Raw genomic sequence first — 72,089 nt, forward strand, 5'->3', positions numbered from 1 at the left:
ATTATTTTAACTGAAAAGGTTAATAAACCCCCTGATGTTGGTAAAATCCAGATTTTCTTCTCTAAGGGTAATGAAGTGTTTTTGGGGTGCCATAGTAAAGGTAAGGAGGTGGCCTCACCAGTGTGTCCCATACTTCCAGTAGTTTATTGAGCAAGGCATAGGGAATCATAGACCAAATGTGGAGGAAATGCAGGAAATAAGCAGCTACTCTGCATTAGGTTGGATAGTAGAACATGCTTGATAATTACCTTCTATATTACTAGATTGCAGGATTGCCATATTCAGGAAAAGGATATTGGAAGAACCAACTGAAGCCGGTCAATTTAATAGGGATAATAGTAAACTGAAGAGGAAATTTATTTTGTTTGATTTTTTTTTTTTGGTTTATTTTATTAAGATAAAAAAATCATGAATTGAAAGATTTTTATTTTTTTAAAACTTGTTTTAGTTTATTGTGATTTGTTTTATTGAAATGCATTGTATTTGTATGAAATTAAAGCTAAATGTTGCAGGGAGGATGTTTGGTAATGCACACATTTTAGCATCCTCATTTTTGGAAAAGTGGAACTTTGAAGAAAATGAATAAAGTGAATACAGATGTTGCAGATAAATTAGTTTTATTTTTTTTTCTGTGCATTGTAAAAACGTTCTAGTGTATAAAGCTGTGTGTGGTCAGTGGGCCAGAGTATGGAGTATTTTAGGTTCTTTTGATATACACTACAAAACATTGTTGTTGGTGGAAATGGTAGCCATTGTCATTGTCAATTGTTTCTGCTGAGTGTCTGGGTGTTCACCTCTATTATTGTTTGTTTACTGTAATTACCAAATCCCATCCCCATTGCCTTCAGTTCCTCCTCTGTGTATTGTCTGTTGGGTGTCGGCTGAAACCATTCAGGGTAGATCTAATTGTTATGGTAAATTTCTGTGCTCCAACACCTTGGGTGTACTGAATATTGTAGTCTCAGACTAATGGCTTAAAAAAATAAAAAAAATTTAGTTTTCTTTGTGTCATTTATTTTTCTATCACTTATTTTCTCAACTTGTTAGCAGAACTCTGAAAAGTTTTAAGGTAATTACTTGGAAACTGTTGGCACCATCTGCTATAAATGGCTGCCATATCTAGTATGGAAAGCTTTGTAACTAAAGAAGGTTCAAATCTTGGACGGTTCAGCAGGGACCTGCCAAGATTTAACCTATGTATAGGCAGGGTGAATGTACCTAAGTTGATTGATCGATTAAATTGAGTACAACCAACCTGTTGGGTTTTCTATGTGATTATTGCTAGCAGCTAATATAGACTCCCCCGCCACCTATCTCCACCAGGGGAACACAATAGCTTCATGGGAAGGATTCCCCCATCAACACTGACTGCTGTTGGTGGGTGAATCAAGCAATTTTTGTTTCCTGCATCTCGTGACTATAAGAAAATGAACTCTCTGAGATCTATTATCTCTAGTGGTATAATTTAGTAAAGTATATCGATTAGGTAACTTAATTTGTGACCACTTGTCAGAACACTCAACTGAGGGTTTCAGTGCAACATAGTGGGTATTAGAAGACCTCCAAAACAAACAGGGAGGATACACCACAGAATTGTTTTTCAATATTTAGATCTCCCATAAATATATTGGAAGAACCATTAAACACAGTTCAATTTAATGGGGAGGATACCAGTAGAGGGAATTTTTGGGTTTAATTTGATTTGTTTAAAATGTGCTCAACTTACTTCAGTTTCTTGGGTTTGTGTTTTTGTTGGTGACATATTTTTATTAAGAAGGAACAGAAAGATTGTTTTTTTGTTAAAGCTTTTACTTATTTTTTCTCACTATGATATTTTTATTTTATAAGGCAAAAAAGCTGGACTTTTTTTTTTTTTTTAAATAAAAGCCTTAACAGTTTTTCATTTAAATTTTGTGTCACCTAAATGCATTGGGGTCAGTTTATCAGATACGTATTTGTTGGATTGTGTTTTTAATATCTGTTACATCTAGAATACATTATTATAAGTTGAGGTTGACTTTTGAGGTGTACTGCCCCCCTAACATTGGCTGTTGAATTGGTTATGGTAGTTATTAGCATAACACTGCCAATGTTTACTGTTCCTTTTGTCTTCCTGGGGGGTCCACCTGTACTATTGTTCATTCCATGCTTACTGTACATACAGGATCCCATCACCATTGTTCATCATGTCCCCTCTGTCTATTGACTATCAGGTGTTGGCTATTCAAAGTAGACACCATTGTTATTCTAAATTTTGTGCCTCAATCCTTTCTATGGAATATTCCAGTCTTAGAACATTGTGGGATACGTTTTTTTTTATTTGGTGGTGGTGTACTGTTGAATAGCTACTAAAAATTTTGCACTTTATGGAGAAGTTGATGGACAAGATTGGTAAAGTTGAAGAAAGGACTGAAATGATAAAAGTAATGAAGGAAGCCCATGGCACCAGACACAGGAGGATGTGAAATTAAGGCTTATCGATAAAATTCAGTAAATGTGATGGAAAGACAAGGCTAACATTTGCTGCTGTTGGTTGGTTGAGCAATGTGAACATTTAAAGGTTCAAAAAGAGGAACTTTGAAGGAGTATCTTTGGATACCCGGGCCTCCTATCCATCTTCTATTGAACTGTATTGTTGCTGTATTGTCTCCCATTATATTGTAAAGCGCTGAGCAAACTGCTGGCGCTATATAAATCCTGTATAATAATAATAATTTGTGCTCACACTAATAAAGTATAATTTCAGGAAGTCAGGAAAGCTGATCCAAAGGACTTAACTAAGTCAGCTATACCAAATTAAAATCATTATGGAAGGATGTTCCAGAAAAAAGTGCAACATGATAAGATCGCATTTCAGACTTATTTATTATTGGACTACCGAGAACTGTGATCTGTGATTTTTTTTTTTCTTTTGTGATTATGAACTTAGTACATCCAGAGCAAATGATGGACTACAGATATTGAGATCCGGATCTATGGAAGAGAGATCACAGAGCTGTACTGGAGTCTACCTCCATGCTGCCTGCCAATGGGGTCCAATCTGCCTCCATTCTGCCTGACTATGGGGTCTAGTCCCCCTCCCTGCTGCCTGCCTATGGGGTCTAGTCCCCCTCCCTGCTGCCTGCCTATGGGGTCTAGTCCCCCCAAAGCTAGAGTTTGATCAATGTGGTTGTGTAATATGTCTTATATTGTATGTCCGGGTTCTGAAGATAGAAGGGAATTGTTTGATTTAAATGTAAGCTGCCAAGGGGCGATATTCTATTAATTACAGGTGATACTGTATGACATAACAATAGACCGGGTTGCAGGAAGGTAGTCATATTGGCTCATTATAAGGAGAATCTGATTCCATCTTATCATATTTGTTGTAATTCACCTCTTCTCATTATTGTTCTACCTGTCTGAACAGACTGAATACAATCAATACACTTGCTGTGTAGCTTCCCCCTCATGTCAGCTGTTGTTCATCAAGGAGGCCTACTGCATGGAGATGGTCACTAAAAGAAGCACCTAAAATCTGAAATGTAGTGAAAAATATAAAACAAATAATGTAACAATTTAGGTAAATGTAACAATACAATAGAGATTGTGATATTCACTAAAATACACTTTGGTTTTGCTTCATAGCAAAATGTAGTTGCTAAATATAGAGAGAACTTTTACCCCCAGGACAGAACTGACCATAATAATGGTGATGGACTTGTGAACTGATATGGTAAAGAGGATGTAGAACACCTGGCTGAGGTGTGACTGATGATACTGTTCCCATCACAATGGTCATGTTTATGGAAGCCACCCTCCATTGTTGGGACTAGGGGTGTCCAACTGTGGCCCTCAGGAATGCCAATTTTGCATGATAATCTTAGTATTGGAAGGGAGACAACTGCTTACATTAGCAACCATTGCAAGAGTTGCCATAAACATCAACAACCCAACTATTACACAGGTCTGCAAAAAATACATATCAGACCAGTTGGACAACTAAAATACCTTAAGATACATGCATCTGCACAAAGGCAATGGGAGGGAGCATCCGGGCATACCATGAGAGGCCAGTCAATGAGGGGACCCCACAAAATTGGGGGGGGGGAAGCCTGCCCTGTATAAATACCTGATGTATAGAAAGTATGTAATATTTGAAAACAGTATAATTGGACCCTCTTAATGGTTAATACCACTATGATTATAAAAATCCGAGGAGAGGAAAGGAGAGGAGAGGAGAGAAGGGTAGAGATTGGGAAAGAGAGAGAGAACAAGGGAGGAGGATGAGAGAGAGAAGGAGTAGAAATGAGGAAGAAAGAATGGAAAAGAGAGGAAGCGAGAATGGTGGGTAGGGAAGGCAAAGAGAGAAAGGAAAGGGGACATGATGGGTGAAAGAAAGGAGGGGAAGAGAGAAAAGAGAGGAAAAAGATTGGAAGGGATGGAAAGAGAGAGAGAGAGGGTGGAGGAAAGTGGGAGAGTGAAGGGGGGGGGTAAAGAGAGGGGAAGAGAAAGAGAAAATGGAAAGAGAGAGCAGGAAATTGGAGTGGAAGGAGGATAGAGAGGACAATAGAAATTTGAGAGGAAAAAGGGTAAAAAGAGAGAAGGAAAAACAAGGGATTGAGAGAGAGAACCTCTAATGAAATCATTACAGAGTCACTGCTGACCTTTCATTCTAAAGATTCTATGTACCTGACTGTCCTACACAAGTCTGGTTGGTTTGCTGAGGATTAAAGATGAAGAGATGATGAACCCAATTCATGCAAGAAATATGGCTAAGTGGTTGACTTAATAATGTATGCATATAGGCATGTATTTCTAAACCTGGCTGAAAGATTTGCTTGAAATTTCAGTGCAACAGAAAAAGTGTTGTTAGCTCAAACAGGAATTTAGGAGCTCACTGGACTTCTGGCAGGATCAAACTGTATTTTTCTGTACAGAGACACATCAAGAGCACCACCCGGTGCAAAGGAGGAGTAACTACTTATATATGTACAAGTTACATCTCCCATGTACCAGGCAGGGGTCTTGTTCATCCATTGGGGATAGTCAAGACTTGTCATCTAAAAAAATTAAAGAAATATTGTTAGAAGAAAATATAGAAATTATCTGTGAAATGCAAACAAGAAAATGAAATTTATAATGACAAACTGCATGTGGTCAGTTCAACAGTGGTAATATGGTGGGACAAAGAGTAATGACTACACACTTAGATCAGAAATGCTAGTGTGGCTTGCCCCTAAAAGTTTGAATTGTGGAGCTGACTACTACAAAATACATATAGGATCTTTTGATGCTTTAATTTTCTCAAGAAAGCCACATACCTGAGAAAGTTGACCATATGTGATGTTCTTTCAGATGCGCCATCACTCACCAATTCTTCTTTACTCAATGTGTATTTCTGCTCCAATGTGTAAAGAGAATTCATCGTCAAAAATCACTAGTGCCTCTTCCATGTCATCTTTGGGTGGATCTGGAGTCATCTCCGACTGGGATTCAGAAGTGTCTATGATCAACTGGCCAGATGTGGAGCTGAAACTTGACACAATGGATTTGCTGCTCTGGTGGGAGGCCTCACACAAGGGTTCATCAGATTCCAAAGACGAATAGATTTCTATGGCATCTTCATCCTTTTGCCTTGTGGCAAAACCTGGGCTTTCTGCTTTCCAGCTTTCCTTTGTGTATTTCAGCACTTCCGTAGTCCGACTTCTTTTAGTATGGTCAATGGCCAAAAGATCACTAATCATCCTTTGTATCCCAGAGGCGACCTTGGTCAGTGTTTCCGGAGGATTCTCACTCTTGACATTGTTTTGCCAGTCAACAAAACCTTGATATTTTTCATCGTCCGGAATGGCATCCTCCCATGGAAGCTCTCCTGTAAGTAGACAACAGATGACTACTCCAAACGCCCACACATCAAGGCTGCCACCTACAACCAGGCCATCTGAAGTGTCAATTTGGAACATTTCTGGAGCCATGTAGGACGCGGTGCCACACTTGCCTCGAATCACTGTTCCTTTGACCTTAGCAAGGCCAAAGTCTGTGAGCTTGATGGAATGGCAGTCCCGGTCAAAGACTAAAACATTCTCTGGCTTCAGATCCATGTGCACCAGTCCTTTTTCTGACATGAATTCAAGGGCACTTGAAATTTGCACAGAACACCTCTTTACTGCATCGTCTGGAATTCCCACCTAAAAAAATAAAGGGGAACTTCAGATTACTTATCCAGAGATTGGAAATATAGAGTATTTATCCAAAAACAATTAAATGATATGTATAGCTACAACATATTTAGTTTTAGACTAGGGATGGATTCTTTTGTCATAAGTATGTCCGTATGTGCTCAGAACAAGTACGAGTAGTCAGAACAAAAGGCAAGTGAAAATCTTTCAACATGGACACCTCTACTAATGTCAACTAAAAGAGTTTCCTCTCACTTCCTGTTGCATCTCTAGGCGAGGAAGTGAAAGGAAATCTTTCCAAAAGGATACAGACAACATAAAATAACTTGACAGGAGTTGTAACTCTCCTTAACTCTATGCAAACCAAAGAAAAAATAATTCTCTATACTTCAATCTTAATGTACTTACATTTGGTATAATCATGGAGAGAAGATCACCAAAAGGTGCCAATTCTTGGATAAATCCAAAGTGGTCAGTGGTGGTGAAGGCGTTGCCATAGCATCTGATGATGTTGGGATGGATTGAAAGTATACACGAAATACTGAATTCCCAGAGGAAAGACCGCTGAGTGGTTCGTTTTTTTTCTGTGACCTTCAATGCCATTCTTCCACCTGTGCAAAAAAAAAAATTTACCTTAGATCAATAACTGGACATTTTAAGCAGGTAATTTCTGAATATTTTACTTGAAAATCATTCTAATAAGATCTCTTGCACCCTGAAGTATTCCTTTCATAAAGATGTCATAAATTCTATCATTGGGCCATATAGGTTCACTCCATATTCCTGATATTCTTCATTTAAAGTGTTACATGGGAATACTATTTTACTTCTGCTTTTAGAGTACATCTAAAATCAGTGAGCTCTTGAAAAAAAGTCTATGTGTTGCAGATCGTATTTACATGCATATACATAAATATTTATAGAGGATATTGAAATGGTGGATAGAATTATTCACTGACCTGTTTTCCTGTCGTTTGCCAAGAATACTTTCCCAAATCCACCTTCTCCAAGTTTCTTCACAATGTGGACGTGCTTCTCTAAGTCTATCTTCTTTAATCCTCGGGAATAAAAGGAGACCTTTCTATCCAGAAGACGTTCCACATAATAAGCACTGGAGGCCATAGTGTCCTGGAGAGAAAAAAAAGAAAAGGATGAAAGTGACCTTACCTTAATGTGGTGAAGATTCCGCTGTGATGAAGTCAAATTAGTTTTCTTTGAGTATTGGGTTCCTCTGCAGATCAACAGCGGACAACGTCACCAAATCTCCAGCTGGGCTGTAGTAGATGAGTATACCGGAATCTCTGGAAGTAGAGTCACTGATGAGAGGAGGGAGAGGCCCGCTTTATACAAGGGAGATGGGCGGGAAAGGCAGAGAAGGGAGGTTTTTGATTGGCTGACTTCTAATAGAATTGTTGTGTAAATAAACCCGGACTGTTGTTGCTGATTTGCATATTAAAAGGTTTTCTAGAGAATAGGTGATACAATTAAACATGATGAAACCCAAGAATGTTGAAACTTTACTGAATTTTAAAATGAAACTTTCCACCATATTAACAATGAAATGGAAAATTAGTTTTATTTTATAAGATTTATATTTTTAGAAGAACTTAGAATTTTAAAATAACTAATGCAAGAGTGAGTACTAACCAGATAATGAAATATGAAAAAAATGAAACAAATCTCATTGTCACAATGGCTGTAGGTTCTTACTGTTCTTTTATACCATTAGGTCTTATTTCTGGCAGCATTGTACACCAATGGGGTTACTTTAAAAATGACTTGATTAAAAATAAAAAATAAATGACTATAAACTGTAATCAATAGAAAACTAGTTTGCAGGATTAAAAGGACCTGTCAGGATAGAAATATTGGAGCTTCCATATCTGAGTTTATTTCTAGAGATTCATCTCCAAACATCCTCATCATTTCTTCACTACTTGGTGGGTCAGTGACCTAGAACAAGCCATGTGTAGATCAAGTAATGGAAAATATCATACTGACATGATGTTCTGGGTGAGTGACAAACCAAGTGTTGAGGCAAGGAACCCAGATCTGTAGATATTTAGATATCCCATAAATATGTTGGAAGAACCATCAAAAACAATTCAATTGAATGGGGAAGATATCAGAAGGCATTTTTGGGTTTAATTTGATATGTTTAAAAATGTGCTCAACTTACTTCAGTTTCTTAGGTTTGTGTTTTTGTTGGTGACATCATTTTATGAGAAAGAAGCAATTTCTGCCACTGACACCAGTGATCTTTTCAAGCTATCTGTAGGGGGCATTTTCTTCCATTGACCACAAATGTAAGGAACATTCTTCCCACTGACCATCACACTGATGTACACGGAGATGAAGCTCTATCTATTATTAGCAGAGGTTCTCTGAGACTTGGAAGTTATGTCAAAGGTTCCTCCTTGTTGAAAAAGTTGAGAATGGATGGCATAGACACTCTTTCTACAAAATGTAAATCATTTAGATTTGTATATGACAATGTTCAGCTTAAAGTGGAATTACACATAATGGTCCCCATGAGTTACAATCTACGTTTATGTGACATCTCCATTGACAGGTGTAAATAATCTTATAACAAGAAATATATTTTATTTAGAGTTTGATGGATGTGGTTGTGTAATATGTTGTCTTATCTGTCCAAGTTCTGAAGAAAGATGGGAATTGTTTGATATTCTATTATTAATTACAGGTGATACTGTATGCCTGAAAGTGTGACAATAGGTGGAGACTATCCAGTGCCTGGGTAGTTATCTAGACAATGGGATCCAAATCTTTGTTTTCCAGATATCCATTTCAAAGGATCCTCTTGGTTAGATATGCAATAAGGGTGTCCAGCCTTCCAGGAATGCATAACTTGACCATTGGAGACCCTGTAATTCTTGCTCCAAAAAAATGTGCTGAAAGGTTGCTGAGACAATGAACTCTCTGAGATCTATTATCTCTAGTGGTATAATTTAGTAAAGTATATTGATTGGGTAACTTAATTTGTGACCACTTGTCAGAACACTCAACTGAGGGTTTCAGTGCAACATAGTGGGTATTAGAAGACCTCCAAAACAAACAGGGAGGATACACCACAGAATTGTTTTTCAATATTTAGATCTCCCATAAATATATTGGAAGAACCATTAAACACAGTTCAATTTAATGGGGAGGATACCAGTAGAGGGAATTTTTGGGTTTAATTTGATTTGTTTAAAATGTGCTCGACTTACTTCAGTTTCTTGGGTTTGTGTTTTTGTTGGTGACATATTTTTATTAAGAAGGAACAGAAAGATTGTTTTTTTTTGTTAAAGTTTTTACTTATTTTTTTCTCAGTATGTTTTTTTTTTTTATAAGGCAAAAAAGCTTGACTTTTTTTAATAAAAGCATTAACAGGTTTTTCATTATTGAAATTTTGTGTCACCTAAATGCATTGAGGTTGATTTATTAAAACTGGAGAGTGAAAAATCTGGTGCAACTTTGCATGGCAGCCAATCAGCTTCTAACTTCAGCTCGTTCAGTTAAGCTTTGACAAAAAAACCTGGAAGCTGATTGGTTTCTATGCAGGGATGCACCAGATTTTGCACTCTCCAGTTTTACTAAATCAACCCCATTGCATTTTGCAGGAAAGTGAAACTAGGAGAAACTTATGGAGATGATTTTAATGTTTTAAGCATTCTAATTGCTGGGAAAGTGGAATTTAATTCATTACTTCCAATTATTTTAAATAGATGAGTTTTGGTCTTTCTGTGCAAGGCTAAAAAACATTCTAGGGTATGGAGCTGTGTATGTGTGGTCAGTTCAGCAGATACGTATTTGTTGGATTGTGTTTTTAATATCTGTTACATCTAGAATACATTATTATAAGTTGAGGTTGACTTTTGAGGTGTACTGCCCCCCTAACATTGGCTGTTGAATGGGTTGTGGTAGTTATTAGCATAACACTGCCAATGTTTACTGTTTCTATTGTCTTCCTGGGGGGGTCCACCTGTACTATTGTTCATTCCATGCTTACTGTACATACAGGATCCCATCACCATTGTTCATCATGTCCCCTCTGTCTATTGACTATCAGGTGTTGGCTATTCAAAGTAGACACCATTGTTATTCTAAATTTTGTGCCTCAATCCTGTGTATGGAATATTCCAGTCTTAGAACATTGTGGGATACGTTTTTTTTTATTTGGTGGTGGTGTACCCATGAATAGCTACTAAAAATTTTGAGCTTTATGGAGAAGTTGATGGACAAGATTGGTAAAGTTGAAGAAAGGACTGAAATGATAAAAGTAATGAAGGAAGCCCATGGCACCAGACACAGGAGGATGTGAAATTAAGGCTTATCGATAAAATTCAGTAAATGTGATGGAACGACAAGGCTAACATTTGCTGCTGTTGGATGGTTGAGCAGTGTGAATATTTAAAGGTTCAAAAAGAAGAACTTTGACTGATTATCTTTGGATACCCAGGCCTCCTATCCCTCTTGTATTGAACTGTATTGTTGCTGTATTGTCTCCCGTTATATTGTAAAGCGCTGAGCAAACTGCTGGCGCTATATAAATCCTGTATAATAATAATAATTTGTGCTCACACTAAAAAAGTATAATTTCAGGAAGTCAAGAAAGCTGATCCAAAGGACTTAACTAAGTCAGCTATACCAAATTAAAATCTTTATGGAAGGATGTTCAAGAAAAAAATGCAACATGATCAGATCACATTTCAGACTTATTTATTATTGGACTACTGAGAACTGTGATCTGTGATTTTTTTTTTCTTTTGTGATTATGAACTTAGTACATCCAGAGCAAATGATGGACTACAGATATTGAGATCCAGATCTATGGAAGAGAGATCACAGAGCTGTACTGGAGTCTACCTCCATGCTGCCTGCCAAAGGGGTCCAATCTGCCTCCATTCTGCCTGGCTATGGGGTCTAGTCCCCCTCCCTGCTGCCTGCCTATGGGGTCTAGTCCCCCCAAAGCTAGAGTTTGATCAATGTGGTTGTGTAATACGTCTTATATTGTATGTCTGGGTTCTGAAGATAGAAGGGAATTGTTTGATTTAAATGTAAGCTGCCAAGGGGCGATATTCTATTAATTACAGGTGATACTGTATGACATAACAATAGACCGGGGTGCAGGAAGGTAGTCATATTGGCTCATTATAAGGAGAATCTGATTCCATCTTATCATATTTGTTGTAATTCACCTCTTCTCATTATTGTTCTACCTGTCTGAACCGACTGAATACAATCAATACACTTGCTGTGTAGCTTCCCCCTCATGTCAGCTGTTGTTCATCAAGGAGGCCTACTGCATGGAGATGGTCACTAAAAGAAGCACCTAAAATCTGAAATGTAGTGAAAAATATAAAACAAATAATGTAACAATTTAGGTAAATGTAACAATACAATAGAGATTGTGATATTCACTAAAATACACTTTGGTTTTGCTTCATAGCAAAATGTAGTTGCTAAATATAGAGAGAACTTTTACCCCCAGGACAGAACTGACCATAATAATGGTGATGGACTTGTGAACTGATATGGTAAAGAGGATGTAGAACACCTGGCTGAGGTGTGACTGATGATACTGTTCCCATCACAATGGACATGTTTATGGAAGCCACCCTCCATTGTTGGGACTAGGGGTGTCCAACTGTGGCCCTCAGGAATGCCAATTTTGCATGATAATCTTAGTATTGGAAGGGACACAACTGCTTACATTAGCAACCAGTGCAAGAGTTGCCATAAACATCAACAACCCAACTATTACACAGGTCTGCAAAAAAATTTTTTTGAAGAGCAGTTTTGGTTATTCCCCGTAATCTTTATGTTTTTTTGGTGCGCTGAACCTGAACATGACCTCCATTTTGTCATAGGACATCACGTTTCCTGACAATTTAGGTAACTATGTTAAATAAGGCAATACCTCAAAATAAATGGAAATAGACTTATAAAATTAAAGTTTTATTACAATTTTTTCATGAAAATCCTTTTTTGAACTGAAATGAGCTCACCTACACACACTAAACTCAATTCTTCTTCCCTGTGAGGCTCCTCTTGGTGCATTTAGGCTTGTGAGTAGCATCTGGAATGTCTCTCTGAAGCATTCAACAGTAGTCTGCCATCATTGTAATGCTCCATTTTCCCCTGGTATCGCCTTTCCATCTCTTTAATGTCTTGGTGGAATCGTTCACCTTGTTCCTCACTCACAGCTCCCAAATTTTCAGGAAAGTAGTCAAGGTGGGACTGGAGGAAATGAACTTTCAAACTCATCAGGCAACCTAAAGCTTGAAATGCTTTCAGCATTTGTCCGACGATCTTTTTGTAGTTAGGATCTTTGTTATTGTCTAAAAATTTCTGTACGACTTCTTTAAATGCAATCCACCCTTCTTTGTGAGGATCCATCATGGCATTGACAAACTCTTGATCAACTATAAGCCTTCTAATGTCTGGTCCGACGAACACACCTTCCTTCAATTTTGCCTCCAACAGGCCTGGAGTCTTGGTGACCAAGTATTTGAAGCATTCTCCATCTGTTGGAAGTGATTTTACAAATTGCTTCATCAATCCCAATATTAATGTGGAGAGGTGGTAGAAGAACTTTATGGGAAGGTACCAAAGTTTCTCGGAGGACATTTTCTTCACCGACTGTTAGCACCCTCGGCTGCCAACTCTTCTTTGTCCAGTGATTTTGTCGGTCTCGAATGTCCCATAGACACAGAAAACAAGGGTATTTGGTATCCCACCCGCAGTCTGAATACAATCAATACACTTGCTGTGTAGCTTCCTCCTCATGTCAGCTGTTGTTCATCAAGGAGGCCAACTGCATGGAGATGGTCACTAAAAGAAGCACCTAAAATCTGAAATGTAGTGAAAAATATAAAACAAATAATTTTACAATTTAGTTAAATGTAACAATACAACAGAGATTGTGATATTCACTAAAATATACTGTGGTTTTGCTTCATAGTTTAACAATGACTATGTACTTGCAAAATATAGAGAGAACTTTTACCCCCAGGACAGAACTGACCATAACAATGGTGATGGGCTTGTGAATTGATATGTTAAAGAGGAGGTAGAACACCTGGATGAGGTGTGACTGCCAATACTGTTTCCATCACAATGGCCATGTTTATGGAAGCCAATGTCAGAGCCTGGAATCGAACCTGGGCCTTCTGCGGTGAGAGACAGTGTTTCTTCTCACTGAGCCACCTGGAATGCTGGACAGCTCCCTTGACAATTCTTTGGATGATCCTGCCTTTACCCTGTTTTGTCTTGAACCTTGAACTCCTTGCTCCTCCCATGAACTTCCTATAAATGCCATGTCTCTGCACTTCCTGGTTGCCAGATTATTGCGCCTTTCCAGCCAATATCCCGCTACTGTTCCTGCTGCTGTCTACACCTCCACTACTGACCTTTGGCTTGTTCCTGACCATGATTTCGTCTCATCCTAACGTACTACGATTGATCTGCTACCATTTGTGACCGACCCTTGGCTTGTGACTGACTCTGCTTTCGTCTGATCCCTAACCTGTTGATCCGCTATTGGTTCCCAGTCTGCTCATTCCCTGGTGGGGTGATCCTGAGATCTGCGACCTGGTATTAACACGCAGCCCAATCCATCTCCACCATTAGGAGCTCTGGTGAATACCGGTTAATACTTAGACCCCGCACCTCAGGTGAGCCTGCGTCATTCCCAGGGGGATCCGCTGGTGTACCAATCCTGCTGGTTTCAGGTAAGCCTTTTACTGCTATAGCAACTGGTCTCTGAACCTGACCTTATACCGTGACAGCCAACCTCCATTGTTGGGACTAGTGGTGTCCAACTGTGGCCCTCAGGAATGCCAATTTTGCCTGATAATCTTAGTATTGGAAGGGACACAACTGCTTATATTAGCAACTGGTGCAAGAGTTTCCATAAACATCAGCAACCCAACTTTTATCAGTTCATATGTGTTGTGCTATCCCTTTAAAAGCTCAATGAATTCAGTGACACGTATAATCAGTTCATGAAAATGACAAATACATTTGCTATAAATCATATAAATGATACTTATAAATGAATTATGACAAATCCCTGTGGTGGAAACTCTAATACCAGCTGAGTTATCGCAGTCTTTTTTGGTTGGATTTATGGAAGTGGATCGTTTGCACTAATCAATGGCTTCCAGTAACCATCAATGAGTTTCTTACATCTCTCTACTATAGTTTTGGAGCACTCTTCTTTCACCAACTGCTCCAAGTCTCTCAGATTGGAAGGGTTCCTCTTCCCGACTGCTGGATTGAGATCTCTCCACAGGAACTCTATGGGACTGAGCTCTGGACTCATCGCTGGCCTGCCAAGCGCTTTGTCTGAAACCATTTCTGGGGGCTTTTCGACGTGTACTTTGGATCATTGTCCTGCTGTAAGACCCATGACCTCTGACGGAGACCCAACTTTCTGACACCGGGCCCTACATTGCACCCCAGAATACTTTGGTAGTCTCCACATTTCATAATTCTGTGCACATGGTCAAGACATCCAGTCCCTGAAGCAGCAAAGCAACCCCAGTGACCTCTACAATGTTTGACTGTATTCTTTTCTTTAAAGGTCTCATTTGTTTTTCTAAAAACAGTAGAATGATGGGCTTTACCAAAAAGCTGCCATTTTGTTTCATATGTCCATAGCATTCTCCCAAAAGGATTTTGGCTTCCTCAAGTATGTTTTGGCAAACTCCAGTCAGGCTTTTTTATGTTTCTGTGTCAGCAGTGGAGTCCTCTTGGCTCTACTCCCTTTTCATTCCGATGGTGATATATAGTGTGAGCTGACACAGCTGTACTCTGTGCCTGAAGGTCAACTTGAATTTGTCTGAAAGTTCATCGAGGTTCTTTAGTCACCATTTGAACAATCCTTGTTAAAATCTTTGATCAAATTTTTTCTTTTGTCCAGGGAGATTAGCTACAGTGCCATGGACTGTAAATTTCTTAGATTGTACACCCCTTGAGGGTTAGGGATTGATGTGAATGTTCAATAGATATGTGTAAAGCACTGCGTAAATTGACAGTGCTATATAATTACCTGAAATAAATAAATTTATTGACAATGTTGCACACAGTGGACACAGGAACATTAAGATCTCTGGAGGATTGAGAACAAAAATTGAGGAAAAGCATAGACAATCTCACGGTTACAAGTTCATCTCCAGACAACACATTATGAAACTTTTTTTTTTATTAACGGGCTTGTCAAAAATGGGCTTGACTTTTTTGTGGACGAGTTGGGATGCTTTGTACCTCTTGCTCACTCAGTAGGGGAAAAAAAGCTAGATGCCTCTTTATTGTTACATTTTCTACCCACAGACTCCCATAACCACCAGCCAGGAACAAGGTGCTTTTTCCAAGGATGGTTCAAGAAGAAAGGTCACACATTTGCCTCCCTCTTTTCTGCCCAGCTAGGTTGCATACCAGGATAAGGTACTGGTTTGGACTTTTGAGGGGAGCTCATCCTTTTTTTTTTTTGTGCATGTATGCCATCCATATAATTTTCCAGACTTAAAAGGGCCATTTATAAATTATAGGGGAACCCTCACACTTTTTTTAAATACATTTCTGGCCCCTTTGTTTACATAGCCGGAGATACAGACAGCTGATGCATAAAAAACGTTAGCATCTCCCAGGTGATTGACTATACATGCACATGCCTATATAGGGTAAATGACATCACTTAAATCCCATGACATCATTGACACCTCCACCCCTTGAATATACATTTCAACCAGATTTAAAATTATCTGATATGAAGTGGAGGGAAGGCCAATGCATTTCTTTTCCTTTACTCCAGGTTCACACCTCAGCGTTTTACAGAACCGGAGTAGAGTCTATTTAATATGATTTCCTAAGGGACAGGTTCACATCTCTGCGTTTTCACCCAATGCGGTTTTTAGAAAGGGTCAAGGGCTTTTTTGAACACAAAAAGTTGTGTTTTTGGTTCTATAGACTTCAATGGAAATGCTGCAGAAAAGCATGTAATGTATTTTTGCATTCCTAACAAGGAGGAAAAAAAAAAAAAAAGACAAACCACAGCAAAAATGCAGGTGCAAAACACCGCAAAATGGAATGCAGAAACAGCTCAAATGCAAACTGCATAGGTGTGACCCTAGCCCAAGGATAAGGGTCTGGTATGGACTGATGGCATCAGAAGTCATTTCTTTAAAACAGAACAAAGCCGCTGGGAGCTGTTTTGGGCAATTTAACCGCTTCCTGACCAGCAACATACCGCTAGGTCACTGGATAGGAAGGGTGATATCTGAGTTATTGCTGCAGCAATGATCAAGATTTTTTTTGTGCCAGACATTTTGGCGTAAAAGAGATCCCAGTGGCCAAGACGTCTGGGGAAAGCCCAGTAAGGATGCAATGGCATCTGGTCCCTGGGACACAGTGAGGAAATGTTGTCCTTCCCACTGTGTGGGATCAGAAATAGAAGCAATGAGGATTTTGTCACTTCCGGTCATTACCAGTTTGAGCAAGCATTTGGTCAAATCATTCTTGGTTTGATCAGATGCTATGGAGGCCAGGAGGAGAGCTATAGGGTCTAATAATGACCCCAGATCTCTCCATAAAGAGGACCTGTCATGGGCAATTCTACCACAAAGGATGTGATTTATCCCTAATAGCAATAATAAAACTATGTATACAATTTTATTTTTTTTTTTTTTTAAATCAAAGCAGCCCTGTTCCCTCATACTGATCCCACACAGGTAAACAACAATTGCACCACACATGAGGTATCGCCGTGAACAGCGGAGCGAGGGAAAGGATTTTAGCTCCAGCCCTCCTAATGCTAAAATGGTAACCTATAGAGGCTTTTTTTTTTTTTAAAAGAGACTTTATTAGGTTTTATCTTATACACACATGAACCAACGATAAAAGTTATACAGTATACATAGCGTAGCAACTAGAGATGAGCGAATCAAACCAGGCGAAGTGAAATTCGATACGAATTTCAGGAAAAATTTGATTTGCGTCGAATCCGAATATTTGCCTACTTCGGGTGCGCGAATCGGATTTTTCCCGATCAGCCGGCAAAAGTGTCCCTGCAGAGAGCTCCGCTATTTCTGACAGTTCTCTGACAGTTCCTTCACATGTACAGCGGTTGAAACATTGTATCTATTAGTTTCCATTTAGGATACAGATGTTTCAACCGCTGTACATGTGAAGGAGCTGTCAGAGAACTGTCAGAAATAGAGGAACTCTGCAGATACACTTTTTGCCGGCTTGGAATTATTCTTATTTTCATCCTACTTCCTCTTCTTCATCCTCATCCTCAGAAGAAGAAGATGAGGATGAGGATGAAGAAGAAGTAGGATGAAAATAAGAATAATTCCAAGCCGGCAAAAAGTGTATCTGCAGAGCTCCTCTAAGTGTATCTGCAGAATAGAGGAGCTCTGCAGATACACTTTTTGCCGGCTTGGAATTATTCTTATTTTCATCCTACTTCTTCTTCTTCATCCTCATCCTCAGAAGAAGAAGAAGAGGATGAGGATGAGGACGAAGAAGAAGAAGTAGGATGAAAATAAGAAGAATTCCAAGCCGGCAAAAAGTGTATCTGCAGAGCTCCGCTATTTCTGACAGTTCTGTGACATTCACTCCATACAGCGGTTGAAACATTGTATCTATTTGTTTCCATAAATGGAACCATTTATGGAAACAAATAGATACAATGTTTCAACCGCTGTATGGAGGGAATGTCACAGAACTGTCAGAAATAGCGGAGCTCTGCAGATACACTTAGCGGAGCTCTGCAGATACACTTTTTGCCGGCTTGGAATTCTTATTTTCATCCTACTTCTTCTTCTTCATCCTCATCCTCAGAAGAAGAAGAAGAGGATGAGGATGAGGATGAAGAAGAAGTAGGATGAAAATAAGAAGAATTCCAAGCCGGCAAAAAGTGTATCTGCAGAGCTCCGCTAAGTGTATCTGCAGAGCTCCGCTAAGAAATAGCGAAGCTCTGCAGATACACTTTTTGCCGGCTTGGAATTCTCCTTCTCATCTTTCTTCTTCTCATCCTTCTCCTTCTTCTCATCCTTCTCCTTCTTCTCATCCTTCTCCTTCTTCTCATCCTTCTCCTTCTTCTCATCCTTCTTCTCATCCTTCTCCTTCTCCTCATCCTTCTTCTCATCCTTCTCCTCATCCTTCTCCTCATCCTTCTCCTTCTTCTCATCCTTCTTCTCATCCTTCTCCTTCTCCTTCTTCTCATCCTTCTCCTTCTCCTTCTCATCCTTCTTCTCATCCTTCTCCTTCTTCTCATCCTTCTCCTTCTTCTCATCCTTCTCCTTCTTCTCATCCTTCTCCTTCTCCTTCTCATCCTTCTTCTCATCCTTCTTCTCATCCTTCTTCTCATCCTTCTCTTTCTTCTCATCCTTCTCCTTCTTCTCCTCCTCCTTCTTCTCATCCTTCTCCTTCTCATCCTTCTTCTTCTCATCCTTCTCCTTCTCATCCTTCTCCTTCTTCTCATCCTTCTCCTTCTTCTCATCCTTCTTCTCATCCTTCTCCTTCTTCTCCTCCTCCTTCTCATCCTTCTCCTTCTCATCCTTCTTCTTCTCATCCTTCTTCTTCTCATCCTTCTCCTTCTTCTCATCCTACTTCTCATCCTTCTCCTTCTCATCCTTCTCATCCTTCTTCTCATCCTTCTCCTTCTCATCCTTCTCCTTCTCATCCTTCTCCTTCTCCTTCTCATCCTTCTCCTTCTCCTTCTCCTTCTCATCCTTCTCCTTCTCCTTCTCCAAGGGCATTTAAATTAAAGGTACAGTGTTCTGCACTAATTTAAAGGCTCTCTGAAGCCTAGAAACCCTTTTTATAAGTTAACTTTGTAGCGAATTAATTTGCATCGAATCGAATTTCTTCCTGAAATTCGGCGAATCGGCCGAATCGAATTTTTGAATAATTTGCTCATCTCTAGTAGCAACATGTCAAAGCAGGTAACAAAATCCAGAAATACCAATTGTTCTCATAAAGAATATGCAAAAGCCCCAAGAGAGACAAAGAGAAAAACAGAGATGTGTAGGAATAAAAGATTTACTTATAGAAAAGGGAGACATCGCACGAAGTGTCGAAGTGTAAGGGCTTAGGAGTAATGTATCCAGGGTTTTGAGAAGATACGAGTCAAAACATGCGTAGGTATAAGTCTAGAGAGATAAGCAGATATATTCCATGTTAGCCAATAGTCAAATGACCAGGAGGAGGGTCAACGTGCATTTGGATAGGAAGTGGGAGCAAAATAAGAAAACATAGAATAGAGATTAGACCGTAGGGAAAGAAGGAGAAAGAAAATTGAGAAAACAAGTCTAGAAAGGAATAGACCATCAGGAAAGACAGAAAGAAAAAAAAAAGAGAAAGAGAAAGGAGGGAGAAGTAGAAGACTTAGGAATGTATTGCCTAAGTTCAGAGGCCAGATGACCGGAAGAACATGTCAGTAACAAGAAACAGCTCGGCAGTGTGTGGGGGTGTAGATGGGCTAGTATGGGGACATTTCACTAAGAGTCAGCAATGAGGCGAGGTTGTGAGAGAGAGAGAAAATAAGAAAACTGAAAACTGAATCCAAAGTGGAAGGAGGGTAGATTGTCAAAATAGCGAGGTGAAGTAAAGGTCCAAGAAGGCCCAGAAAGTGTAATTTAAACAGTCAGATTACCCCTAATACGAGCAATACATAATGCATCAGGAATATCCCAGAGGCTAAATTAGGACCAGGCTAGAAATCCGTGTGAGGGGTGCTGAGACTCCGAGGAAGGGAGTATTCTTAAAACATATTGTCCCCACTTGCGGTTGAACTTTTCCTCTCCTGGAGTAGATGGGGAGTTATGAATGCTGAGCCGCTCCAAACGAAGTAGAGAGTGTAAGTCCAATTTGACATCCGAAATGGTTGGCGGACAGTTGGAGACCCATTTTTTTAAAATTGACCTTCTCGCTGCCATCAGGCAGGTGGAGAGCCACGGTTTGGCAGTTCTGAGCAGAGCAATGTGCTGATGTGAAGCAGCAGTCACGGGAACATCCAGGTTTCCAAAAAGAAGGAGCAGTGGGTCTCTAGGTAGCGGGAGAGCAGTAACGAAGAGCATAAAGTTCAAGAGTTGGGACTAGAAAGTAGAGATCGAGGGACAACTCCAAAACCTGTGGTGGAGGGATGGCTTATATGAGCCACAAAGCGGACACGCAGAGATCGTTGGGTCCGATCTTGAGTACAAACAAGGCATATAGGCATGATGCATAATTTTAAATTGCTGCTCCCGCCAAAATTCGTTCGTGTTGAACGCACAGGTAGTGTTAAAGCCTGCGAGTATTTGTTCCGCAGTGAAAACATTGTCGAAGTCCCGTATCCATGTTTTGATGGAGGTAGAGGAGTCCAACGGTGTAGCATATTGCAAGGACAATTGACTATATATGTTAGATATGTTATACTTCCGGTTCCTCACAAGAACTTCTATCATAGTCGTGCAAAAACGGGTGGACTTATTCGGAGCTATGGATTTCACAAAATTCCTGACTTGTAAAATATACAAAAAATGATGGGAAGGTAATTCAAACGAGCCAAGAATTTGTTGAAACGGAAGGGGAGAACCTGATGCACCGTCATACAATTGGTTCACAAGTCTAAGACCCTGGTTATACCACAGATCGTAGGCTGCATGTTGTTGAGAGACAGAGAAGGAAGGATTGTGATGTATGGGAAGAAAGCGAGATATCCAGGGAGAAACTCCTAGTCTACGTCTGACCTCCCTCCAAGTGTAGAGTGTATCCCGTATGAGTGGATTATGTTTAAGATGAACCGGTATTGAGTTGGAGTTAGAATGTAATAGGGCCGACAGGTCGAACGGACTCACCATGGCTAATTCAAGTTGGTAATTGGAGAACATGGACGCTTGGGATAGCCAATCTATACACACCCGTAAAATACAAGATAAATTATAGAGCCTAATGTTGGGGAGGCCCAGGCCGCCCTCACATCTAGGGAGAAACAGCTTGTGTATAGCTATACGCGGGCGACGCCCCCTCCATAGGAAGCTGGAAATCCCCTTGTTTAACTTGAGTATATCTGTGCGTTTGAGCAGAAGAGGGATAGTTTGGAGAGGGTATAAAAGCTTCGGAAAGCTTGTCATCTTGAAGAGATGGGCTCTACCCATGAGGGATAACGGCAGGTCTTTCCACATTTCCAATTCCGCTAAAATTTTTTGAATAACTGGCGAAAAGTTGAGAGAATAAAGGGACGAAGCTAACTTCCCAATTTTGATGCCCAGATAGGTAATGTAACGTGTATTGATTTTAAAGAGGGAGTCGCAGGCCCAATCAGGAAGTCGAGCGTGGTAGAGGGGAAGGACCTCACTTTTTGCAAAATTAATACGAAGACCCGAGCAACACCGAAAGTCTGCAAAAACTTTCTGAATATATGGCAGATCTAGTGACGGGTTGGAAGTGAATATTAATATGTCGTCCGCAAATAAAGCTAGGCGAAGATCTTGTTGAGCAACTTGAACACCATGAAGTTGTGACTGAAAAAGCAGGAAGCGGGCTAGGGGTTCCAATGCTAAATTGAAAAGCAAGGGAGATAATGGACAGCCTTGCCTTGTTCCTTTATGTAGTAGAAAAGAGTTAGATATTTTTCCCGCCGCTACTATCTGAGCCGTTGGGGCAGAATACATAGCCTGAATTAACTGTATAAACGAACCGGAAAGGCCGAATTTAGAGAGTACTAGTTGGAGCCATTGAAAACTAACGTTATCAAAGGCTTTTTCAGCATCGAGAGAAATAATAGCTAAATCCTGAAGGGGGTTATTTTTAGCCTGATGCAGAACTGTAAGCACTTTGCGGATATTAGACGTTGCTGATCGTCCCTTTATAAAACCTGCTTGAGAAGGGTGAATGAGAGAGGGTAAAACAATGGCCAAACGGTTAGCTATGATCTTAGAAAGGATCTTTGCATCTAAGTTAAGGAGGGAAATGGGACGATACGATCCAGGATCAGAAGGGTCTTTACCTTTTTTTGCTATTAGTTTAATGTGGGCTTGCGAAGCCGATGGGAGATATACCCCGCTCTCCTGGATGGACTGATAAACTAGCTGGAGAGTAGGAGACAGAGTTTTGTCCATCAGTTTAAAAAATTCAGAGGTGTACCCATCTGGACCTGGAGCTTTACCATTAGCTAGAGATCTAATAGCTAGACAAATATCCGCCTGTGAAATAGGGGCATTTAGAGATTGCAGTGCTATTGGAACTATTTGGGGCAAATTTACACTTTCCAGAAAGGACTGTGTTCGTGCCTGGTCAATAGGATCCGGCCCGTATAAGTCTGCATAAAAGCTTTCCAAAATAGATATAATCTCTTCCGGAGATTGTTTAAGTGCCCCCTGGGAGTCTTTAAGAGAGGTGAATTGCGTAGGGGTGAAAGGCTTCCTACACAGGCGCGCCAGCAGTTTGCCTGGTTTATTACCAAACCTGTGATATTGTAAGTCAAGGTGTGAGTGATGTAATGCTTCCTGAGCTGCCGCCCATGTATCAAATTGTTTTTTAGCGTCCGCCCAAGCTTTCCTGTTGTCCTGCGTATTAGAGTCCGCCATTTTTCTTTGAGTCAGTCTAAGAAGGTTACTAGCTTCAGTGAAATTACGTGAAATTCTTTTTTTATAAGCGGACGTAAAAGCGATGATTTTGCCGCGTAACACAGCCTTCCCTGCATCCCAAAACAAATTTGGATTAGAGACATGGACAGCATTCGTAGTTTGAAAGTCTGCCCAGGTGTCTTGTAATAGTTTGGAGAGCTCCTGATTATTCGCCAGAAACGAGGGGAAACGCCATATCCTAGGATGTGGCGTAGGGTCTAAAAAGTTTATAGTAATAGAGATTGGAGAGTGATCTGATATGGCTATGTCATGTATGGTAGATGATACAACATGTTGCAGTAGAACGGAGTTACAAAAAGTATAATCTATTCTAGATAAAGAATGATGAACAGGGGAATAGAAAGTGTAATCTCTGCCGTCCGGATGGGTTAAGCGCCATATATCGGTAATTTGCATTGCTTCAGCGAAGCTACATAGCAAAGTAGGTGTGAGACGGGGAATCTGAGGGGAGCGAGGGCCACGGTCTACACTCTGCAATTTATCCTCCTGCTCTTGCATAACAGAATTAAAGTCCCCTCCCACGACGAGCGGCTTGTGAACATATGCCGCCAGCCGTGAAGAGAGGGCTTGGAAAACCTGCCTCGTCGGGGAGTTGGGTGCGTAAAAACTAGTAAGAACCAATTCTTGGGTTCCGAGTTTGATATGCGCTGCTATGAAACGGCCTTCAGTGTCAGCATCCATAGCGACTAATTCCGGATTAAGCCGTTTGTGAATGAGAATAAGTACCCCTGCTTTATTGTTTAGGGAGGAGGAGCCGAAAACATGACCCACCCATAGTTTACGCATGCGGATAAAGTCAGATTGGGTAAGGTGAGTTTCTTGGAGCAAAGCTATATCCGCACGCAAGCGCCGTAGATGTCTTAGAGCCGCCATGCGTTTGTGAGGGGACCTGAGACCCTTGACATTCCAAGAGAAAAATACGTGTCATCTTAACTGATGTGCTTGATATGATAGAAGGATAAGCATTTTACCCATTAGTGATGTACGCACAAAGAACACTGCGTCGCTAGACAATTGGGGGTGATTAGAAACCGGTCTCAGAGGATGGAGGAGTTCTCCCAAGAAATAAAGTTGGAGAGGAAGAGAAAAGCGAGAGAGAAAGGCGAGAACAAGATCAAGGGCCCTAATAGAGCCCAACAAAAAGTCAAAACATACAATATACCAATACAGTATACAGGACTTCACGTCATTCCGCATGCCGTTTCCACCAATACCAGCGTGACCGGGAGTATCTGGGAGAAGAGCCTGCCCCAGGGGCCAGTGTATGATTGTTGGGATGGGAGAGGGCTTCCCTCAAATTTATTCCCATCAACGGCTCCAGCATCTCCCCCCCCCCCCAGCATCGCTGAAACATGGAACCAGGCATCTGCAGGAGTAGGGAAGTACAAATTCAGGCATATATATGATTTACATAATAATGTTGAAGCAGGTGAGCGTGAGAGAACGCCGCACCATCAGATAATATATAAAACATTACAAGTTGAACAGCCAAAATAACTCAGACTTTGCAATGTTCATACTTTCCAAATAGAAAGCAATAGAAACCAAGCAAAAAAATGAAAAACCGTCACATCTGAACCAATCGGGCCAGGAGATAAGCTTAAAGCTAATATGTAGAGACCAATGGCCTCTTATACCTTCAAGGCGGGCGAGATTTGGAAGACGCTGGGTTTGTGCGTTGACGTTTAGGTGGGTCTTTGCGAGGACTACGTTGATCTCTAGGGTCAGAATTCCTGCCCGCAAGACGCGTCGACGGATCCCCGTCAGTTAGGTGATCTTGGAGGTATTGGTAGGCTTCTTCAGGGTGGACGAAAGATTTGGATTCCCCAGATGGTGCATTGAAACGTAACGTGGCCGGATACGCTAATGTGAATTTTATTCCTTTCTGGTGAAGAGTGGCGCAGACTTGCTGAAACGCTTTCCGTTTACGTGACACTTCCTGTGAATAGTCCGCAAATATTAATAATTTGTGACCCTCAATTTGTAGAGAACGGGAATTCCGAAAAGAGGTGAGGATCGCCATGCGATCAGCATAGTTGAGATAGCGTACAATCACAGAACGTGGCACCCGGCGTTCGTTAGATGGGGGCCCCAGGCGATGAGCTCTCTCTACCTGACAGGATGAGGATAGACCCAAAGCTGCAGGGATACGTGCTGAGCAGAGATCGGGAAGAGAACCTGTAATAAATGATTCTGGGAGACCCACGATACGCAAGTTATTTCTACGTGATCGATTTTCCAGATCGTCGATTTTATCCAAAATATTTTGTTGTATACGATTGGATTCTGACGTAACTGCTTGTATGGAATGAACTTCATCTTCTAAGTCAGATAAGCGCTGCTCCGCCACAGATAACCGTTTAGAATGTTTGCCCAAATCTATTCGCAGCTGTTCAATGCCCAGGCTTACAGCCTTATCCACAGCCTGTGTGATATTTGGGAGCAAAAGAGAAGAAACTGCCTGGGCTATTTTTATATACTGCTCATTAGAGCTATCATTGCCTGATGTGAGTGGAGAGGCAGTGAGGATGGTGGGGAGAGGTGCAGACATACCTGCTCCCACGTTGCGATCTCCCTCTGTGCCTGTGTCCATGCTGTGACAGGCATCTTCGGCGGCCATCTTGGCTGCAGGAGGGGGAGAGCCGCACCCCTCCGCTCTAGCAGCCGACTCGTGGCCGGACTGCACCGGCAGGAGGTACCGCTCCATGCTGGGGCCGCCGCGGGATGTGAGGGGGCACCCCAAAGCTAAGATGCGGGGGTCCCCGAGGCAGATAGCAGGTCTTGTAAAGGGCGGGTTCCCGGGAGCCGCGGGTCCCGCTAACTACAGCATCCGGCGCCGGAACCGGAAGTCCTTTACGATCTCTTTAGTGGAGTGAGCCATTTCTCCCTTTGGATTTCTTATTTTTTCTATTTTTCTTTTTCCTTAGGGCTTTCATTAAATATTTTCCTGGTCGATCTCCCCATCTATATCTCTCTCCTGCTACTTTATTAAGTACTCTCCCCCTCTCTTCCTCCATTAATAACTCCAATTCTTTCTTCTTTTTTATTACCTTCTGTCTTATCTCGCTTGTTTTTCTATTTTTATGGATCTGTTCCAGGTTATATATTTCTTTTAATAGCCCCGTTAATTTCTTACTTCTTTCCCTTTTCTTTTTTGCCCCTAACACAATCAGTATACCTCTAATATATGCCTTATGGGACTCCCAAACTGTGGCCACTGACACATCCCCTATTTCATTCTCCTGAAAAAATCTTTCAATCTCCTTTCTGATCTTCTGATCAATCTCTTGGTCTTGTAGAAGAGCCTCATTTAACCTCCATCCTATCCCCCTTGTTAACTTCCTCCCCCATCTTACTTTCATTATAACTGGGGCATGGTCTGAGAGTGTCATTGTCTCTATTTCTACTTTAACCACCCTCTCAATAAGTTGATGGTCTACCATTATATAATCTAATCTCGAGTATATCTCATGTGCATTAGAGAAGAAGGTATAGTCTCTTTCCTTTCCATGCATTATTCTCCATATGTCCAATAATTGACATTCGTGTATCTCTTTCTTTAAATTTCTCAGAGACCTACCTCCCTCTCTCTTTACAGAAGAGGTTGTGTCCATCTGTGGATCCTAGCATAGATTCAAATCCCCTGCTATTATCAATCTTCCCTTTTTGAAATCCATCAGTTTTCTTAATATTTCTTTCAGGTATACCTCTGTTTTTTTATTTGGGCAGTAGATATTCGCTATTGTACATTCCATTTCCTGCAATCTACCTCTCAAAAACAAGAATCTCCCCTCAGCATCCGTTTCTCTCTCCTCCATCTCCCACCTTGCGTTTTTAGCAAACCTAGTTGCCACCCCCTTAGCTCTCTTAATTGGGGAATCCGCATAGAACCATGTTGGATAATTTCTGGTGTTTAATTTTATATTTGACTTAATCTCAAGATGTGTCTCCTGTAAAAAAAAAAACTACCAAAGCTTCTCTATGTTGTAATTCTTTAAATAGTTTAAATCTCTTCCCGGGACTATTCAACCCCTTTACATTATATGTTATAAATCTTATATCTTCCATATTTCTTGCCTACATCTCCTCCCTCTGCAGAGTGTTTTTAAAAACTTCCCCCTATACCATCCTCCTCCTCCTCCCCCTCTCCCACTACACCCCGCCCCTCTCTCCTCCCCCCTCCCTACCATCCATCCACCCCCCCTCTCCCATCTCCCCTCCCGTCCCCCCCCACTCCCCCTCCGTCTCCCCCCTTGGGCCTATTTTTTTTCCATCTAATCCTTTTGTGAGCCAAATGCCACATTTGGATTTTGACCCTGAAGTAGAACTCTAACCTTGTACGGTTCACCTACCCTCCATTTCCCCCGATGTTCCCCTAACTATTCATTCTCTATTCCTTCTTCTAACTTGCTGCCACTCCTCTTTTCCCTCAGCATATATCCCTCCCTCTTCTTCTTCTTCCTCCCAACCTGGAATCTCTATTCTTTGAATATTAAGTTTATCAAAAAAGTCTCTTAATTCCTCTGGAAATCTCAGGTATGCAGTAACTCCATTCTTCCATCTGATTAGACACATCGAGCTACTCCATCTATATTGTACATTTTGTTTTTTCATCTGTTCTATTAGTGGTCTCAATGATCTTTTTCTCGTTAATGTCTCAGGTGTCAAGTCTGCAAAAATTTGCAAATTTTTTCCTTCATACTCAATACTAGCTCTTCCTTTTATCTTCTTCCATACTTCTTCTCTCTCTCCATTTTTATTAAAGTGTACAACTACGTCTCTCGGTCTCCCTTCCATCCGATCTCGTTGGAACCTTCCTAACCTGTATATATTGTCCAATACAAATGTCTCAGTTCTAGGTCTACCCATGATGGAGTTTAGAATTTTTTGTATTGTCTCTCTTAAGTCTTCTTGTGCAAGCTCTAGAATTCCCTTTATCCTGAGGTTATTTTTCCTATGCATATTACCTTGTATCTCCAACTTATATCCCAACTTTTTCTGTTCTTGCCTAATCTCCATTATCTGATTTCTCAGTTCAGGAATGGCTTGAGCATGTTTTTTAATTTTTTCTTCTGTTTCTTCTACTCTGGACAAAAGATGTCCCAAGTCTTTCCGAATAATTCCCATCTCTTGTTTAATTGATTTTTCCAAATTTCCAAACATTTCTGCCATCTCCTTTTTATTTGGGATTTGTAGTTCTCCTTCATTTTCTCTTAGCTCTATTCCTCCTATTATTTGTTGGCTATTATTATTATCCATTTCCCCAGATGATCTGGCACTCTTATCCATACTGTTTTCCATTATACTTTTTTCAGCTACCCCCTGAGTTCTTTCTGGGGTCACATTACCTTGAGACGTAAATTTTCTAATTGTTCCAGATTGGGAATGCTTGGAACCACTCCCTTTGCTATTTTTACTCTTCATTTTTTCTATATGTGTCCAAACCCTCTTCTTTAAGGATTTAGGGTATATGCTGTACTGGGTCCTTGAGAGAGGTTCTAATTTCTTCGATCTACTTGGTATTACCCCCCCTTTTTTTTTTTCTATAAATACTTCTGCTGCTTTAATAAACTGACAGCCATCCTGACAGTATCACGCTCCACGGGCCGGATTAAAAGGTCCACCGGGCCGTAGTTTGCCCATTGCTGATTTAGATGCTGAGCATGTGGACGGGCGGGACATGTGGATGGGCAGGACATAATTTTTTTTCACGGTTCAGCAAATAGGGTAGTGAATTTTTCCTGCTGAAATCAACAGGTGGTGTACTGCTATCAGATGGGGCGCCGGGACCTGTGGCATCCATTGCTGTACCATCACTCCTCTCAGTGGAGGCTGTTGAGAAAACCTGACATTTTACAGAGGAGGCAGAGAGCCCAGATGAGGAGCAAGAAGAAGTCTGCACTGTTTTGGACGTGGGCCTTTCAGGTGCTGTTACCAATGGGTTGCATGGCAGCTCTTCATATGTCTTGTCCAGCATGTGGTGCCCAAGCGGCTGGTGTTTTGGCCACGCTTGATCTGCTTCAGACAGAGACTACAAATAGCAATGCTGCGATCTGCTGCACATGTGTTGGAATAAGCCCACACCAGAGAACTTGTGGAAGTCTGCATGGAGTCAGCAGTGCCTGGCACCTGTGGAGTTCTGTCATGTAATGCCATCGGTTGGCTGTCCTTACACCTGTCCATGGAGGACATCCTGCCTCGGAGTTCTGCCTCCTCCTCACTGTCCTCCTCTGTTCTCTCACCCAAGTACAGTCAGTGACCTCATCATCCCCATCCTCCTCATCACTGGACCCAACTTGGCAGTGTGCTGCGGCTGGGGGAACATGACTGCCAATTTCTTTTCCCTCACTGGCGCCCCCTCTCTTTAGGCTCACATCACCCTTTACCTCATCCTGGGAACCAACATTGGAGCATTCAAATTGCTGCGCATCCTCCAGCAGCATGGGACTGACACCAGGATCACATGATTGAGGTGACTCCTCCATGCATGATGGTGGGGCTACAGAAGGAGCAGCTGTGGTGGACAAGGAGCCTGTGGAACAGGCCACTTTGGCAGCTGTGGTGGAAGGCAAAATATTATGATCCTGGGTGACAGAGGATGAGGAGGATGAGGATGGCTGAGTTATCCCCTCCCCCACCTCTTCTGCATGTTGTGGCTCAATAATACAGCCAGAAACAAAGGACAAGTGTGCCCTGCCTGCAGAGGATCCACCATGTCCACGGCCACCACTGGTCACTGTGGACACAGAGGCTGCTTGCCCTCTTAGCTGCCTGTGAGAATCTGCCTCTCCTTCTTGGACTTTCCGACATGATGGGGATTTTTTAGGCGATTTTTCTACTTTATTATTCCGTGTGGGATGGGATTTTGGTTCTGGGGTGCAATATGTTTGTGCTTGGTGCACTTTAAACTGTTTTATTGTTTTTTGGGGTTTTTTTACAGAAAATAGGAATACATTAATTTTTTTGGCCACAGCAGTAATAAAATAAAAAGGTAAAAAATTAAGAGAGCCAAAAAAAAAATGGTGACGCAGCAGGAAGAACACTTGTGACTGAGAAGGGGGAACAGCAATTATGCCCTCAATAGTTTGGCTGCTGTGGCAACAAAAAATAAATAAAAAAATTCAGAAAGCCAAAAAAAAAGGGGATCTACGGCTGATGCAGAAGGAGGAACACTTGCGACTCAGAAGGGGGAACAACAATTATGCCATAAATGGTTTAAGTGCTGCAGCCAATAAATAAAAATAAAATTAAAAATAATAAATTATAAAAAATACAAAAAAAAAAAAAAAAGGATACCAGTGCTTACAGAAAAGGGGAACACTAAAGATGCAGCAACAGGGGGCATGGCTGTGACACAGACGGAGATGGCCGCTCAATCCACTCGCTCCAACACACAGGTCTGCTGATACTTCTGCACGGGACACCCGATGCTCAGACTATGGGGAAATCAGAGCGCAACTCATCTGCCCCTCGGTCCCGCTCTCCGCGGGACACGGGCACCCAGCTCACATTTTCAGGATCTATCCCATATAACTTTACAGCATAGGAAACATCTCCGCCCCCTACTTGAGCTCCTTCGATCCAGAGGAAATCACATACAGGTGGAAGTTCAAAACCCTGATGAAGTCACGAGGCACGTGACGCAACGCGTCGGTATGCCATTTCCGGTTACAAGGTGATGCATTTCCGGGCGCAGCGGCCATATTGCTCTACCCAGTTATCATGCATTACACCCATAGGATGTGGTGACAGGCGGTTTATACTGGGAATACATGTGAGTGCAATATCGGTTATACCTTTTTCCTAATAAATGCTTCCTGCACTATGGAAGGATCTTTGCTTTGTGTCTCACTTACATGGCCTTGAGTGGAGGTGGAGTGGATAAGGTGCGTTTGAGAGGAGTCTAAGTCTCATCTTACTGTCCCTTTGATGAAGAAACATCTAAAAGTATTCGTTATTGGGGTGACTATTAGCTTTTGGGCCCTGTGTGGGTCAGTGTGTGGAGGTGAGCAGGCATTGCTGCCGTTTCAGGATTTTTTTACACCAGAGTGAAGATCACCTTGGCACTATCACTTGCATGAATTTTTTTTTTCAGAACATCACAGATGTTTATGTATGGAATTTTTGTATTATTTATTGTTTTTTTAGTATCCAGTCAGGTCCATAAATATTGGGACATCGACAAAAATCTAACATTTTTGGCTCTATACACCACCACAATGGATTTGAAATGAAATGAACAAGATGTGCTTTAACTGCAAACTATCAGATTTAATTTGAGGGTATTTACATCCAAATCAGGTGAACGGTGTAGGAATTACAACAGTTTGCATATGTGCCTCCCACTTGTTAAGGGACCAAAAGTAATGGGACAATTGGCTTCTCAGCTTTTCCATGGCCAGGTGTGTGTTATTCCCTCATTATCCCAATTACAATGAGCAGATAAAAGGTCCAGAGTTCATTTCAAGTGTGCTATTTGCATTTGGAATCTGTTGCTGTCAACTCTCAAGATGAGATCCAAAGAGCTGTCACTATCAGCGAAGCCATCATTAGGCTGAAAAAAAACAAAACAAACCCATCAGAAAGATAGCAAAAACATTAGGCGTGGCCAAAACAACTGTTTGGAACATTCTTACAAAGAAGGAACGCACCGGTGAGCTCAGCAACACCAAAAGACCCGGAAGACCACGGAAAACAACTGTGGTGGATGAGCGAAGAATTCTTTCCCTGGTGAAGAAAACACCCTTCACAACAGTTGGCCAGATCAAGAACACCCTCCAGGAGGTAGGTGTATGTGTGTCAAAATCACCAATCAAGAGAAGACTTCACCAGAGTGAATACAGAGGGTTCACCACAAGATGGAAACCATTGGTGAGCCTCAAAAACAGGAAGGCCAGATTAGAGTTTGCCAAACGACATGTAAAAAAGCCTTCACAGTTCTGGAACAACATCCTATGGACAGATGAGACCGACATCAACTTGTACCAGAGTGATGGGAAGAGAAGAGTATGGAGAAGGAACTGCTCATGGTCCTAAGCATACCACCTCATCAGTGATCATGGTGGTGGTAGTGTCATGGCGTGGGCATGTATGGCTGCCAATGGAACTGCTTCTCTTGTGTTTATTGATGATGTGACTGCTGACAGAAGCAGCCGGATGAATTCTGAAGTGTTTCGGGAATATTATCTGCTCATATTCAGCCAAATGCTTCACAACTCATTGGACGCTTCACAGTGCAGATGGACAATGACCTAAAGCAGACTGCAAAAGCAACCAAAGAAGCGGAATGTTCTGCAATGGCCAAGTCCATCACCTGACCTGAATCCGATTGAGCATGCATTTCACTTGCTGAAGACAAAACTGAAGGGAAAATGCCCCAAGAACAAGCAGGAACTGAAGACAGTTGCAGTAGAAGCCTGGCAGAGCATCACCAGGGATGAAACCCAGCGTCTGGTGATGTCTATGCGTTCCACACTTCAGGATGTCATTGACTGCAAATGATTTGCAACCAAGTATTAAAAAGTGAAAGTTTGATTTATGATGATTATTCTGTCCCATTACTTTTGGTCCCTTAACAAGTAGGGTGCACATATGCAAACTGTTATAATTCCTACACCGTTCACCTGATTTGGATGTAAATACCCTCAAATTAAAGCTGACAGTCTGCAGATAAAGCACATCTTGTTCGTTTCATTTCAAATCCATTGTGGTGTATAGAGCCAAAAATGTTAGAATTGTGTCCATGTCCCAATATGTATGGACCTGAGTGTAGTCCAAAACTGATAGACACAGAAGTGGCCCGTAAACTGAACAATCCTCTGACTATGGAAGAAATTATCTCTGCAGTGAAACAATTGAAATCCGGAAAGAGTCCAGGGCCAGATGGTTACTCTGCGGTTTATTATAAAACATTCTCTGAAATGCCGGCACGTCCCTTTTTGAAAGCCTTTAACTCTCTTGAACACCCAGAGGTGGATATGACCCATCTTTCGGAGGCACAAATAACGGTCATCCCTAAACCAGGGAAAGATACTACACTAGTTTCCAACTATCGCCCAATTTCACTACTCAATGTAGATCTGAAAATTTACGCAAAAATTCTAACAAATCGGCTTTTAACAATCATACACTCTATCATCACCAGAGATCAAGTGGGATTCGTTCTGGGCAGGGAAGCTAGAGACAACACAATGAAGGCAGTAATCATTCACCATTGGCTCACTACCTCCCAACAACAAGGCTTTTTTTCTCTCTTTGGATGCGGAGAAAACGTTTGACAGACTAGCCTGGGACTACTTGCAATCGGTTCTCCAGAGGTTGGGTTTGGGAACCCAATGAATACATATTGTTATGGCCCTATATGTGAACCCCACAGCAAGAGTATGTGTTACCGGGAGTCTGTCGAGCGCCTTCTCCATCCACAATGGGACACGGCAGGGTTGTTCCTTCTCCATCCACAATGGGACACGGCAGGGTTGCTCCATCCCCACTGCTCTTCATACTCACGCTAGAACCTTTCATTAACTGCATTCGGCAGTCATATGATGTCCTCCCATTCTCACCATGCATGTGCGGCCCAGGGAGTGCGCAGCGTGGCGAACGGCGGTGTGCTGTGTCCCTCGGACACAGCGGATCACCGATCCATGGAAAGAGCCGAAGATTTCGGCTCGATCATGTGATCAGCTGTGTCTAATCACAGCTGATCGCATAGTAAATAGGGAAATGCCGGTTATTGGCATTTCTCTCCTCTCAAGCTGTCACGCTGACAGAGGAGAGGAGAGCCGGTAATCGGCACATGTACACCGATCATCAGGGCACTGATGATCAGTGTGCCCTGATGATCTGTGTAGCCCCAGCAGTGCCACCTGTCAGTGTCCATCAGTGCCAGCTGTCAGTGCTCATCCATGCCACCTGCCAGTGCCACATCAATACCACATATCAGTGCCTACCAGTGCACATCAATGCCACATATCAGTGCCCATATGAGCTGCCTTTCAGTGTCACCCATCAGTGCCAGCCAGTGCCACCTATCAATGCCAATCAGTGCTGTCAATCAATGCCACCTATCAGTGCTGCCTGTCAGTGCCACCTATCAGTGCCAGTGCCATATATGAGTGTTGCCTTTCAGTGCCCATCAGTGACACCTACCAGTGCCTCCTCATCAGTGTCCATCAGTGCAGCCTATCAGTGCCTATCACTGCATCCTCATTAGCGCACATCAGTGTAGAAGAAAAATCACTTATTTACAAAATATTATAACAAAAACTAAGAATTTTTTTTTCAAAATGTTCATTGGTTTTTGGTTTAAGAAAAATAAAAAAACCCAGAAGTGATTAAATACCACCAAAATAAATCTGTCTAAAAAAAATTTCATATGGGTACAATGTTGCATGATCGCGTAATTGTCATTCAAAGTGTGACAGCGCTGAAAGCTGGAAATTGGCCTGGGCAGGAAGGGGGTAGAAGTGCCCGGTAGGGTAGGGGTTAAAATCAATTTCGGCAAATCTCATGCTGTGAACATTACCCTGCCAGCAGCCATGGTTAAGCTTTGTATAGACAATTTCCCCTTCTCTTGGCAACCGGAGGCCATCATGTACCTTGGTGTCCAGTTGCCAAAATGCCTCAATGAATTATTCACAAGAAATCATGTTCTGCTTTTACTCACTGTGACGGAAGATCTTAAAAGATGGGACAAACCCAAGTTTTCCTGGTTTGGGAGAGCGGCAATTTTACAAATGAATGTGCTTCCGCGCCTTTTGTATATCCTACAGACCGTACCAATTGAAATCCCAAAGAACTTCCTAAAAGCCTACCAGAGGATATGCTCACGGTTCCTTTGGTGTGGGAAAACCCCACGTATTAGCTATAGCCAACTGACACTACCCAAGCAGTTAGGAGGAATAGGACTCCCCAATCTTACGAAATTCTACTGGGCGTGCCATATATCCAGAATAGTAGACTGGCATGTCCATGGTACAATAAAAGATTGGATTAGTCCGGAAGCCTCCTTTATGGATGTACCCTTGCAGGCGATTCCATGCCTAGCTAGCAAACACCTTCCTTCTGCTATCCAAGCGCACCCTGTGATCAAACCGACCATTCTCACCTTTCACGCAGCATGTAAGTGTACTGAAATCTCCTCGATCCCGGGCCCTATGACCCCTATCAGAATGAATCCAGATTTTCAAACAGGTATGACACCAAGACTTATACCGGACCTCTCATCAAATTCAGTCATCCGGGCCAATCAGTGCTTTCATGCCGGAAAGCTAAGGGATCGAGCGTACTTCACTTCACAACAGCCGGCAATAAAACTCTCCCCGTGGACATACCTCCAGCTTCACCACTTTCTCACATCTGCTCCATACTTGATGTCTATGTCTCGTAGTCTGACAACACTCGAAAAACTTTGCTTGAAAACTGCTACACAACAACATGTCATTTCCACTGTGCATACTCTCCTAGATGCTCATATATCGGCCGATTCGGGGTTAGCGTGTCCAAAGTGGTCTACAGACCTACAAACTGAACTTTCTCCTGAGAATTGGGAACACGTCTTTCACACAGCACACAAAGGTTCGGTGAATGTATCGACCCAGGAGACGAATTACAAACTGTTGTCCAGATGGTACAGAACACCAGATAGATTACACAAAATGAATCCGACGCTTCCAGACAAATGTTGGCGATGTCAACAATCCCTAGGAACTCTCTTACATATCTGGTGAAAATGCTCAAAAATTCAAACTTTCTGGATGAAAGTTCACACACTGATTCACCAAGTTACCTCTGACTCACTAGAGTACTTACCTGCTGAATACCTACTGCACTCCTCCTCCTCATCTAGTCGGGCCTACCATAAGTCACTAGTGATGGATCTGGTGAATGCAGCAAGGGCCTGTATACCGGCACACTGGGGTTCCCCACTCGTCCCCTCACTAAAAGAATGGTTCAGACATATAAACAGAACAGAGGGAATGGAGGAGCTGATACCTACAGCTAAGGAATCTCCATCTACATTTATAAGTATTGGGCTTGGCTGGGATCATTTCATATCTACCGAGATTTACCGTGTAATAGTAGACTAATGACATCATCTATTCATCATCAACACATTTCCAGACTTTTCTACAATTTCTAGTGACTCGAGCAACAGATTATTCCCCTCTCTTTATTACTTATGCTACATATGCCCCTCTCCACTCCCAAGTGAATCCACTTCTACTGCAAAGCTCTCCCTCCTGGGATTGTGTAGATTGGGAGGGGTGGGGGGTAGTGGTTGGGGCTGACCAGACCCATAAGGTTTCTTTACTCACTATGCAATAAATGGAATCAGTGATCGCTTAATAATATAGAAGTTATGGCACAAAAAAGGTCACCACAATAACACCTCATAAAATACACAATTATAAAGTGCAGAGCTAAAAGATATATACTTCAGTCTGGTAATAAATGATAATAAATGATAAAATAATAGTAAAATAATAGTAAAATAATAGATCAGTAAAATAATATAATAATGATAAAATTGGTGACAGTTGGTGGTAGGTGCTAGGTACAGGAGTTGACTTCACGTTCCGGTGGCGTGGTGATAAATAGTAAAAATACACACTCACCAGATGCGTATCTTTCATATAATCAATATAACCAGAGGTCCCCCTCATGGGATGGGATGGATGAGCTGGGCAGTCTTAATGGACTCTCCCCCTCTGGGTATTGGGCAGCCAAACAATCGTCTCCCTTGGTGTTAAACACCGGGCATCAATGTAGAAGCCTCTTAGGTGGATGGGCAGGATCCTGGTCAGCTCACAGCGGAACTAGTGTCCTCCTCTGGACTGGTGGACTGGTGTCATAAGTGATGTGGCTCCTATGCCTTGAAATATGGGCTCTAGAAATTAATGTTGGCTCACTGGGGAGCCAACATAAAATAGCCCATAGTGTAGTATTTTTAAAATTAATTTATTAATCCACGTGGTTAAGGACATAAAAAAGTATACAGGCAAAGGTATACTGACCATATACAATAAAAATATGGCCACCGGACCTATGATAGGAGCCAGTAGAAAGACGCCACGGCGTAATGGCCCCTCTGAAGTTGTACAATTGTACTTCCTCAGAAAGGGATAGTCATCACGCCAGTGCCGTGTGTCATGTCTAATATATATATATACATACACACAGTGTCAATGGAAACGATCATAAGACGCTGGCACATGTGCAGTGAGCTCGCACCATCTTCCTGCACTTCGCGCATGCGCGGTACGTGCGGCTTGTTAGGTAATGGCTGACGCATGCGTGGTTCGCCCATGCCACATTGCCGGAGAGTGGAAATGGCCGTGAGCGCCATTTTGCCATAGTCCGGTAAATATATGTACAGTCTGAAGACCTGTCACTGGAATGATTGTGACAGTTGGCAAACCTCATATAAGTGAGGAAAAAAACAAAGCAGCGATGCGGCAGGGTGCATAGTGGGCATGCTGATGGGGTCATTTGCTGATCTATATGCTGAATGCCCAAACATAGTGATTTCCCAGTGGGGAAAGATAATGCGCATATACCGCTCTATGGCAAAAAACCATCATATTAATAATGGGGCATACAATATTCTAAAACAGGTCAGTAAAAGAATAAACAGCATAATAAGAATATCATAATGAAATATTATTATTATTATTATTATTATACAGTATTTATAAAGCGCCAATAGTTCACTCAGCGCTGTACATTACAAAGGGGGACAGAACATGTGACAGAACAATACCAATACAATGCAAAACATGAGGGGATCGAGGGCCCTGCTCTTTCGAGCTTACAATCTAGAAGGGATGGGATAGTGGTACAGGAGGAGATAGCTGTGGGGGATGGAGTGGTAGGAAGAGTGGAGGAGGTCAGCAAGTTAGCAGGGGGTGAGGTAGGCTTCCCTGAAGAGATGGGTTTTCAGGGTGCGCCTAAAGGAGAGGAGAGTAGGTGATAATCTGATGGGTTGGGGCAGGGAGTTCCAGAGGATGGGTGACACCCTGGAGAAGTCCTGGAGGCGGGCATGGGAGGAGGAGACCAGGGAACTAGAGAGAAGGAGGTCTTGTGAGGAGCGGAGTGTGCGTGTTGGGCGGTACTTGGATATTAGGTCAGTGATGTAGTTCGGGGCAGTATGGTGGACAGCTTTGTACGTCAGTGTTAGGATTTTAAATTTGATCCGTTGCGCAATCGGAAGCCAGTGGAGGGATTGGCAGAGGGGGGTGGCGGAAATGGAGCGGTTGGAAAGGTGAATGAGCCTGGCAGCCGTATTCAGGATCGACTGAAGCGGGGATAGCCAGCGGCGAGGCAGGCCAGTGAGGAGGGAGTTGCAGTAGTCGAGTCGTGATATGATGAGGGAGTGGATGAGCTGTTTAGTGGTTTCTGGGGTTAGGAACGTGCGGATTTTGGCGATGTTGCGGAGGTGGAGTCTGCACGAGTTTGTTAAAGATTGGACTTGGGGCTGGAAGGATAGGTTGGAGTCCAGAATGACACCAAGTACTCTGGCCTGCAGAGCGGGTTTGATATTGGCGTTGTTGGATGTGATGTAGAAGTCAATGGGGGGTGGGGTTCGGGCTGGGGGGAAGACAAGGAGCTCGGTTTTGGAGAGATTCAGTTTAAGGAAGTGGAGCGACATCCAATCTGATATGTCGCTCAGTAGGTGTGTGATTTGGGCAGAGACCGAAGGGGTGAGGTGGGGGGTTGAGAGATAGATTTGTGTGTCGTCGGCATAGAGGTGGTAGTTGAAGCCGTGAGAGTGTATGAGTTGGCCAAGGGAGGAGGTGTAGATGGAGAAGAGAAGGGGCCCAAGGACAGAGCCTTGAGGGACCCCAACAGAGAGGGGGAGTGAGGGGGAGGTGGTAGCATTATAGGTAACGCTGAAAGAGCGTTGTGACAGGTAGGATGAGAGCCAGGAGAGAGCAGAATCTCTGAGGCCGAGGGAGTGTAGTATTTTGAGGAGGAGGGGGTGGTCAACTGTGTCAAAGGCCGCAGAGAGGTCAAGGAGTAGGAGCACTGAATAGTGGCCATTAGCTTTGGCGGTTAGAAGGTCGTTGGAGAGTTTGAGTAAGGCAGTTTCGGTGGAGTGTAGGGGGCGGAAGCCAGACTGTAGGGGATCGAGGAGGTTGTTGTCGTTGAGGTGAGAGCATAGGCGGGTGTAGACGAGACGCTCGAGGAGTTTAGATGTAAGTGGGAGCAGGGAGATGGGTCTGAGGTTGTTCGGGTCATTGGGGTCCAGGGAGGGCTTTTTAAGTATGGGGGTGATGTGTGCATGCTTCAGTGGGGAGGGGAAAGTGCCGGAGGAGAGGGAGAGATTAAAGATGTGGGTGAGGGAGCGTAGGATGGAGGGGGAGGGAGGTCGTAGGAATTGTGAGGGGATAGGGTCGAGGGGGCAGGTGGTGAGGCGGGCATCAGAGAGGATCTTGGAGACTTCCTCAATGGTAGTAAGGTCAAAGGTGTGGAGTGTTGGGGGAGCTTCAGTATGAGGAATGTAGGGTGGGGTGGGAGTGGAGGTCAGAGCAGTGGTGGGGCCGTGGGAGAGGGGTGATGAGGGGGTAGCTGAGTGAGGGGGAACGGGGTCGGAGGGAGTTTGAGCAGTGACGAAGTCCCTGCGGGTAATGTCGAGGGGGAGGGGGGATGAGGGGGTAGCTGTGTGAGAGGGGACGGGTTGAGAGGGCGTGTGAGTTGCGGCAATGTCCTTGCGAATTGTGTCAATCTTGTTTTTGAAGTGATATATAGAGAACAAAATTAAAAACCCCATGAGATAAATGATTAGCATGAAATAAAAATGAATAGAATGACATTAAAAATTGAATAAAATACACTAAAAGCCATTAAAATGCATATAGGATACTAAATACTGCTTAAATAGGGCTAAAATCCAATATAATGCATATTAATATAGGATACTAAACAGGAATAAATGAAAATACCTAAAAATACTCAAGAAAAATGATAAAAATGATAAAAAAAATATTTATTTTAATATGGAGAAGTCATGGGTGGGGGTACGGGCTGGAGGAAATACTAAGAGCTCAGTTTTGGAAAGATTGAGGACGTGGAGTGACATCCATGCCGATATGTTACTTAGTAGGTTAGTAATGTGAGAGGAGACTGAAGAGATGAGGTGAGGAGGAGACTGGAGGGGCAAGGTGAGGAGGAGACTGAAGGGGCGAGGTGAGGAGGAGACTGAAGGGGCGAGGTGAGGAGGAGACTGAAGGGGGGAGGTGAGGAGGAGACTGAAGGGGGGAGGTGAGGAGGAGACTGAAGGGGGGAGGTGAGGAGGAGACTGAAGGGGCGAGGTGAGGAGGAGACTGAAGGGGCGAGGTGAGGAGGAGACTGAAGGAGACTGAAGGGGTGAGGTGAGGAGGCGGCCCTAGTGGACATGACGTTGGAACGTTCCTCCCAGCTGTCGGCTGTGTGATCGCGGTGCAGGAGGTCCGTCCCTTGGTTTTTCCCTCGTGGATGTGGCATTATAGAGGTGTCATTGCTGGTGTTGGCTGTGTGATCGCGTTGCAGGAGGTTCATCCCTTGGTTTTTCCCTCGTGGATGTGGCATTATAGATGCTGTCATTGCTGGTGTCGGCTGTGTGATCGCGGTGCAGGAGGTTCGTTCCTTGGTTTTTCCCTCGTGGATGTGGCATTATAGATGCTGTCATTGCTGGTGTCGGCTGTGTGATCGCGGTGCAGGAGGTCCGTCCCTTGGTTTTTCCCTCGTGGATGTGGCATTATAGAGGTGTCATTGCTGGTGTCGGCTGTGTGATCGCGGTGCAGGAGGTTCGTTCCTTGGTTTTTCCCTCGTGGATGTGGCATTATAGAGGTGTCATTGCTGGTGTCGGCTGTGTGATCGCGGTGCAGGAGGTCCGTCCCTTGGTTTTTCCCTCGTGGATGTGGCATTATAGAGGTGTCATTGCTGGTGTCGGCTGTGTGATCGCGGTGCAGGAGGTCCGTCCCTTGGTTTTTCCCTCGTTTATGTGGCATTATAGAGGTGTCATTGCTGGTGTCGGCTGTGTGATCGCGGTGCAGGAGGTTCATCCCTTGGTTTTTCCCTCGTGGATGTGGCATTATAGAGGTGTCATTGCTGGTGTCGGCTGTGTGATCGCGGTGCAGGAGGTTCGTCCCTTGGTTTTTCCCTCGTGGATGTGGCATTATAGAGGTGTCATTGCTGGTGTCGGCTGTGTGATCGCGGTGCAGGAGGTTCGTCCCTTGGTTTTTCCCTCGTGGATGTGGCATTATAGAGGTGTCATTGCTGGTGTCGGCTGGACACCTTCCTGGTGAGTGTTATACTTTACTAATAACATTTTACTGGTATTAAACGTCCTGCACCATCATATCTCTTCTGATTCCTCCAGCTTTGCCCATGTTATTGGAAGATCATTTGCTGCTTAGCTGTTCCCTATGTGCTGATTGGATCACTATTGGTTGCTGTTCCTCTACTGGGATATCCTGCAGATCATCGCTCCCAGAGCAACATGTCATCATGCTGGTTTATAATATAATCAGCATATAGCTTTGGTGAGGGGATTCCCGTCATCTGGTGTCGGATTCGCACACGGGGGGGGGGGGTTTGTTTTCAAGATTGACATTAAGTTGTATTGGACTATCACTGTTATGGGGGCCGGACTTATGTTTATATTTATGGATTTATTTATATTCTTATTATTTATCCTTGCATGTTTTGTGACTAATTAGCGCACTTTTTATTTGTACTCTATTTTACCTTTTTTGGTTAGAGGTGCTGCTTATTATGTGATTTGTTTTGTATTTTCTGTGGCGCTTCTTATATCTGCTACAATTATACCGTACCATTAGTATTGCTTCCATCTGACATTCCCATCTTCTGAGGGGTTCAACATTCACTGCGTACACTTGGGATCCATTGAGGATCGGGTCACTGATCATAGATCCCCAGAGGATTGGGTCACCGATTATAGATCCCCGGAGGATCGGGTCACTGATCATAGATCCCCGGAGGATCGGGTCACCAATTATAGATCCCTGGAGGATCGGGTCACCGATTATAGATCCCTGGAGGATCGGGTCACTGATCATAGATCCCCGGAGGATCGGGTCACCGATTATAGATCCCCGGAGGGTCGGGTCACCGATTATAGATCCCCGGAGGGTCGGGTCACCGATTATAGATCCCCGGAGGGTCGGGTCACCGATTAGAGATCCCTGGAGGGTCGGGTCACCGATTATAGATCCCTGGAGGGTCGGGTCACCGATTCTAGATCCCTGGAGGTCACGGTTTGTGTGTTTGTTGCACATGGTGTCACCTTTATACATGGTGTCATTTCTATGGATATATTTATATAGTATCCGTATCAATCTCATTATCAGAGTAGCGCTGCATCACTTCCTGGTTATAGGAAATATTTGTGACATTCAATAGAGATGAGAAGAATGAGCCGTCATTGGAATATAGAGGAAGGATCAGCATGCTGGGTGCACATCGATCGTTACAAAGATCCATCTCAGAATGGAGGGAGGCGGAGTCTTAGCTTGGATTAGAGAGGAGGGGCGGGGTTCTGTGTGGAGCATTCCAGTGGCTGTATGCCCTCCATACACCCAGAGATGGGCGTGGCCTCAGGTGAGACACCGAGAGCAAACCAATCCTGCGACATACATTGTCTCCCAGGACTAGGACTAGGCAGGTGCTCTTCCTTGCATTCCAAATCAAAGTTCAGAATAAATGAAAAAATAATAGAGTAAGATAGAATAGAATATAAAATAAAAGGATAAAATAGAAAGGAATATGAAATAAAAGAAAAGAATAAATAGAATATAACTGAGCTCTGAAATTCAAATTTCGTTTAGAATAAATTTTCTCAAATTTATTACTTTATATTTCTGAATTTAGTTGAATAGAATACAACGAATATAACAGTTTTCCAACATTAGAATTTTGAATAGAATACATCTGAATGCTGATTCAATACTTTTTGAATTAGATTTGAATTTTCTGAATTTGAAACAAAACAAAACTAAACAAATTCCAAAACCGGAAAATGGAGGGAAATGAAATGAAAGGAAGTGAAGGAAAAGAAATGTGTTGGTGGTGCACATGTCTAGCCAGGATAGTCCTGCTATGCAGGGCTCCAATACAGAGAGACTTCCCCTCACTTCCTGTCGGGGAAATTGTTATCAGCAGGACAGGAAGTGAAAGGAAACCATTCTGACAGAGTCCTGGATAGCAGGAAAAACTGACAGGGGCTCTAATCCTTCCACACTCCATCCAAAACTGAAAACACACATTGTGGCTACAGATACACTGGGAAGGTGTCGGCTCCAGGGCTATCATCTCCATCCAGGCTACACTACTTAGGGTGTCACTGATCCACAACAAGCAATTAGCCAGTGAAGGCAGAACACTCGGACCTCCTGCATGCTTGTTCCTGGTCAGTGACACACTAGGAAGTGAAGTGAGGTTTAGGATGAAGATGACAGCCCCGGAACCTGCAGCTTTCTCCACAACTCACTCCTGTTTCCTGCCCTTCCTCCTATTGGCTGAGTATTGCACCAATCACCAATCAGATCATCCCCCTTGTGATGTCTCTGGGCGGATCTCTCACTCCTGGCTCCTCCCACATATGTTTATACAACCTACCCATACACCTACCCCAGCATGGAGGGGCTGAGTGAAGGTGGTGGTGATGGTGTGGAGGTGTCGGATTGGGTCACACAGATCATAGAAGGAGATCTGCCCGGCCTCATAATCCAGATCTATCCTGACTCTGGTACTGGAGACACCACCGGGGAATGGGGTCCTATTACTGTCATGTATCACTGAGTACTCATCATTCCACAACACCTCCAACCCCCAGGACTTCTTATTACATCCAATCACTGACTGACCTCCTCTCCTGTCTATATTGGTGTAACACATCCCGACTCTCCAGTACTCTGACCCCCCGACATCCACGTCCCAGTAATGTCTCCCGGAGGAGAAGCTCTGACTGCTCATCACCTGAGGACAATCCTGGAACCTCTCTGGTGTTTCTGGCTGATTCTGATGTGATGATGACCAGGATGCAGTTTTCCCGTCACCTGATATATGTAGATGATTACCAGCTGTCCTCACATCCAGTAATATGTCTGTAACCCCTGACACCCCCCATGTTTGCTGTACAGCCCCAATATTTGGTCCTCCAGTGGGGGAGGGTTGGGGGTCTGGCCTGGATGGTGGAGCATTGATGGGACCTTTGCCCTTTGTAGTAGAATGTGGAGCAACATGTGTGCCTATACATTTCTGTACATTGACCCCAGACATGATATCAGATAAACCCGTGTGTAATGTGTGTAAGATCCCCCCCACATCCCCATCCCCTCCATCATGGAGGAGGTTCTCATGTCTCTCTCTGTCCTCATCTCCACCCTCAGTATCACACAAGTCACCTGTGTCTGATTCCTGTAGGACAGTCAGTGGATCCGTCATGTTACACAGCTCCTCAATGTCCCTCATCTTCCTGGACAGCTCCTCCTTCTTTATTTCCAGATCCCGAATATAATAAAACATGGGACGGGAGACCCGCTCTGCCCACCTGGAGATGTCCCTCAGGACTCTTTTCTCCAGGTCTTCCAGACGTCTCCTGAGGTCTCTGAACAAGGCAGGGACTCTCTTGGTTTCATCATATGCTTTTCCTTGTACTTTCCTCCTGCGTTCCTGCAGACTCTGGACTCTTTTCTCCGTCTCCGCTCTCTCTGTCATCAGTTTCTGCAGAACATTCCTCAGTTTCTTCTTCTTCATCTCAGAGGCCTGCTCCAGAATCTCCACCTGGTGTCCCCGATGTTCTCCATCCAGGCTGCAGGACACACAGATACAGGTGGAGTCCTCAGTGCAGTAATACTCCAAGATCTTCTTATGGATGGAGCATTTCCTGTCCTTCAGGGAAGTAGTGGGATCACATAGGACGTGTTCTGGTGACTTGCTGTGGACTCTCAGGTGGTTGTCACACAGAGAAGCTTTACACATCAGACAGGATTTCACAGCCGGTACAGGAGTGTGAATACAGCGAGTACAGAAGACCCCGGACTCCTGCTGCTCTGGATGGGTAGACTGGAAGTTCTCCACTATATTACGTAGCTTCCAATTCTTCTGAAGGACAGGACGTTTCTTGAAGCTTTGATTACATTCAGGACAGGAATAACCTCCAGACCCCTTCTGTGTATCCAACACACGGCCAATACAGTCCCGACAGAAGTTGTGCCCACATCTCAGGGTTACAGGATCTGTATAAAATTCCAGACAGATGGAACATTCCAGCTCCTTCCTCAGATCAGAAGACGCCATCGCTGAGAGCGGAAGAGAGAAATGAAAGTGAAAGTCTTACACTCCGTACCAAAACCTGGGTACGGTACAGGCCACTGACTCCACTTCCCCTGTGGCACTCACCCATGGAGGTCTCATCTGGACCCATTCGCCAAGACTGAGCGATCGCAGAGGAGGTGGTGTCAGCTTGCTCCTATCACCGCTGAGCACCTTCCTGGTTCTCCCTAACCCACCCTCTCTATCCTTTATCTCCTTTGAGGCGCACTGCATCCAACTCTTCTCACCCAGCCCCCTAAAGGATCGCAGTGATCTACAGACCTCCTGGGTCCATACCCCTCTTCCTGGACAACTTCACCGCCTGGCTTCCCTTCTTCCTCTCCTCTGAGCTACCGACCATCATCCTTGGGGACTTCAATATCCCCATCAATGACAACAACCCGGATACTTCCCAATTCCTCCACCAGCATCCTCTCACTGTCATGTCCTGACATAGCCACCACCTTGTACAACGACTCACTGTCAGCTGCCCTAGACTCTCTGGCACCCCTAACACGCATCATCAACCCTAGGCCACTTCAACCATGGCAGAATGACAGCACTAAATGCCCCAAACGTCGCAGTCGCGTGCTAGACAGACTATGGCGCAAAAACAGGTCCCCTCATGCATTCTCCCTCTACAAATCTGCCTTCCTCACTTACACCTCCTCCCTCCACGCCACCAAGCAGGCCTACTTTGTTAACCTGATCAACACCCTCTCCTCCTGCCCTCGCCGACTCTTCTCCTCCTTCAACTCCCTGCTCTCTCCCCTCCCTCCTCCGCTCAGTACCTCACTCACTGCCCACGAGATTGCCACCCATTTCCAAAACAAGATTGACGCTATGCGTAAGGACATTGTCAACTCGCAATATACCTCCCCACCTAGCCTCCCCCCCATCACCCCCTCATCTCCCTCCTCCTCTTCCCTCACAACCGCACTGCCTCCCACCTCTCCCAAGGCCCCGCCCACCATAACCCCCCCTGCACTGCACTCCCTTAGCCCTGTCACCACTGAGGAAGTTGCCAAGGTCCTCTCAGAAGCCTGCCTCACTACCTGCCCCCTGGACCCTATCCCCTCTCAACTCCTCCGGTCACCCCCCTCTTCCCTCATCCACTCCCTCACCCACATCTTCAATCTCTCCCTCTCTACTGGCGCATTCCCCTCCCCCCTAAAGTACGAGCATATCTCCCCCATCCTCAAAAAGCCCTCCCTGGATCCCGCGGACCCCAACAACCTCAGACCCATCTCCCTGCTGCCACTCACCTCCAAGCTCCTTGAGTACATAGTCTTTGATCGCCTAAGCGCCCACCTTATTGACAAGAACCTCCTTGACCCATTACAGTCCGGCTTCCGTCCCCTACACTCCACTGAAACTGCCCTCCTCAAAATCACTAACGACCTTCTAAACGCCAAAGCCAAGGGCGACTACTCTGTCTTCCTTCTCCTGGACTTCTCCGCGGCCTTCAACACAGTTGACCACCCCCTCCTCCTTAATAAACTACTCTCCCTTGACTTCAGAGATACCGCTCTCTCCTGGTTCTCATCCTACCTATCCCTATGCTCCTTCAGCGTCACCTACAACGGTGCCACCTCCCCCTCTCTGTTGGGGTCCCCCAAGGCTCTGTCCTTGGACCCCTTCTCTTCTCCATCTACACCTCCTCCCTGGGCAAACTCATACACTCCCACGGCTTCAACTACCACCTCTACGCTGACGACACTCAAATTTACCTCTTCACCCCCCACCTCACCCCCACTATCTCCGCCCGCATCACTCACCTCCTAAACGACATCTCAGACTGGATGTCGCTACATTTCCTCAAGCTTAACCTCTCCAAAACAGAGCCCCTCGTCTTTCCCCCTGCCCACACCCCCTCCCCCCATCCTATCCATCATCACCAACAACTCCACTATCATTCCCGCCCCGCAAGCCAAAGTCCTTGGCGTCATTCTTGACTCAAATCTCTCCTTCCAACCTCATGTCAAATCACTTACAAACACATGCAGGCTCCACCTCCGCAACATCGCCAAAATATGCACCTCCCTTACCCCAGACACCACTAAACTACTCGTACACTCCCTGATTATCTCACGCCTGGACTACTGCAACTCCCTCCTCACCGGCCTACCCCAGTGCAAGCTCTCCCCGCTTCAGACCATCCTGAACTCAGCGGCTAGACTCATCCACCTCACCAACCGCTCCACCTCTGCCACCCCCCTCTGCCTCTCCCTCCAGTGGCTCCCAATTGCCCAACGCATCAAATTTAAACTTCTAACCCTGACCTACAAAGCCGTTCACAACACTGCCCCTGACTACCTCACCAACCTGATCCCCAAGTACCGCCCTACCCGTACCCTTCGCTCCTCACTGGACCTCCTTCTATCCTGCTCCCTGGTCTCCGCCTCCCATGCACGACTGCAAGACTTCTCCAGGTCCTCCCCCATCCTCTGGAACTCACTGCCCCAATCCAGACTGTCGCCTTCCCCCCCACATTCAGGCGCTCCCTCAAAACCCATCTCTTCAGGGAAGCCTACCCCACCCTCACCTAACGGCCATTCTCCCTCATTCCTCCCACCACTCCATTCCCCACAGCCACTCCCTACTGTACCACTACCCCCTCCCTCCTAGATTGTAAGCTTGAAAGAGTAGGGCCCTCTTACCCCTCGTACGTTGTTTGTTATTGTTGTACTGTGCCATGTATTGTCCCCCCCTCTATTGTACAGCGCTGAGCAAACCCTTTGGCGCTATATAAACTCCATGTAATAATAATAATAATAATAACCAGTGTGACCCGTTCTGTACCCTCCTACACGGGGCGAGGTGTACATTCCTACACGGGGCGAGGTGTACATTCCTACACAGGGGGAGGCTGGGACTGAGACACATAGCTAGAAGGCTCCATGCACACTGGGGGGGGGGGGGGGTGATATCGCTGGTAACATTAGCTGTGTAAAGTCACTTTAAATACCGGAGTTTTTTTAGCGTCTTTGCATTAGCGTTTAGCAACGTTTTGCTGTTTTTCAAGGTTTTTTTGGTAAAAAAAAAAGTTCAAAAAAACACTGGTTTGCCGCAATTTACTGCATTTTTCTACGTTTTTCAGCATTAGAGTGTGTTTACAGCTAAAACATTTATCTAGAAGCCCGCTAGTTCTGGTTTTATTTCCAGCCAGAAAACGCTGATTCCAGTCTCTGTGTGTATGGACACCGAGGAGAACATGCTGGGGGGTTTACTGGATGGAGAAAAAAATCATCAAAAGCCAAAAACAGCCTGTGTAACAACGTCCCGTGTGCATGAGGACTTAGAATTCTTGTACAGAAGGACACAGACATGTAATAAGTAGTGACGGGTCCAACACCCCCCTGTTCAGTTCGCGGTCAAACATTCAAACTTGAGGAAAGTTGAACCGCCATCTTTGAACTCAATGCAAGTCTATGGGACTGGAAGTTGTACATTGAAAAGTGACCATTCTGAAGACTTTTATGCCAGTTATTGGCCCCAGAAGAGGTATGGGGACTCGGGGACGGCCCTGAGGGACAGGAATCGGTGACAATTTTTTTTCAAAAAGTACCGTTTTAAAAGGACAGTCATTTTTTCATTGCTTAAAGTAAAAAAAACAAAACAAATTAAAAACTTAATTATCATGCTTGGGGGGTCCCCATAAACTACCTGCAAAGTTGCACATCTGTACAATGTATAGAGCCTGCTGCAGCACGACTGACATTTATATTAAAAAAAAAAGTGTGGGGTCCCCCCTAATCCTTACCAGACCCTTTGAGTCTGGTGGGAAGGTTAGGAAGGACCCCAAAGTGAAATTTATTTTTTAATGTGCATGAGGTTCCCCCTAAAAGCCATACCAAGCACTTTAGGCCTTAAGGGGAACCCCACCCCCCAAAAAATAGGTGGAAAAAGTGTGGTGTCCCTCCTAACCTCCTACCAGACCCTTTATCCGAGCGCAGGCCTGGCAGGCCAGAAAGGGGGGGGGGATGAACGAGCGGCCCTCCCCTCCCTGGGCCTTACCAGGCCATGTGCTCTCAGCATGGGGACAAGGGCCTCTTCCCCACAATCCTGGCCTGGTGGGGGTCTGCGGGCAGGGGGGTCATTAGCAAAAGTGTACCCCTTTATATAAAAGGGGGCGCCCTGATGCTGCCCCCCCTTGTGAATGCGTAAGGGGTACAAAATAAATAAAATAGTGCCTTGAGTGTTGGTGGGGCCCTAAACCAAACAATTGTTGGCAGTGACCAAAATCAGTGGAAGTCTAAACTGGAACTTCAGCAACGCATAGACTTCTACTATCTCTGGGGAAATTGCTGCTCTCATCTCCACTCCAAACTGGAACTTCAGCAACGCATAGACTTCTGCCATCTCTGGGGAAATTGCTGCTCTCATCTCCACTCCAAACTGGAACTTCAGCAACGCATAGACTTCTACAAACCTCAGAACAAATAGTGTATATATTTTGGTCTGTTTGTGTTGGTTGATTCTCACCTCTTGTTGCTCTTCACTCTGGTCTGTGTTGGAGAAACATCCCCCCAATTCATGTGATCCTTATCAGTTCCTAATTGGGGCGGAGAAGAGTTGTGTTGTGTTATACATTTAGATCAGCTCATGGAGGGAGGTCAAAGCTGGGGCGGGGCCACAGCCAGGGTGGGGTCACAGATGAGGCGGGGTCACAGCTGGGGCGGGGTCACAGCCTTCAAACAGTTCTTTGTACAGGCCACAGACGGGTCAAAAATAGGCTGCTTTTTCGAACTATAAATGAGAAATCAGTTGTTCGTTAAGCTGACGTTACCACCACCACTTACACAAATCGGCTGACTAAGTCATGAAGATAACCCCATATAACAGCCAAACTTCTGTTCCTTGCAGGTCACGGCTCATGAGCATATTTTTTTTCGTTAAAACGATCGTCCGATTTGGCCATCATTGCCGCTAAAATCGTCTGTTTTACACAAATTTTCCAACATGACCGATAATCCAAAAGTGCAAAATACCTGAAAATTGGCTGACCAATTAACCCACTAACAGAGCGAAAATCCGCCGATTATTCTTTCGGATTAAAAATCAGACGATTTTTTAACTGTCTATGGCTGGCATTAGTCTTGTGTACAGGGATGTTAGGTTTAAGCACCCATCGGCAGGGTCTGCATCATATGGTGCAGGATTATCTAGGGGCAAGAGCAGACTTGGAGACCTTTCCAACTGAACATCCACTGGGTTACTGGGTCTTGAGGATGGATCACTGGCCAGAACTTGCTCAATATGCCATCCAGCTACTGACCTGTCCTGCACCCAGCGTGCTTTCCGAACGGACATTCAGTGCTGCTGGAGGTTTTGTGACGGATAAAAGAGTGCGTCTGTCCACAGACTCCGCTGACCAGCTGACATTTATCAACATGAATCAGTCCTGGATCAACAGCAACTATCTTGTCCCTGATGCTGATGTAACTGATTCCATTTGTTAGGGATCTGGGATCCCTTGAAGACTGCCTGTGCTGCCTATCCTATTCCTCAGTCCTGATTATTATTATTATACAGGATTTATATAGCGCCAGCAGTTTGCTCAGCGCTTTACAATATAACGGGAGACAATACAGCAACAATACAGTTCAATACAAGAGAGATAGGAGGGCCTGATCCTGGGAGCTTACAATCTAAGAGGGAGGGGCTGGTGGTACAAATAGTAGTAACTGTGGGGGATGGACTGGTAGGTAGAGTAGAGGATTCCAGCATTAGGTGAGGGCAGGATAGGCTTCCCTGAAGATAGAGGTTTTCAGAGATTGCCTAAAAGTGAGCAGAGTAGGCGATAGATTGGGGTAGAGAATTCCAGAGGATGGGGGAAGCTCTGGAGAAGTCCTGGAGACAAGCATGGGAGGAGGAGACAAGGGAGCTGGAGAGTAGGAGGTTGTGCGAGGAGCGGAGAGTACAGTTTGGGTGATATTTGGAGACAAGATTGCTGATATAATTTGGGGCAGAGTTATAAATGGCTTTATATGTTATTCTTAATGTTTTGAATTTTATCCGTTGGGCAATGGGAAGCCAGTGGAGGGATTGGAAGAGAGGTGGAGGACACTGAGTGGAGGCCAGTGGAGGGATTGGCAGAGAGGGGTGGAGGACGCTGAGTGGAGGCCAGTGGAGGGATTGGCTGAGAGGGGTGGAGGACGCTGAGTGGAGGCCAGTGGAGGGATTGGCAGAGAGGGGTGGAGGACGCTGAGTGGAGGCCAGTGGAGGGATTGGCAGAGAGGGGTGGAGGACGCTGAGTGGAGGCCAGTGGAGGGATTGGCAGAGAGGGGTGGAGGACGCTGAGTGGAGGCCAGTGGAGGGATTAGCAGAGAGGGGTGGAGGACGCTGAATGGAGACCAGTGGAGGGATTGGCAGAGAGGGGTGGAGGACACTGAATAGAGGCCAGTGGAGCGATTGGCAGAGAGGGGTGGCAGATACAGAACAGTTAGTAAGGTGGATGAGTCTGGCAGCAGCATTCATGATTGACTGAAGAGGGGATAGCCTGCGATGAGGTCAGCCGATGAGGAGGGAGTTACAATAGTCAAGGCGAGAGATAACAAGGGTGTGAGTAAGTTGCTTAGTAGTTTCCGAGGTTAAGAAGAGTAGGGGTCCAAGGACGGAACCTTGAGGGACCCCTACAGAAAGAGGAGAGAGCAGAATCTCGGGGGCCAAGAGAGTGAATAATAATAATTGTAATCCGGCCCACGATAGGGCAAATTGAGGGATTCACGGATAGTCCAGGCAGGGCAAACGGGGAGATTCACGGATAGTCCAGGCAGGGCAAACAGGGAGATTCACGTATAGTCCAGGCAGGGCAAACGGGGAGATTCACGGATAGTCCAGGCAGGGCAAACGGGGAGATTCACGGATAGTCCAGGCAGGGCAAACAAGGGGGGGGGGTGCACACTCACAGTTCTGGCAGGGGTCACCTCTGGCACACACAGCCGGCAGCAGGCAATGATACTCCTTGTCACACAGCAGGTAATCCAACAAGTATTTCTGGACACACAGCGGGTACTTCCAGCCGAGTATTTCTGGGCACAGGAATCGGCAACAGAGTATTTCTGGGCCCACAGTGACAGCAGAGTATTTCTGGGCACACAGCGACAGCAGAGTATTTCTGGGAACACAGCGACAGCAGAGTATTTCTGGGCACCAGCGACAGCAGAGTATTTCTGGGCACACAGCGACAGCAGAGTATTTCTGGGCCCACAGTGACAGCAGAGTATTTCTGGGAACACAGTGACAGCAGAGTATTTATTGGCACCAGCAACAGCAGAGTATTTCTGGGAACACAGCGACAGCGGAGTATTTCTGGGAACACAGCGACAGCAGAGTATTTCTGGGAACACAGCGACAGCAGAGTATTTCTGGGCACACAGCGACAGCAGAGTATTTCTGGGCACACAGCGACAGCAGAGTATTTTTGGGCACACAGCGACAGCAGAGTATTTCTGGGCACAAAGCGACAGCAGAGTATTTCTGGGAACACAGCAACAGCAGAGTATTTCTGAGCACCAGCGACAGCAGAGTATTTCTGGGCCCACAGTGACAGCAGAGTATTTCTGGGCACCAGTGACAGCAGAGTGTTTCTGAGCACCAGCGACAGCAGAGTATTTCTGGGCCCACAGTGACAGCAGAGTATTTCTGGGCACCAGTGACAGCAGAGTGTTTCTGAGCACCAGCGACAGCAGAGTATTTCTGGGAACACAGTGACAGCAGAGTATTTCTGGGCACACAGCGACAGCAGAGTATTTCTGAGCACCAGCGACAGCAGAGTATTTCTTGGCACCAGCGACAGCAGAGTATTTCTGAGCACCAGTGACAGCAGAGTATTTCTGAGCACCAGCGACAGCAGAGTATTTCTTGGCACCAGCGACAGCAGAGTATTTCTGAGCACCAGTGACAGCAGAGTATTTCTGGGCACAGGGATTGGCAGAGTGCTCAGTGGGGATGGCTACTGGGGTCTGGCCTCAGCCCAGACCTCCCGGCAGGAGATCCAGGGACCAGCGGGAAGAAAGGCACAGGCTGGGTTCCGCTCTGACTTTTTTAAAGCTGGAGTAGGATGCTTCCCGGTTGCCCTGGCAACATTGGCCCAGCGCCGCGTTTCCGGGGCAAAAAGGCACGCCTCCCTGACTTGGGCCGTGCTCTCGTGAGCGTGGCCTTTGTCTCCGGTGAGCGCAGAGTGTTGGAAGCCTTGTGCCCATGGTGCGCCCACTGGGGGGGGGCACGCTGAGACATCCCAGCGGCCTGCGCCAGGGCTCTCCTGGTGGGGGGACGTGACTCTCCAGTGACATTGCTGGGAGAGGTGAGACCCGCACCACAGGGGCCGCTTCCTCCCATCCTGTACAGCCTTTTGAAGTAGGCTGTGACAGGATGTGAGGAGTCTGCAAGGGGGGAGGGAGGGGTGAAGGGACAGCAGGCAGGGGGGGGCACACCGTGACAGCATACCAAAGGCAAATAGACTGGGCACTCTGCAAGTGCAGTTGCCTCATTTTCCCCAGAGCTTAGTGAATGTGGTGAAGCTTCACTTTGTGAAAAGCATCCAATCAGGTGCAAGGAAAATAATCCCAGCATGCAGTGGTAATTTCATCAACAAAAACATTTTCACCCATAATTTTCCTCAGCAGCATTTTTCCAATGATGAAAACAAAATGAAAATGACCCGACATATTCATCAATGGAGGAAAACTATGAGGAAAATCAATTTAATTTTCACCAATGAATGAAAAGGTAATGAAAATGTGAGGGAGGGACGTTTACCTATGGGGACTTCTGGGGTCCTTGAAGCTCCACCTGTAAATCCCATGAGTGCTTCCCCTCCCAGCAAGCAAAGTATTGACCGTAGTGTGCTTAGTGGTGTGGTGTGCCTAATACTGTGTGCATTCAGGACCTCCTCAGACCACCCAGAGCACTGTGTGCATTCAGGATCTCCTCAGACCAACCAGAGAACTGTATGCATTACAGACCTCCTCAGACCAACCAGAGAACTGTGTGCATTCCAGACCTCCTCAGACCAACCAGAGAACTGTGTGCATTCAGGACCTCCTCAGACCACCAAGAGCACTCTGTGCATTACAGGTCTCCTCAGACCAACCAGAGCACTGTGTGTATTACAAGCCTCCTCAGACTACAGTCCGAAGCACTGTGGGCATAACAGTCCTCTCAGACCACCTGATCTGAGGAGGCTTGTAACGCACAGTGCTCTGGCCGGTGGTCTGAGAGGGCTTGTAATACAGACAATGCTCTGGACAGTGGTATTAGGAGGCCTGTAATGCACACAGCGCTCTGGATGGTCATCTGAGGAGGCCTGTAATGCACACAGTGCTCCGAATAGTCATCTGAGGAGGCCTGTAATGCACACAGTGCTCTGGATGGTGGTCTGAGGAGGCTTGTAATGAACACAGTGCTCCGGATGGTGGTCTGAGGAAGCCTGTAATACACACAGTGTTCTGGATGGTGGTCTGAGGAGGCCTGTAATGCACACAGTGCTCTGGATGGTGGTCTGAGGAGGCCTGTAATGCACACAGTGCTCTGGATGGTGGTCTGAGGAGGCCTGTAATGAACACAGTGCTCCGGATGGTGGTCTGAGGAGGCCTGTAATACACACAGTGCTCTGGATGGTCATCTGAGGAGGCCTGTAATGCACACAGTGCTCCGGATGGTCACCTGAGGAGGCCTGTAATGCACACAGTGCTCCGGATGGTCACCTGAGGAGGCCTGTAATGCACACAGTGCTCCGGATGGTCATCTGAGGAGGCCTGTAATGCACACAGTGCTCCGGATGGTCATCTGAGGAGGCCTGTAATGCACACAGTGCTCTGGATGATGGTCTGAGGAGGCCTGTAATGCACACAGTGTTCTGGATGGTCAACTGAGGAGGCCTGTAATGCACACAGTGCTCTGGATGATGGTCTGAGGAGGCCTGTAATGCACACAGTCTTCTGGATGGTCATCTGAGGAGGCCTGTAATGCACACAGTGCTCCGGATGGTCATCTGAGGAGGCCTGTAATGCACACAGTGCTCCGGATGGTCATCTGAGGAGGCCTGTAATGCACACAGTGCTCTGGATGGTCATCTGAGGAGGCCTGTAATGCACACAGTGCTCTGGATGGTCATCTGAGGAGGCCTGTAATGCACACAGTGCTCTGGATGATGGTCTGAGGAGGCCTGTAATGCACACAGTCCTCTGGATGGTCATCTGAGGAGGCCTGTAATGCACACAGTGTTCTGGATGGTCATCTGAGGAGGCCTGTAATGCACACAGTGTTCTGGATGGTCAACTGAGGAGGCCTGTAATGCACACAGTGCTCTGGATGATGGTCTGAGGAGGCCTGTAATGCACACAGTCTTCTGGATGGTCGTCTGAGGAGGCCTGTAATGCACACAGTGCTAAGCACCCCACACCACTAAGCATGCTACAGTCACTATCTTGCTTGCTGGGAGGGGAAGCCCTCACAGGCTTTACAGACGGAGCTCCAAGGAAATTGGAAGTCCACATGGGTAAACATCCCTCCCTCACATTTTCATTCCGTTTTCGTTTGTTGATGAAAATGGAATTGTTTTTTGTCATAGTTTTCATCAATTGACATAAATATGGGGTAATTTTCATTTCATTTCCGTCACTGGAAATATGCCGCTCATGAGAATTATGACACAAATGTTTTTGTGGATGAAATGAACACTGCTGGACTGGAGTAAGCTGCCTCCCTGTATAGAAAACCTTCAGCACAATAAATGCCTCCTAATGAATGTGCAGCCAGCATGTGATGTGTTCCCACATATAACAAAGTCCAATAGTAATAAAATGCAGCGCAGCAATGAGATGAATAGAATGGCGCTTGTTGTGTTACCTGCATCCTCCTAAGTGCGTCTTTCAGTAGTGACAATCAGGAACACTCTTCTGTGCTTGTGATGGTCAATATATGCTACTCATCATCTATTCCGATAAGTACATATAAACCCCATAAATTCTAGAACATCAGCAGTGCTTTGTGATAGAAATACAACAGAAATGCTGCAACTTCATACAATGGCAGTTATAGTGCACTGTCCCTTTAAATTGGCAGTACCTTCCCGTGGAGCGGTGTTGTCACACTGCTGTATACCAGTGTCCGGTGCTCCTGTATCCCCCCTCAGTGCTTTTCCACCTCCAACACACTTCTGCGCTCACCTCCAAGTTGGACCCATAATGACGGGTCAGACTGGACTTTTCCCTTGTATCCCGGGTAGGTATCATGGTACCCAGATCTTCCCACTCTCTGCCGGCACTTTTATGTAGATCCAATCCACTCCGCATTCATGTAGAAAACGCTGAATATAGTGTAGTATGTCTACCAGAAATAGCCTTTATTTCACCCAATATGTATCCACTGACATTACAATGTGTCCTCCTGGGACCCCGCGGGGTTAAACACTCCCTATACTGAGCTCCAAGCACAATGTATGCTGGAATCCCTCTTTCAGAAGGTAAATCCATTGAGTTCCCCATCCAGACTCCCATCAGCCATGTCATCGTCTCAGTAAACCACTCCCATGACTCCTTTTCAGCATTTGACTTGTGCCATGTTTCATGAAGGGCCATATTATGACATGGTAGTCGTGGAATATGGGTAGTCATGTTCTTTTTTTCCTACTAACATCATTTTGAAAACTTTACACTCTATTACCTAGGAGGAGAAATGATGGGCTCCACTGATAGATACTTTCCAACCATTCCCTATTTGCCAGGGCATTCCCATTTTGTAGTTTATTGTCCCATGACGGTTGTGTCTGGGCTGTGTCCTGGGATCACAGCATGAGGATCTGATGGTTTCAGCAGTAACAGCATCAGTGTTGGCTTCTAGTCCTGTTCCTTGTTTGTCCACATTCCCAGAAGCTGTGCCCACTGATCTCGCCCTTTACCAAGTCACAAATACCAGTGTATTGCATGCTGTGCCAGATGGCCCTTCTGGCCAAATTAGGAAAAGGATCTGATCTGGTGGAGGCTCTTACTGACTTCATGGGTGTGTCTGTTTTATAATACACATTCTTGGTTGCCAGCTAAGGGTTATCCACTATTTCCTACAAGGACATTTTTTCCCCCTCTATGTGCTGACCCAAGTTGCCAGTCCAAACATCCAGGTTGTGAGCCACACATGCAGCTGCCAAGGCTGGTGCCACAGAGGGAGAACTTGCTTCCTAGATTATCCTAAGGAGGTCCTCTATCTTCCTATCCATTAGGGTTAAGATTTTTGTATTTCTAATTTGCATTGTTTATTGTAAACCCAGTGTCAGGGAACAAGAAGATCGCCGCAGCACATGAATCTGCGCATGTGCAGGATCCGGACAAGGCATACAGGCAGGCGGGCACTAGGACCCAGGCGCGTCTGTCAGTGCTGGGAGGGCTATTTAAAGAGCACCTTGGTGCTCATTCAGTGCTGACTGGTCTTCAGCTTCCCCCGTGTCCTGCTTGTTTCCTGTGCGATTTCCTTTGGTTCTGACCCGTCTTGTTCCTGACCCGACTCTGAGTACTTTCCTGCCACTCCGGTTCCTGACTTCAGCTCTGTTCCTGACTCTGGCATTTCCTTCTGATCCTGTACTGCGCTGCCCGACTGTTATGACTCTGGCTATCCTATGACTCCATTCCAGTGCTGTGTCCTGGCTACATACCTGGCTCTGCTGTGCATCTGCCAATCCACTGTACCTGCCTGGTCTATCTCCACAGTACCCAAATCAGAGGATATCCTGCTTATCAAGGTCATCATCTGCAAGAGCCACAAGCAAAACCCTGGTGCTCTTGTCCCCCTGGTCCTTAGACGCCCTCTGTTCCAACTTCAGCGGGCTCAGGATTAGTGACACAAGTGAGGCCGACCTCATCAATTCAGTCTCCCATCAGGTACGTGACACCCAGTTATCTGATTTTTTTTTTTTCCTTTTTTAATTTCTTGTTGATTTGTCCAAAGTTATTTTTGTATCTTGTATTCTTTGTACTGTATTTTGTAATCTCTTAAATTCTGATCAATAAAATATTATGCAAAAAAAGGTCACATGCCTGAAGAAGGGGCCTTGCAACAATGTAGTCATAAGAAACTTTTTTTTAGACAGATACAGCTTTCTTTTGGTAGTATTTAATCACCACTGTTTTTATTTTTTTCTAAACAAATGAAAAAATACCGAACATTTTGGAAAAAATGTTTTCTTAGTTTCTGTTGTAACATTTTACAAATAAGTGATTTTTCTCCCTCATTGATGTTTGCTGATGAGGCTGCACTGATGTGTACTGATAGGCGGCACTGATGAGGAGGTACTGATGGGTACTGATAGGCGGCACTGATGTGTACTGATAGGCGGCACTGATGAGGAGGTACTGATAGGCACTGATAGGCGGCACTGATGAGGAGGTACTGATGGGTACTGATAGGCGGCACTGATGAGGAGGTACTGATAGGCGGCACTGATGAGGAGGTACTGATGGGTACTGATAGGCGGCACTGATGAGGAGGTACTGATAGGCGGCACTGATGAGGAGGTACTGATGGGTACTGATAGGAGGCACTGATGAGGAGGTACTGAAAGGCAGTACTGATTGAGCTGCACTAATAATCAGGCACTGATGATCAGTGTAAATATCCGTCAAAATCGCTGGTTAATGGAAAAGATTGTCGATAACCAGCAAATGAGTTTACAATGTGATCAGCTGTGATTGGACACAGCTGATCACATGGTAAAGGCCACTGTGATTGGCCCTTTACCATGATTTGTGATGAGATCTATAGACACCCTCCCAGAACTGGATGATTCTGGTCCATCTTTTGGCTATAGCACAGTTGGGAAGGGTTAAAGCCCCCCTGTGCTTGTGCACAAAGGTGAACGCATACAGAAGTCCCGCCCACATATATAAACAGTGTTCACACCGCACATGAGAGGTATCGCAGTGATCGTCAGAGAGAAAGCAATAATTCCAGCATAAAGCCTCCTGTGTGACTCTAAACTGGTGACCTGAAAAGGCTTTTAAAATGTTGTCTATGGAGATTATTAAGTAGTGCGGTTTGTCTCCATTCCATGAGTGCGCACAATTGTAAAGCGTGACAGATATCTAGTTACTCGGTGTAACACCATCCTTTACCACACAATTGACTGTTATATCCGGTTTTGTGCATTAAAATTCATTAAATTGTGTTTTTTTTTTCCCCCTCAAAAAAATGTGTTTGAAAAACCTGCTGCACAAATACCGTGTGACGTAAAAAAAATTGCAACACCCACCATTTTACTCTCTAGGGCCTCTGCTTAGAAATAATATATAATGTTTTGGGGTTCTAAGTCATTTTATAGAAAAAAAACCCTGATTTTTACATTTATGTGAGAAGTGTCCAGATAGGTTTGGGCAGCGAGTGGATATTCTGTATACTTGGAGATTTTGTGCAACTAAACCTCTGTTTTTATGCAAATTGTTGGAATAAGTCATTTGTTTTTGTGTTGTTTTTTGTCTGTTTGTTTTGTTTTTTTGCAGTCAAGCGGCTGAGTGCTCTGGGGAATGGAGTTTGTGTTGTGCAAAGCTCTTCCATGGGCACCTGGAAGCTAGTTATAAATTGGGGTGTATGACATTTTTTGTTTGACTTTGAAGATGCCTTCAGCTGCCATTGGGCTTTGCTGGGCTTCCTCCATGTCCCTGTATCTTTGCAGGCAGCCTCTTCCTTTAGACACACCCGTCCTCAATTGATCCATTGTTATATATCCTCCAACATGGAGGAGCTCATAGACTGGAGTCTGGGCTATACAAGGTGGTCATGGCAAGGCTGCTGGGGAAATTTGTGGATGTTGTGAGACTAAAGCATTTGGTTGGACTGTTTGATGTTATTGGATTGCTGGTCAGTGTGCTGGAAGCACAACTTTGGGTTTGGGAAGACTTATGATTACTCTTGAAGATGTGTCCTTCACCCCCCTTTTATTTATATGTATATATGTATATTCTATGTGTTGTATTATGTATATTTTTTTATGTATTGTATTTTCAGTGTACCTTCTTAGGGGTTATATGGCTTAGTGGTTGGGGTTTGATCCAGCTCAGTGCACTTTTTTTTTTTTTTTTTTTTTGCTGCTCATTGGATTGTTGGCACAGCTGCTTACAATAAGGTTTCACATAGGAACACGGCATTATAACTGCATAAGTTTTTATTTTTTGCTGCTTCTGTCCTCTTAAAAAATGATCATCCCTTTTGTACAAATATAGAAGCAGGACAACAGAAAATGACTAAATGGTTTGAGTCTGACCTATTTTGAGTTAAATTCTACTTCCTCCTCCTGGTAATGACTACCTCTGCTGGAGGTCTCTTCCAAGCATTAACTATTCTTTTGGTAAAATAATACTTTCTAAGGCCCCTTTCTCATGGTTGTTCCTTATGTCTGTTTTTCATCTGTCCAGATGACACGTGTGTGTGTGTGTGTGTGTGACTGAACTGATGGAAAAAAATTGCAATACCTGTGTGAACGGACCCTAAGGCTCTTTGTGCTGAAGTCAACCAATGGATCTACTGCAGGACAACCAGCCTGCCCATAGACGGATTGAATCTCGGCCAGTCCCTGCTAAACCATGTGAGAATCTATTCACTTATGGCCGACTTTACATTGGTGATCGTCGTGGTTGGGAGCTCCTTGCTTGAGGAACCCATAGCAATCTCTGGAGGAACTCTAAGGTTCCACAGAACTCTGGCTGAAAAAACCTCTATAATGTCTAGTTCTGGGGGCTGGAATCAGAATTACAGAAGACTTTAAACTTGTTATATCACGGCTGGCTATTTCAAGATCCCCCTATTAGGGATTCTTTTTGCAACTTTAAATGTTCATATTGCTCAGCCATCTGACAGACAGCGATATTAGTGCAGCCCTCCCCTCATACTTGCTGTATTTGTTCTCAGTGAGTTTTCATTTCACCTCCTCCTGTGTCTGGTGCCACGGGCTTTTAGATTCCCCCATTACTTTTATATTTGTAGAATTCTCTCTCTAACTTTTTGCAATCTGCCATCAACTTTCCCACAATGCACAAACTTTCAGTAACAAAACACAGCAGCACACCCAGTGGTGTATTTTGGTTTTTTTACTCCTCTAGGCAAGATTTAAATAAAGTGCCCCCTCCAACTAAATTTGTCCCCCCCCCCCCCCCCTTCCTGTTTTGGGTCCACATCCTCCTATTAGAGCTCTATATTTTTAGAAGGAGTTGTTTTTTTAAACAGGGGTGTTTTATATGTTGGCGAGACAAGGGGGGGTATGTGCGGTTTGGGAACTTCACAGCTGACAATCACTGCCCTGCACTACAACACCCAGCAGACCTACCCTCCCCCTCCAAGTTCTTGTAATGTGTTGGGGAAATGTGGTGGTTTTTGCTTTTGTGTAACAGTCATCAATATCCATAATGAAATGGGCGGAGTCTGACTCCTGTATATAATTATGATGGGGTCTCCAGCCATTACAGCAAAATCACTTTACTACAGACCCCTTGGTAAAATCTACCCCCACAATGTCATTTTCCTGAGTATTTTACCACAATGTGATTTCTAACCAGATATACAAATATCTCCAATTTGACTAATTAAATAAAATGCATTTTAATACAAATTACTGGGGATTAGTATTTCCTACACACGATCAAAGGAATAACCCACGATAACTTGCAGTTTAGGTCAATCTTTAGTCCTCCTGCACACGATGTTTTTACAGCGGCTGTTTTAGGCTTTTTTTTTTTTTTTTTTTTTTTCGTGTAAATACTGTGGGGATCCATTGTCTGTTGGGTCCCCCATAGTAAAAGTTTGACTCTTTCAGTTTGGACAGTCAGGATACATTGCTAGATTGTACCTGTCCACTAGAGGCAGTCGTGTTCCATGAATGGAGATTTTGATTTTACTGTCAGGAAGACTTCTATGAAATGTAATTAATATTGCATGGAAGGTCTGTCATGATGAAATATCAGCGCGGCTTTCATAGATATCCTTAAAGTCCATTGGTTTGCGTTGGGTTAGACATTGTGAACCATCCTTGTTAGATGGGAAATCTCTGCGGTTATAAATTATGACGATGGCTGCTATTTCAGAAGAAAGTTCCTGACATTTGTCATGGCACTTTATCAGATGATGCAAATGTGCTGTTTCAGTCCATCAGAATATACCTCATCATTTTACATTCTGATTTGTAGGTACGCATTGCTAGTAAATCATTTTTATTTTAGTATTTTTTCAAATGGTCCACCTGAGAATCACCATCCCTAGCCTGTTATTGGGAACTGGTTGATATTTGGTTAATACTTGATGTGATTTTTTTTTTTCTCTTTTTTTTTTTTTTATCCTTCGAGTCCTCTCCAAAATTGTACTTCACCACGTGCCGTCCGGCCACTGTATATAAACAGCAGGATGGTGGCAGTGCAGGGGATGGTTGCTGTTTATAAATGGCGCCCACCATTTTGGATTGTGCACGCCCCCTGGGAGTGCGTGGACACAGCGGAACACTGATCATTGTAAGGGACCTCTGTGTGAGATCCTGCTCATGTGATCACTGATTGGTACTTTCACGTTTAATGACAAAATCAGAAACCCCTCCAGGGTCCGTCACTGGTATTTTAAGGGGGAAGGGGGAAGGGGTAAGTTTATGTGTTGGGAAAAGGAGTTTTTAAGGAAGGGTCTAGAACACGTCAAACACAAGGCTTGTGGGCCAAATCCAGCCCGGAAGATAATTTCACGTGACCTTTGCAGCTCTCCTGCAACTGCAGCACCCCCTCTGGTCTCTGCCCCCATCTTGTCTCAGCAGTCATCACCAGAGAGGACAGAACGTCTACAAATCCTGTGCCTCTATGTGCAGTTGCAACACCCCCCCATCTCCATATCCCCTGGTGTCAGCAGCAGAGGAGGACCAAACACTTCCTACAGATCCTATGTACTTCCTGCAGTTGCAGCACCCCATTATTTTAACCTCCCTCTGGTATCAGCATTCAGCAGACTCCAACAGCTGACTCAAGCCTTTCTCTGGTCCTTCTCCAGACCCTGCACTTTCTGCTTCACAGCTCTGCCCCCCAGCATCACAACATGAGGGGGTGCACTGTGAAGAAATGGAGGGTGGGGGACTCTTGGATTCTGATGATGGGAGTTCTCTTGACATCTTAAGGGGGTGGGGTACTCTGGACATCTAGACTTACAGATAAAACTGGCCCTTTGACAGCAACCATAATGCTTATGCAACCCGCTATGAAATTGCGTTTGACACCCCTGCTCTAGAATGTGGTATACATTATTGCATGCATGGAAGCTACCTAGGTTCCTATCAGATATATCTGCAGGATGGGTTGAGGTGTAGTAATGGAATTCTGATGGTTGGGTGCCCTTGACTTCTGATGTACGGGGGGAGGGGGGGGGGGGGGCTCTGAACATCTGTAGTCTTACAGATGATTTGACAGAAACCATAATTCTAATGCGTCCCACTATGAAATGGAATTGGACACCCCCTGCTCTAGAATGTGGTATACATTATTCCATGATGGAAGCTACCCAGACACCTATCGTAGATTAGAAATGCACTGCTCAAAAAAATTAAAGGAACACTTTTTTTTTTTTTTGGGGTTTTTTAAATCTGAGTCTAGCATCAAGCCAAACTCCTGGGATGTTGATATGGTCAGTTAAGTAGCAGAGGGTGTTGGTAATCCATTTCAGCTGCTTTGGTGTTTATTAAATTAACAGGCGCAGTAAATGGGCCAACAATGAGACAACCCCTACACATCTTTTCTGACTGTTTGTCACTAGTTTTGCATTTGGCTAGGATGCAAGTCACCACTGGTAGCATGATGCAATACCTGGACCCTACAGAGGTTGCACAGACAAGCCAACTTCTCCAGCATAGCAAATCAATACGTGCCATTGCCAGGTTTGCTGCTTCTCCTAGCAGTCTCAAGAGCATGGATGAGATTCCAGGAGACAGGCAGTTACTCTAGCAGAGCTGGACAGGGCCATAGAAAGTCTTTAACCAATCAGCAGGACCAGTATCTACTCCTTTGTGCAATAAGGGACAAGATGAGCATTGTCAGCCTTAAAAATGACCTCCAGAAGGCCATTGGTATGAATGGCTGACCAAACAATCAAAAAGAAACTTCATGAGGGGGACTTGATGTCCTCTGGTGGGCCCTGTGCTCACTGCCTAGCACCACAGAGCTCGACTGGCATTTTCCATTGAACACCAGAATTGGCAGGTCTGCCACTGGCGCCCTGTGCTTTTCACAGATGAGCTCAGGTTCACCCTGTGCACATGTGAAAGTGTCTGGAGAAGCCATGGTGAATGTTATGCTACGTGTAAAATTATTCGACATGACAGTTTTGGTGGTGGGCCAGTGATGGTCTGGGGAGTCATATCCATGGAGGGACGTGCAGACCTCTACAGGCTAGACAATGGCACCCTGACTGCCATTAGGTATTGGGATGAAATCCTTGGACCCATTGTTAGACCCTACACTAGTGCAGTGGGTCCTGGGTTCCTCCTGGTGCACGACTATGCCTGACCTCATGTTGCAAGAGCATGCAAGCATTTCCTGGAGGGAATTCATACCACTGAATGGCCATCATGCTCACCTGACCAAGAGGATACTCCAGTGGTATCCCCAGTATCAGGATATGTCTGGTCAATCATTGCTGCATTAGTAGGTGGTAGGTAGGGGTGGTTTTAAAGTGCCTCCAACAGGCCCAAGTTCCCCTGAATCTCTCGGGATTTTCCTTGGCAACAGATCAGTTTCTTCAATTCTACTGATCCTCGCAAAACATTTGCAGATAGTGGGAATATTTGTCGAGCGCCAGTGGACTGGGACACACTGTTTTGCAGCGTTCACCATATGCATGGCTAGTGATTTACGGTATGTCCAGAATGGGAGTGAGGAGTGATGCAGTAGAAATTGTGCAGGGGTGAGCTCCAGGCTATACGTGGTCACACGTGCAATTGTGCATTGAACTCTTCCCCCAAAAAGGCTGCAGCAGTGGGCAGTCCCACCAAATGTGTCTGAGCGTACCCTTAGCCAAGTGACATCTCCAACAAGAGTCCGAGACACTGGGATTGAATTGGTGAAGCAGGGCTGGAACTCTGTACCATCTAGAGTATAGTTTGAAGTTGCTTTTCTGTGTGGAAACACATATGGAGCCCTTGTGAATAAGTGCGTAGATGTGATCCCAGTCTTCCGGCATTAGTTGTTGTAGGTCAGAGCTCCAGGCTATTCAGGCTTTCCTAGACTGAACCTCAATAGTATTTTCAAGGCAAGAGTAAAGCTGGGATATAACATGTCTCTTGGGAGAGTCTGTAGAACAGAGTTTTTCGAATGAGGTAAGATGTCTAGTATATTTGTTTATGTGCGAAGAACTATGAATGAAATGGTGTAGTTGTCTATACATCCATGGCGTCAAGGTCAGGAGTGGCCACTTGTTTAAAACGATGTCTCTAGATAGAAATGTCCCATCTTTAAAGAGTTGGTGCATACTCAGATTATTTGGGTGGCTGGATCCTGCAAGAAATGCATTTGACAAACCCGGGGGGAAGTCCGGGTTCATAGTAATGGATGAAAGTGGGCCCGGGGTAGAAGAAAAGTCTGATTTCTTAATGGTCTGGTGGTGACAGACCTTTTGTTATGTACATTATAATCATATCTCCTCTTAAGCACCTCTTCTCCAAAGTGAAGAACTGTAATCTGTCATCAGTCCTCCATAGTTTATCTTCTCCATCCCACCATAGCTGAGGTCCTCCTCATTCATTTTGTTGCCCTTCACTGAACCCTTTCTAATTCAACATCTTTCCTGAGATTTGGTAACCAAAACTGAATAGAATTCTAGGATGCATCGCTAGAGGGATCACCAGCAGGAAGGAGGTCCTGATTCCCCAATATTGATCTTTAGTTAAACCTCATTTAGAATACTGTGTCCAGTTCTGGAGACCTCACTTACAAAAAGACATCGATGAGATAGAACAAGTCCAGAAACTGGTAACAAAAATGGTGACAGGTCAGGGGGGATAAAACATATCAAGAGCAACTTCAGGAACGTAACATGTACAGTCTGGAGGAAATAAGGGAAAGGGGAGACATGGTTGAAACCTATGAATATGGTTCAGGAGAGCAGTATTTTCAACATGAAACCAAAATCTAGAACACAGGGACATGACCTTAAACTAACTGGAGGAAAGGTCAAAACTAATCCCACAAAGTAGTATTTTTACTGAGAGTAGCTGATGCTTGGAATAGACTTCCAGCAGAGGTAGTGAGCCAGTCAACAGTAAATGGCTTCAAACATGCTTGGGACAAACGCAGATCTATACGCAGCCAAAAAACTAAAAAAAAAAAAAAAAAAAATGAAATAAAGACCTTAGGTACCCTATTGCAGGATGGACTGAGGAATCCTTGAATGCATTGATGGAATGATGGTTCACTACCGAGCCTGAGATCAGCAAGTCCCCCACCAGCTGCATAGTGTCGTAACTTCTACTATTCTGCAGTTACTCCTCCTGTGCATAGGGTGGTGCTCTTGTGTATCTCCACTTCTGGTTTATGAAATATTAGTTGAATGTGTTTTACCAGCAATACTATTGCTTTTACTATTTCTTACAACTAGTACTACTACATGTCTGGGAAACCTTTCTTAGTTGTTCTGGTGTTCAGGTAAGGTGGGTCTAATATGTTGGGTAACATTGTGATATATTTGTGTCTAGTGACTAATTTGTTTTTATTTTTTTTTTTTTTCCTACAGGTTGGTTTTAAATGAAAATGTTGTAAAGTGCTTTGTTCCACAGGTAGTGAGTGCATTGGACTTTATGCACAGCGGAGGAATGGGACATTAAACTGGACAACATTCTGCTCATGGACATTGCATGTAATGAGGTAAAAGTAGCAGATTTTGGACTGACCGAGGCTCCGGGGCACTCAAGCACCACCTATATTCGCTTTCATACTATCACTGCTCCAGAACTGTGCAGCCTAAAAGAAGGGGATCAATTGCTGCTGCACCTGAGCATTGACGTGTGGGCCTTTTTGGAGTCCTGTTGTACACAGCTATGACCAGCTCATTCCCTTGGAAAGAAGCAGTCTTGACCCCATGTATCAGGACTTTGCTTGGTGGCAAATAAAGATTTAATATTGGCACCAGGAAAGTGACAATCCTCCATTGAAGCCAGGCAGATGTTCTGGGACTTGTTGGCCCTTAGTGCCTCTGAGAGGTGTTCTGCTATGGACATTTTAAAATCTGTCCACCTGCCATGGAAAGCAAAAATGCCTCCAGATAATCTAACCAGGAAACCGGTCATACATGTGACATAACTGAGTGCATGATGTCCATTGTGGAGCCTCAAGTGCTGCCTCATACAAGACTCACATCCTAGGTGACAGTAAGAATCTTAAGACTGCTGGCTTTTTCTGTAACTGGTGACTTAATTGTAATTGTTTTCAGGAACAAAAACTGTGTAGGAAAACCATATAAGCCACAGAATCCGTTCTAATTGGACCACATGTCTTTTCCACCACAGTAATCAAAAGTAATTTCACTATTCAAATATATATATTCTAAAGCTATAACACCGATGTAGTCTTACATCGTAATTATACATTCATTATATTTGGCTATAGTCTCCAAATGCCTCCCCTGCATTAAAAAAAGGTCCAATTATGGAACACTCTGTCCCAGGGCCACAGAACATCTAAATGGCGTGGTTATACTTCATAAAAAAATTACATTACACTTTGATATGAGGGGGGCCTCAGGAGCCGATCTTTTCCATGATTTGACACCCAATGTTGTTCAAAATCTTTGAGCTCACAGGGAAATAATTCAGGGAGCTAAGTTTCCCTCACCACATGATCCCAGTTCTCTGCAGCAACATTCAGGACCTGTTTCTTGCTGGAGGATAGATGAGGATGGGAAACACATGTGAATCATATGTCCTGCCCAGCCAGCAAGAAAAAAAGCTTTAAATAAAGCTCCTCCCCACATGCGTGGGTGGTACTGGAATTGGACTTTAAGGTACACTTACACTCATGTTGCAGTAATTCAGAGTGAAGCCGCATGTTTGGTGTTGGTGCCGGATCATTCATTCTAAATCCCACCAAACACACAAACATTGCTGTGCACTGCCAGATATATATTAAAACTAATTGACATTTTTAAAATTGTTTTACTTTTATTGTCAAGTGTATTGGAATGTGTGTTCTGCAATCCTTCTGTACAAGGCATATATGGTAAGTATAATATTGTCATAATAAATGAAGACTTTAATGACTCTATTGCAGTATGGACTGAGGAATCCTTGGATACATTGATGGAATGATGTTACATTACCGAGCCTGAGATCAGCAAGTTCCCTGCAATCTGGACAAGCCCAAAAGATGTGTGCCAAGGTGCCTACTCCTCCCATGCACCTGTCAGACAGATTTGGGTTGATCATATGAAGCACTTCAGGGGTCTTGTACCAATGTATCCATATTTTATATACATTTCCTTTGTACACAACAAGAGGTCTTAGTAACAGAGTCACAAATCATCTGCCAACATTTCAAAGAGATTGGGCATTGAAGTTCATCTTTCCATCTCTTCATATACCGGTGAGGGTTATCGACAAGAGAACCTGTATTGAGTAGTTTTTATATAAAGAGGTAATAAGATGTTGTTGGGTTGGACCTTTAGCAGCGATCCTCTCGCAATCTTTAAGTCGGTCTAGTGTTTGAGTTCAAGGCATGGAAAGTGATGGAACTGTAAATGGGTATATCTGGCTGATACAGGTATTGTGGATTTCCACACCCTAATCTCCTCAAATGACCGATTCCTATGCAAAACCGGATTGATCAGATGACTGAGTTGAAATATCCCATTGGTTGCCCAAGAACTCATCTGTGGGTAAGACAGACTATCTGGGAGCTCCGGATTATACAAAACCTTCAATAATGGGGAGCACACAGACAATAACTGCTGGGATTTCACACAGGCTGACCAAATTTTGTGGGTGAATTTCATAGATTAGAGCATGGGGGGAGGAGGGGGGAGACAGGGGTAATGCATAATGAAAAGGGCGTAACAATGAAAGTGTAGATCAGATTCAGATATCCTAATTCAATCTCTGCCCATCTATTCTGGGGTGTTTGGGTGAACCATGATAGAATTTGTCTCAAATGAGTGGCTGAATAGTATTTGGTAATATCTGGTACCCCTAGGCCTCTTTTCTTTTTTTTTTTTTTCTTTTTTTTTTTTTTTTTTTTTTTTTTTTTTTTTGCTTCAAATTTGTCCATGTTGGTGTTAGGACAGAAGCCAAGACCCTTGTTAAGGATACCAATTTCATGAGCATCAATCTTACAAGTTATAGTTTATCTGAACATTTCATTGTCCTTAACTGATATGCTGGAATCATCAGCAATCAATTTCTGTGACCTATGTTGGCATAATTGTGGTTTGGTTCTTAAAAAAAAAAAAAAAAAAAAAAAATTCCTTGGGTGTATATGAAGTATTTCCTGGAGTACATGGGGCTGAATGTGAGGTATTGAGTGCATGTGCAGTAGATGGAGTAGCAATGCAATCATCACCATTTACATTTCCACCTGATCGGGTCCCTATTTGGAACATTAGAAGGTGCTTGATCAGTAATGCATTTTCTTAGATTGTTTGATCAGCCCATCGCCAGGGGGACTTTTTTTTTTTTTAACCTGTTTGAATTTTGTGAAATGTTGGAAAAATTAGATGAGGCCAAAGAGGAGTCAAAGTTATTTCTACCAATCCTAGGGTTTGAATACCATTATTCGCTTTATGATCACAAAATGTTAGTTTTTGTCCCTACAAAATTTTCTCTCCTTACCATTTAAAATTTCTTTGGTATGTTCTATGTGTTTCAAGATCGCTTTCAAATTGAACACATTTAGGATGATTGTTTTGTAAATAACTTTGCATGTATATCATCAATTTCTTTATCAATTTCTTTTAACGATTCTACTCATCAATCGAGACATCATATTTTTAGAGCATATATTGATATTTTTTTTTTTTTCTCATTCCTCCAAAGTTGAACTGACATTTTTTTTTCCAAGGTATAAAGATTTGAACTCGGTCCAAAGGGATTGATATCCTCTTTGATGTAATTTTCAAAAGATTGTAAGTGCCAAAAAAAGACCCTTTTCTCTACAAAATTTTACATTAATTTTTAAAAGGCTGAATTCAGAATCCTTTAAATTCCTTCTGCCCAACCACAAGTCTGTATGTTTTATATATTGGGAATTGCATTATTATACATGTGCATAATTAACTTAATTTTTTTCTTTTTTGTGCTTTTTTTTTTTTTTTTTTTTTAAATCATCATGACCTACTACAAAGGTAAAGAATGGGAAATCCTTGTGTCCAATCAATATGATGATGATGAGGAGGATTCCAGCGAACAGAAATAGGATAGTATTTGCATTTCCACCCTATGGGCCATTGCTCTCCATTGGAAGTCCCCAGCAGTCCCTCTGGCCTCTTGTGGGTAGTTGATATGGTCATGCTCATGGAACGTATTCAGTACACATTACTGGACAGGATGCATTCATTCAACAGAAAATGGGATGGTTGGAAGACGCATTGGCACTTAATGATAGATGAAATCTCTGCTGTACCATTATTTGTCTTTGATTCTTGTCAGTTATGTGGTTAATCCGCCTACAATGATGACTTCCTCTTTCATGTATTTGATCTTTCATTTTTTGTGATTATCTTTATTTCATTGTAAATTTTATGTGCATTTTTCCTGCTGTTCATTCTATCTCATGTATGATGTGCAGTTTTTGTAGTCTTTCAATAAAAATGTTTGTAAACAAAAAATAAACTGAATTAAGTTTGATACAATTTTTTTTTTTTTTTTTTTTGCGGCACTTAAACTTCTCTTTTAACATGTTTTAGAAATGCTGCATTATAACAAAACCAAATCTGTGGCTATTTATAAAGGATTTACTGCAAAGGTTTTCTGGACATTCATTCATCTGTATTTTATGCCACTAACAGGGGATTTTTTTTTTTGCATCAGATGTATGAATCTTATTTGAGAAAGGTAAACCATGTTTAACCGTCATCTACATACAACATAATAGATTTAACTGAAATTAAGATTTGTCCATCTCATTTAAATTCAAAGAGGATTCACCCATCATTTTTCATCAAGATTCAATCCTCAGCAGTGAGGCATATAATTCATGAAGGTGACAAATTCTCATCAATTCCTATAAATTATACTTATAGTTAAACCATTACATATCCTTGTGATCAATAAAATATAACTGCTCTCTGCAAAAAAGTGACTTAGTGCAAAGGATCCACTTCCAGGAATCCAGCCAAAAACGCAGCTGGTATTAGTGTTTCCCCACCCCCACAAGGATATGCAATGAATTATTTATAAGTATCATTTATATGGTTTAATACAAATGTGTCATTTTCATGAATTGATTATATGCATCCCTGAATTCATTGAGATGTTACAGGGCTAGCATAACACATTTGATCTGATAATAGTTGGGTTGTTGATGTTTATGGCAACTCTTGTAGCAGTTGCTAATTCCTATACTGAGATTATCATGCAAATTTGTCATTATCAGAGGTCCACGGTGGGACCAGCGGTGGACTGACCATTTGGAAACTCGAGCACTGCCTGAGGGCCCGGGGTCAGTAGGGGCCTCATGAGATGCCCCGGTACAGTTTTTTTTTTTTTCCCATAGGCTTTTTTGAATTTGGGCAAGGACACGGGCCCCATGAGTTGTCAGTCCGCCCCTTAGTGCGGCACCCCTAGTCCCAACAATGGAGATTGGCTTCCATAAACAAGACCATTGTGATAGAAACAGTATAATCAGTTATATCTCAGCCAGGTGTTCTACCTCCTCTTTAACATCAATTCACAAGCCCATCACCATTGAGATGATCAGTTCTGTCCTGGGGGTGACATTTCTCTTTATTCTGCAACTACATAGTCATTGTCCTAGAATGAAGA

At 43.9% G+C, this 72,089-nt stretch overlaps 1 protein-coding gene across 1 annotated transcript; it reads right to left on the reverse strand.

The window, feature by feature from the left end:
* Positions 1-24,443: 24,443 nt before the first annotated feature.
* LOC149454790 (E3 ubiquitin/ISG15 ligase TRIM25-like) lies at positions 24,444-45,106 on the reverse strand. The gene is made up of 3 exons (XM_089687112.1): positions 43,436-45,106; positions 25,082-25,229; positions 24,444-24,982 (listed from the first exon to the last, which is right to left on the reverse strand). Exons 1-3 carry the CDS (start codon positions 45,104-45,106, stop codon positions 24,444-24,446), a joined length of 2,358 nt encoding a protein of 785 aa, XP_089543238.1.
* Positions 45,107-72,089: the final 26,983 nt, after the last annotated feature.

Source organism: Staurois parvus, unplaced genomic scaffold (assembly GCF_062004578.1).
Source record: "Staurois parvus isolate SC_StPar_1 unplaced genomic scaffold, SC_StPar_1.0 ptg000417l, whole genome shotgun sequence".
NCBI classification, from domain to species: Eukaryota; Metazoa; Chordata; class Amphibia; order Anura; family Ranidae; genus Staurois; species Staurois parvus.

What these genes read in the sequence shown, in the direction of transcription:
- LOC149454790 (XM_089687112.1), bottom strand. Translation starts at nt 45,106, where the DNA reads ATGGCGTCTTCTGATCTGAGGAAGGAGCTGGAATGTTCCATCTGTCTG. An exon ending in CTCAGCCCCTCCATGCTGGG is followed by an intron (nt 25,230 to 43,435) that starts GTAGGTGTATGG and finishes AATATCACACAG; the next exon opens with GCTGTGGATAAGGCTGTAAG. An exon ending in AGTTACGTCAGAATCCAATC is followed by an intron (nt 24,983 to 25,081) that starts GTATACAACAAA and finishes CATTTATTACAG; the next exon opens with GTTCTCTTCCCGATCTCTGC.